This window comes from Ostrinia furnacalis, unplaced genomic scaffold (genome assembly GCF_004193835.3).
Source record: "Ostrinia furnacalis isolate ACB-3 unplaced genomic scaffold, ASM419383v2 OfSCF4888, whole genome shotgun sequence".
Classification (NCBI taxonomy): domain Eukaryota; kingdom Metazoa; phylum Arthropoda; class Insecta; order Lepidoptera; family Crambidae; genus Ostrinia; species Ostrinia furnacalis.
The window spans coordinates 170,980-232,870 of NW_021135127.1; the positions used below are offsets into that span (position 1 = coordinate 170,980).

A 61,891-nucleotide genomic window follows, 5' to 3' on the forward strand; every position below is an offset into this window, starting at 1 on the left:
TGAGGTGTTTTTTCTACTACAAAATGTCCACCCAATAAACTGTTTTTGTCTGGTTTGGTTTAAAGTAGATTAAAGAAGTGTATTATTAATTGTATAGTTACCTAGGCAACAACGTGAAGATTCTTTAGCAAAATAAGATAAAAGTAATATTCATAATTTATCAGCTCCAGCACGACTTAAGCAGTTCTCAGCTACTTTGTCTTTACTTTGGACATTTTGTTGCATGGATAACTTGGATTTATTGCGTTCGACATTTTACGAAGCGGTTATTTGGTGATGGCAACCGTCGGATGCGTAGTTTTACCATAATTTTATGTGTTCGATTTAGACGACATTGTGGCAAATGTGTAAGATAAAATAACAAGTCTATAAAATCGAGCAATTGTGAATATGTGTTTTGTTTCATCATTTGAATAGTTCTATCAAAATTTCATTAAAAATATCGTTAGAAGTCAGCGTCAATCAGTGAAGTTTGTTACTAAAGGTGTTTGAAAACTTATGTAATAGTTATCACTAAAATCTTAAGAAAGAAATCGCCTAAATCTTTTAGGCCGTAAATCACTATCAATTTTTCAGAACTTTCAGATTTTCATCTAACTACATGATAAATGGTCTAAAATTTTCATAGCTATGAAATAAAACTTGAATTTTAGTTTCAGGTTCATACTAAAACTGGGAAATGTTAGAAAATTGTTTGATATCGAAAGAAAAAACTGAAAACGTAGAAAATCATCCGTTCACGATTTGGATGTTTAGACAAATAAATGAAAAACCTGCCGGCGAATTCCTCCCGTGTTTGCCGTGGTCGGGTCTGCCCAAAATTTAAAGCACCTTTGTAAATGGCAAAAGTATGTTTGCAGAACAGAATGTGTGTTATTCGCGAACATAACACATTTGGTATACAAATACTTTGGCGGTTGGCTTATGTTTCATGACTGTGCCTACAATGTGCAGCATTTTGCTCTATGGTTTGGTTTTTGTCCTAGTTATGTATTGAGTTTGAATAGTAATCAATTAATAATATGCATTAAACTATTTACGAATTTAACTACCTAACATACATAGCTCCTTACAGTTATATTTTTTGTAAAAATGTTACGTAGCAAGAACAAAAAATAAAAACGAAAAATCATTGGAAGAATGCACAATCTCATTTCGATATTATATTTGGCTAACATTGTGCCAGATACTTCAAATTCAGAATACAGACCAACTTTAAAATTTTCTTAGTTATTTTTATGAAACAATATTTTTTCTAAACTTATCATAGCTCTTTCAGTGCATTCTAATGTTTACCGACACTACTTAAAACATTTAACTCACTTCAGAACATCGTGCATCCGTACTCGTTTACATTTTCAAAGGATTTTAAGTACGCACAGAACTCTACATTTTCAGAGCAAAAAAGGCACTTTCTATCAAGTAAAAGCTTCCAAGAGCACTGCTTAGACTTTGACACTTGAAGCAGCAAATCGCGCCGAGACGCAATTTTGCATCCTCTTAAATCGCTTAACAGTTGGGTTTCATTATCAAACTCCACTAGCTCATCAGGGTTAAAGGCATCTACAGATCGCATGCGTAAACTAGGAGCAGTCAGTTGGGATCCTAGCGCCGGGGTGGGAACACGTCCCTACGTTCCGAACGCGAATGCTCGTCGCGATGTAACGGGACCTTTAGCGCGAAGTTTCAACGACTTTCAAAGTGTTAATTCTATGTATGTGCCAGTGAAAAAAAACGATAGTTGAATATTAGACAGTGATGATAGAACTAGCCAAAAGCTTTTTCTAGTTAAAATTAAAAATACATAAGTGAACCGGAATTTAACTTGATAAATTTTGAAATTACAATAGTTTGATAAATTAAACGAGTGCTTTTTAGGGACACGCTGTAAGTTATTTATTTTGACAGAGGTAATTTTTTAACTGTATCATAAATATTAATTTCATAAAGATTATTTTTACCAAATAATTTGAACATGTTTTATATACTTAGGAATATTCTAATAAAAGAACATCTTCTGAAGGTATAACAATGAAAGCCTGAGTGGCCTTATAGACCTAGACAGCCTTAAACTTTGGAATTCGATTGCTACTTTTTTCAAGAATACTGTTTTATTTTTATTCGAAACTTTTTCGGTTAAATAAGGAAAAATTTAACGTATACGATGTTTATTAAAATTAAAGGTACCAAAACTCAACAACTCCAATATCAGTGACTTGTGATTGATAGGGGATTGAAAATAATCCTCAATTTCCGATCGTTCCTTTAAGTACCACTTACCTACCCCTACTTAGGCTTACGTATAATTCATCATGCTCAAAATATTAAGCTTATGCTATCAATATTCATTACGTGGAACATCAATATCAAATCAACGGAACCCATCGGGCTTATTAAATCCATGCCTATCAAACACGTTGGAGTGTGATTGAGTGCGTAAACAAATAAATCGAAAAAAAAAATCGGTTCACAGCGATTTTTCTGCCATATTTGGTCGTTTTCCTATTTTTTATTTAAATTTCATTTGAGCCTTTTAGCTTTACAAGTTTGGATGTGTATGAGGTGTGTCCTGAAAAGAGTCTACATTTTAAGATTTTGATTTGGTTTGATTAATTCATTTAAATACGAGGAAAAACATCAATTTCACTGAAATAATAAGTAATCGCCAAAGCCATCCTTAATACATTTCATCAATCACTATTATAAAATGATAATCTTAACAAGTAATATCTTCTTTATAAGTAGAACAATTTTCAACTTTCTTTTGACATTTTTAGAGTGATTTTAGCACTTATCGTCTTAAAGGGATTTACAATTAACGAAGCTCTTTATACAGCTTGTATCAAGGTTAAATAACCGTTATAGACCTAGGGCAAAGATTTTAGGATCAGTGAGCGGGTTAAAAAAATGTATGAAGATTTTAGTTCTTGAACGTTTCCACTAGGGGCGCTGTTCAATCCGTCATACATTTAATGTCATTTTTTATGTAAACTCACAGCAGGCCCTCTGCAGCTTATCGACTAAAACCGTGCACTGGCGCAACCTGCTATATTCAGCTTGCTGAACTAAATATTTTATGTTCAAAAGAGGCTTTTAGCGCAGACTGTTGTGGATTATAAATTTGGTACTGCTGACTGTAGCCTAAAAATCATTATGATGATATTTTTTCAAATATTAACAATTAATCTCTTTTTACAGGTAGAATAATTCTCAACTTTTTTCAGATATTTTTAGTGTAGTTTTTGCCACTTAGAGGATTTATAATTAACGTAGCTCTAACTATAAAGGTCTATTAAGTTAAAATGATCTTAGTGGTCGTCCCAGGGCAAATATTTTAGGATTTGTAGCATAACATTCTCAAGTGCTTTCTAACTCTACTTAAATCAGTTAAAGGTACCTAGTACATTTCTATTTCTCTCTTTCTTTTGTTTAAACATACAATTTTATGTCGGCCAGCCGTAGGTAAAAACTATGGTACACAAATATTTTTAATGTGCGGGAATAGAATTTGTAACCCCTGGCGAAGTAGCAGAGTAACTCAAAATCTAAACTGCAACTGATACTCTGGTTCAATCTAATAGTTCCAATCGTGTCGATTTCTGTCCTATACAAATAGCGGTATTGGGTAAACAAGGGGACACGATTGAACTTACAACTAGTTTTCACTGTTTAATAACTGTCTCTACCATTGACGTAAACGAACTTAAGTCAAAACATAGCCGACGGGTTAGCAAGCTGAAGTAGCAATGGGCTGGGCACATAGCATGTACAACTGACGACCGATGGGGCAGTAAAGGTTCTCGAATGGAAGCCACGTACCGACGAGTGCAGCGTACGTCCTCCCACATGGTAGATAGATGACCTCATAAAGTTGCAGAAAAGCGCTGGGTGCAGATGCCAACCGGACTATTATCTGGAAATCATTGGGGAAAGCATGTATTCAGCAGTGGAGCTCCCGCCTATGGTTAAAGTTATAATGATGATGAATAACTGCCTCTGAAGTAACCCAGTCTACGCCTTTCTTGCTATCGATTAGACAACTTAATGAGTCATCTTAATTAGAGACTTAATGAGTCGCTGTGGTCGACCGCACGGCCTTTAAGGTAGTGAATAGGCATCTTTTGAGCTAGCTCCCTTCATCTTAGATAGCTATTTCAATCTTTGGGTGTAGGTGAGTTCATTAAAATTGGTCTAGCCGTACATAAATTATAATGGTGTTTAACTAATCCAACTTTGTTTTATGTTTTTACTCAAAACTATTATTATTACACAAAAAGGTACCTACACAACTGAACATAGAGTTGAGAGTACACACTTGCGCATGTATTTTCCAAGGAATAAAATCAAAGCCCAACACAAAGCTGGTTAGTTTTAGCTGATAAAGCTGTCGCCCCCGCATCGGTCCGCGACGCACCCATGTGCACGTAACTCGCGCACTCACCGCACCACGAATGGCTTTAAATTACATCGGGCCCATCGGTTCACACGTTCATTGCAGCCCTTTTGCCAAAGATATAGCCCGCATTATGTTCTGTGTGCTTACCATGAGTTTACGTTAGGTGTGCTCGCTAGCGACTGCGTAAAAAAATGACATTAAACGTATGGTATATTGTGCAGCGCCCCTAGTGGCTACTTTCAAGAAATAAAATCTTCATAGATATTTTTGACGTGCTCGCTAGTGAGCACACCGAACGTGAACTCATGGTAAGCACACTGAGCATGTTAGTTTCATCATAGATTTCAGCAATTTTTGGGTGAGAAAACAGGGGATTAGGACCGACGACCTCTTAAAGGTAGCGCTGGATGCAGGACGTCCTATGGCTGATATATCATGATGATGATGTTGACAGTGGACTAGACATTATCTGTAACTAGCTGACCCGGCGAACTTTGTTCCGCCTTTATGGCAATAAATAAGCAGACTTTTTTTTTAATTTCTAACGGGATAAAAAGTATCCTATGTCCTTCTCCTGGCTCTAAACTACCTCCCTGACAATTTTCAGCTAAATCGGTTCAGCCGTTCTTGAGTTATAAGCGAAGTAACTAACACGACTTTCTTTTATATATATAGATAATGACATCAATATTACTGTCATTCTCTTCTGTGATAATGTCATTTTAGATTTCCCTCCCCATAATATAGCCTTGTTGCATTTTAAAGGAATGATGTCGTCGCAACAGGTTACGCTAGCAACGAATGCTAATTCATAGAAATACACAGAAACCAGTACTCTTCTGCTGCTGCTGCGTGCAGTCGGCTACGAGCTCATAACTTAACCGTCTTTGCTTCATTCCAATCACACTATCAGTAGCAATGACATTCCTTGAATGATATGTCCAAATTGTCCAACCAATCTAGTTTCAGCTGATAAAGCTGTCACCCCATCGGATTCACACATGTGCACATAACTATTGCATTTACGGCTTCAGCACCACGAATGGCTTGAAATTGCATTTGGGCCCCAGTTCACACGTTCATTGGAGCCTTTTATCCAAAGATATCGACTAACACCCTTAGGCTGAGTCGCACTACCTAACTTTGACCGTAACTAACGATAACCGGTGTTTTTTGTATGGAGTTTGACAGATCATTGACGTTTGTCAAAGTTAAAGTAAGATGGTGCAACCCAGCCTTAGCAACAAATGTTAACACGCATTTTAAACTCATGTTCAACATGAGTGTGCAACGTTTTATTAAAGCGTAAATGACGGGTGAATAACCTACTTGATTCGTATATTGATCTGAACATTTCTCTATCCATGTTATGGAATGAGCGATGTTGATCGAATACTTTTGTTTCATATTTTTGATGCTGTTTTGTGTCGCTGAATAAAATATTTCATTTTCATTTTTTCATTTTCAATACTATCAGGTTGGTTTCATGGCAATGAAAAGCAAGCAATAAAATTGTTTTAGCCTTTACAAGGTTCCCAACCAATTAAGAGTTTGTAGTATTGTGACATATTTCTATTCATTTTCAAAACAATATACGAAACGAATACGAGTACTATAAAAGCCCATAGCTCCGGGTAGAATGCTCTTGTTAAACCCTAATATTTTCCCCTTCCGGAATTTGAACCCGTAACCGCAGGGAGTTGTAATCTGATACGTGAAACGTTTAATATTTAAACCGTAAAGTTTGTTGTGTCTGCACAATTTCAATTTCACTTCGAATAAAATTGGTCCAGTATGTAGGCGATAACAATTCCACATTTTCCTTTTAAAGGCTATTCGGGGAAAATTCCAGAAGATTTTCTAAAGATAAGTTCTGACCTATTCTTAAGAGCGTTGTCACATTTTTCATGCAGAAATCGAGAATTTGGCAGATTTCGAAATGATTTTAGTCATATAATTTATTGTTATAGCTTCTTTTGACTTATATCATCGTAATTATCATACGTTTTTACGGAATGTCTATTGACAAAATCTCGTTCAAATTGGATTTTTGCCTACGAAAACAGCGAATTTCGAAAGCCCGATTTCCAGGTAACTCGCGAAGGCACAACTTTGAACTAATATTACAACAAATTTATTTCTAAGTAAGAAGATAGAATGTATTAATTAGAATAAGCATACCCTGAAGAAGAAAGTGTATTGAGAAAATTTTGATGTTTAATTCATTAAAATGCATTTTTATCATGTCTAAGATAGTCAAAATTCGAGAAAATTACTGCAAGAAAACAGGTCACATCTCATAATCTAAAAGTCATTTGGCAACATAAACTACTTTATACTTAAGAAGAAACATAGTACTATTATTGTGTGAAAAAGAAAAAATATCTATAATAGTAAATATTTTGCATAAACAAGCTTTTGATGCTGTAAAAAGAATAAAATAAAACATAAATTCTTTCAAACCCATCAACTTATTACTTTACTCAATTTAAAGATTTAAAACTTGTCGCGGGATTTACTAGTGTAAAAATACATTAATTACGTAACTTGATTTTGCTAAAAATCTGATCTGAGAAAAAATCAAATAGGTAAATTATACATTATTTCTTTATTATTATGTATGATGTACTGTTTTAGGTACGATACAACTACGGATTAAGATCGTTTAGTCGACGCAGCGTTGAAATTGTACAGATAAATGTAGTTTGCGCACTCACTACGCGACGTCAAGCAATAAAAACCTAAAATTCGAACGCCAACTTTTTGCTACAACGCTCTTAAGATAGAATAGACAGTTTGATGAGTACGACTGTACCTAAAATAGTTTTAGGAACAGACATTACTTACTTTGTTTAAATTCAACTAATTGATTCAGACAGATTAAACAGTTAAGTTCAATTCTACGAAGAAACGAAAATGGCTAACCCAATTCAGTTAGACATTACATAATAAATCATCTTAATATTCAGAATCTGACCTGCGGCTGGCGTTCGGTCCTCGTGATTATTTTAGTGGTCATTGTTGAAACGTTACTGATTCTAGTACGAAACATCATATTTCTAAGAAAAAGAAACTTAAGGGTCATCCTTATGCAGTAGAGACAACATCTTTCTGATACTTTAGTAAAATTAACATCCTATTTACTACAGTTTTGAGGTTTAATCTAGTAGGTACCTACAAGTCTGCAACCAAGCTTTAAATTCATAATGCGCTAGAATGTAAGCTAGTTCCAAGCTACGATGAGCACCATTACCGAGTTTTATCGTCTATTGCTTTCTAGAGAGTTGCATGATAGAAGTGATTGTGAAAAATAATGTTCGATTAAAAATACACAATAAAGATTTAAGTGTACTGAAATATTCGTACCAAAAAGTTTATTAGGTAAATTAAATTAAATTTAATTAGTGGCTCTTTGCATTTTTCAGAAATTACAATGTCATGTAGGTTTTATGTCTAAAATGGATTGGGTTTGTTTTGTTATTATTTTTTATTAATTTTAGCATACTTAGGCTGGGTTGCACCATCTTACTTTAACTTTGACAAACGTCAAAAATCTGTCAAAATCCATACAAAAAACACTGGTTATCGTCATAGTTACGGTCAAAGTTAGGTGGTGCAACTCAGCCTTAGTCGGTTTGTTCGTCGTTAGATTGTACACACACAATAATTCATTCCCTTATTTTTACTGGCGTCAGAACACAATTATTCAGTGTGTCAGAACTAGAGCAAACTAGCGTCAGAACACAATTCAGTGTGTCGGAACTAGACCAACCATTAGCCTTGGCTCACCTCAGAGGGGTTATTGAAAGGGTTCAATTTCAATTTCTTTCTCGGGAAATGTTGTGCTAACAAATATTTTATTTGGGTACCGATCCTGTGGTCCATGTAGGTTTTCCACACAAAATAAATAACAAAGATAACCTATATATTTGTTGCTAAAAGAAAGAAAACAATGTTGGCGATAGGTACGTACATACATTAAATAAGTTTTCTTCTTTTTGGGCCTTGAAGAAATGAAAACTTTTACTGTTATTACAAAGTTTTGTATCTGTTTCAACCATTTGATGTATCTTGCCCGCAATATGATCAAAGTAATAAAATTCAGTTTTCTTTTCGTAGAAGTAAAGGTATTTCAGGAAAAGTTATGATTTATCTAAATTGAAAAATAAAGCACAAAGAAACTCCTTAGAATATGGAAACATTCGAGATTTTTCAATAATAAAAAGTACTTATTACAACAATTGAAACAGGTAATACCCAATTTTAGGGGCGTTATTGTCGACATTCTCCATCATCCGTAGATCGGACAGGTGTTCCTTTCACAATTAACTTTTTTATTTATTCTTGGCATTACTTGCCTTAACTTTTATACAGACTACTTACGCGATTCTTATTCCTGATTGGATTCCGCTATAAAACACCGAGCGTAGCACTCTTCGTTAGTGGATAATTTACATAAACTTTTAGTAGACAAATTCACGTACATTCTTCATGCTGTTGAAAGAAAATACAGCGTGGTAATGCTGGGGCATCAATTTTGTGGGAGCCGCCGACAAATCGCGTTATCTGAGTAAATGTGCGCGTTTCATCCCGCTCTACCTAAGAGCCAAAGCACACGATGCGTTGCGGCGGCGGTGCGACGCCGGAGCGGTGTCGCTGCGTTCTCTTACATAGAAATATCTGTGGCGGGCCCACGAGCGGTGCTGCGCCGCGCTGCGCTATACGGCGAAATAATCGCGGTGCGGCGCCGCAACACATCGTGTGCTTTGGCTTAAAATGTCTTTGTAGAAATATAGTTCAGTCCTATAACGAGCATGTGACTCATAGAATCAAAGCCTAGCCTTTTGTGTCAGAGGTACATACATTATACTAGGTACAAAGGGAAACTATAAAAGAGTAAACGGTAATGATAAAAGGCCTGGTTTTCTTTTATGCCTAAATGTCTAGGTATAACATTTAGGCATAAAAGATTATAAAAAAAAATAAAACCGACTCCAAAAAACCTACACTAAAAAGCAGAATAATAATTACTAATTACCTACTTATTTATTAGGACGAATTATTAATATTTATGTAGGTATACCATGATTGATACTTTTGGAGTCGGTGCAGGCAAACTTTACATGTTTCATAATCTTGGCACCGACTCCAGAAGTATCAATCATGGTATACCTACATAAATATTAATAATTCGTCCTAATAAATAAGTAGGTAATTAGTAATTATTATTCTGCTTTTTAGTGTAGGTTTTTTGGAGTCGGTTTTATTTTTTTTTATAAAATTTAACTTATTTCTTGCTTTTTAGTTGACTAATTATTACCTTGATGTTACCACTGAAGGTAGGCAGTACATTGAGACCATATTCTTAATGTATATTATAAAAAAGTTCATCCCCAATTTTCCACCCTTGGGAGTGAAATATTTTCTTCAAATTCGCATGAAACCACCCTTTTGATAATACCTATTCAACAAAAAAGTAATCGTTCTAATTGGTTTATAATCGGCGGAGATATTGCGTATAAAAAAGTTCATCCCCAATTTTCCACCCTTGGGGGTTGTTTTTTTTAATATTAAATTTAAATGGGACCACCCTTGAGATATTATCTATACGCTGAAAAAAGATTTGTTCAAATCGGTTCATAATTGGCGGAGCTATCGCGTAACAAACATAGAAAAAAAAAAAAGAACATACGGGTCGAATTGAGAACCTCCTCCTTTTTTTGAAGTCGGTTGAAAACCAGGCCTTTTGACTACACTTATGTTAACTTCTACAGGCTGTATTTGTACCTATACCTATCAATACTCTTTTACGTAACTGACGTAGGACATCATTTCTCTCATGGATTGATAGGCTCCATCAATCCATAAAAAAATGATGTCATGATTTTCCAAAGAATGATGTGAGTCCAATTAGGTACATAGATGTAATGTCATACCTATGGCGCTTAAATAAATCAGACACCAATTTCATGATAATTCATGGACTCATTGTTCGAACGGATTCATATTTTATAACAGTAATAATCCCTTCTCAGAAATAATTGTACAATTCGACGATAATAATATTCCAAATGAATTCGATACTTTTAATTAAAAGCTGTGTAAAACTATACACTCATATTTAAAAAATATATTGCTTATTCAAATATTGAGTTTTGAAACAAAACACACAATAACATTTCAGTTTGTTATGACGAACTCTATTTGATTGACTCTATGAACATTCAAAAGCTTTGTAATCAATCAATTTGTGGAAATTTGAGTACAAACTATGTGTAATAAATGTAAATTAAATTCATTCGCAAGTTGACTCTTTAACATTCTAGTTTTATAACAAAAATTCTTGTTTTGTGTCGTGTTATTTTTATAAACGTAGACATAAACTATGTAAAGAAACCTAATTCTTCAGCGTTCATACTGTCTTTTGAATTTCTAATTTTTCTTATACCTACCTAGATTGTTTATTATATTATTTACCTCCACATGAATGAGTAGATAACTAAATAATATCTAAATAACTAATCAGATACTCGTAGTTCAAATAGTTTCCCGCTTAATGGTTTGATTTCGCCTCTCATATAACTAATTACCTCAAACGTAGCCCTCGCTTTGTTGTGGCCGTGTGTAACTAAGCCGGGGGCGTAACACGTAAATTTAATATTTCATTCCTAATTCTACACAAATCTGCTTCGAGATAGCCCTTTGGAAATGAGGGATACGTGCCCGCAGTGATGAGTGGTTTGTTACGTCTTTTTGCAGCTAATTCGTGAAAACAATTCGAATTTTGGAACGTTTTGGTTTTGTAAAGCCTACTGCTTAAGTAGAGCTAAAATATTTTCCTTAAAATTACGAATCAACGATGGGATGCGTTGTTTTTTCAGCGCATCATTGATATCTTAATAATTGATAATTAATAAAGGCAGCTTAAAAAGTCTGTGTCAAGATCCAAACTGTTATAATAGGTATTTATTGGTTTAACGAACACTATTTTTTTTTTGCATTTAGACCTTTTCTCAAGTTATACTCGTTTCCTGATAATGGAAAACATCTTTATCTTGTTACTTATTTACTACATTCATATTTTCAGAGAACGAAAATTCATCTAAACAATTACGTAAGTAGTGTCTAGAGAAAATGAACATCTAACCTTTTATTATATTCATTATTTCACGAAGAAACAGAATCAACAATAAGATAATGTAATGTAGTAGTTAAGCGTTGTGGATTAGGACATTAACCTTCGCAGGGCTGTTTGGTTAGGTATAATTAGGTGTTCATCGCAATTAGTTCAGATAGATGTTACATCATCGCGATGTAGGTACATTGTCACTATTGTGTTCATACCTGTACACATCGAACTAATTTAACACGTGGGGAATTCCCATAACGGGCGCATATAAATGAGAGCTACCGACGGCACGTCAAGCTGAACAGTGGCCTCGTATATAGTTGTGATACGGACTATTTTGAAGGTAAAGTATTAAGTTTGACGTGCTTTCGTCTACAATATTATTACAAGATTAGCATATCGTTCAAGTGATTGCTGTTGGTTTGTTCAAATTAATCGCCCTCAGAGAGTATTCTGCTTTGAAACTAAATATTGCTTGGGGCTTGAGCAATTAAATTGGCGGGTCGATGCCTATTTTGAATACGAAATACTTTGAGGATTAGGCAAATGCGGTAACATAGAACACAATCTGATAAACTTCTGGAGCGTGTTTCAATACTTTGTTTGTTATCTTTTGGTTTCAAACTTATTTTCATAAACTTACTGAAATAACTTAAGACATCCTGCTGATTTGAATAAGAATTTGTTAAAGCCAAACGTTCGCGTTAAGATAATTTACATTACTAGGTACCTAAGTGAGGTGCGCAAGCTTTTAAGGAAATTTTGTATGGGTCGGTCCCTAAAACAAAATAGTACGATGTGAATATAACTTTTGTTAATTTCTTTTGTTTTCTTTTATCTAACATTGAAAATATTCTTTTACTGCCAGTTCTTTTATAAACGGTCTTGGTCTAAATGGGATATCGAGTAATAAAACTGAAAAGAAGTAAAACGGCATTCATTTGAGAACGCAAACTAATCGTCTGCTTACACCAAGTCGTAAACATAAAGGGACGCAAATTAAACGCACTAAAATAGCTAATATCTCATATGAGAAATTGGGTGTGTGAGGCCATAAATATATGTAGTACATATTTAACATCATTAATCTCTTTGTGCTGACAGGCGCGTTAGTTTCGACTGCGAGAAACATTACAGATTACACTAAATCAGTATTAAAGATATCTCGGTAATTATAGTATTGCCAGCTAATATTTTCTAATATATTTTCGCTTTTCGTTTGTCTTGGCGCCGGCAATTTATAGTAATTGAGTTTTATTGTCCTGAAAACAAAGGTATTTCATCGCTGAGAGCTAGTAATATAGGTTAATTCGAACGTTTGTAATAGAAAATAATTACCTCATAATTGTGTTTTATTACAAAATTACTCTAGAGAATGAGAACAGTTTATAAGAGTGAGGTTGTTTTTTATGACGCAATGGTCAGATATGGTGGTATAATATTATTACTGAATTTAAAGTGTTACGATTCAACCTCAATAATAATAATATAGCCTTGCCAAGTTTTTAGCTCGACAAAATACCTACTTGCAAAATATTTTAGTTCAGTTAGAATCATAATACTTACTTCCATTTCTTATTAAGTAAATGTCATATTACCTCACTAAGGGCGGCGCTGATAAAGACGTAGATTTGAAGACATGGCGGATTTGTCAAGACATTGATTGATCGGGCATTAAGAATTTTCCCGCACAAACCTTTCCCCATGATTGATACAAACACATTTTTTGCGCTACGTTTGCTTTTATTTACTTTTTAAATGTAACGGTTCGATTACATCATTAATAATAAAAAATATTGTATCTAATATACCTGAAGAAAAAAATATTCATTATTCATCAATAATATGGTCTATTCCACTTTGATCACCTGGCTTTGATGACCCAGGTGATCAAAGTCCACTTTCAGCGACAATTTAGTGTCCTTTGATCACCCACGGATACTATGCTCTGGGTGATCAAAGTGGACTCCAGTTAAATTACTATTTTAGTGTCCTTTGATCACCTATAAATAAATTATAACTCTGATTAGTCACATACATGTCCAATTTGTTTGTTGCGGTTTTTAGAAAATATCAAAAATGTTATAAACAAAATATGTAAGTATAACAATTGGACATGTGACTATTCAGAGGAGGTGTGATTTGTATGTAGGTGATCAAAGGACACTAAAATTATAATTTAACTGGAGGTCACTTTGATCACCCAGGGCATAGTATACGTGGGTGATCAAAGGACACTAAATTGTCGCTGGAAGTGGACTTTGATCATCTGGGTCATCAAAGCCAGGTGATCAAAGTGGAATAGACCAAGAATATCGATATAAGATTTTAGTTTAATATTCGAACCATTTTTCCGAGATTACATACGAAGATTTTATATTTTTTTCTATCAGTCTATCGAGCTTAATTATATTACTTTCTTGTCGAATCCCTTTCGTAACAATCGGTATTCGGAGATTTTCGGGAATATTGGTTTTCAACACCGACGGCGACAAGACTCTTGGGAGGTAGTGTGATAATCGAAAGGAATTTCGTGCGGCCCTTGAGTGGTGCGGTACACAATCGGATATCTTAACCTTTTATTCATTGACTGCTAGATCCTATTAATCTTTCAGACTCTTAGGGCAAAAACCTGTTAAAAAATGTTTGTTTCAATAGCAATTAGTGCACATAGTTGTTCATGAAAACAGTTACACTTCTGCAGGTTAGAGAAACTGAACATTTGAAAACAAAGTACATTATGAGCTTTTCTTTCAGTTTTATTTAAATGTGTGATTGTTTAATCGTTTTAGAAGACATAAAAAAAAAGATACTTATACAAAACACAACAGGTAATCTGGGCTTCATCCCTTAGTGAGTGCTAAAGGTTTACATCCCAACTAATCCCAACTAATATTATAAATGCGAAAGTAACTCTGTCTGTCTGTCTGTCTGTCTGTCTGTCTGTCTGTCTGTCTGTCTGTTACGCTTTCCCGCTTAAACCTCGCAACCGATTTTGATGAAATTTGGCATAGAGATAGTTTGAGTCCCGGGAAAGAACATAGGATAGTTTTTATCCCGGTTTTTGAAACAGGGACGCGCGCGATAAAGTTTTTCTGTGACACAAAATTCCACGCGGGCGAAGCCGCGGGCGGAAAGCTAGTGTTCAATAATTTCGGGTTTACATGTTCAATAATTTCAATATGGCATGAATAATAATGCCACAGTCTACTTCGGGGTCAAGTTAAACCAGGTTAAGAAACCTTCATATTCAGGTTGAAAATTTAGCAATCGTTGAATTGATATTTTTCATGAGTCCTCTTCGTAAGGACTGCCATTTATATCCCGGGGGCTGCAATTTATTGCCACCATTTATCATTTCATCGAGTCCTTCCTCTCCCATATCATAGCGGACCGAGCTATCTTGAGAAGCCTCTTATTTTTATTATTTCTCTATATCGCTTTATACGATAACATCGTTCGCGGCGAACTGACTTATCATGCTATCATTTGGACCCAATAGTTGATTGAGCTTCCTTGCAGAAAATCCTTATGGGAATAAGACAAGAGTGCGTGGATTTTACCTACCTAGTTCGCACTTCAGTATTACAAATCTTTGTAATGTATTTCCTTGATCTAAATTGAAAAAGAGGCTGACAATGATGATTGAGTTTCTTCCGCCACTTCTTCTCAACACCAGCCCATCATGTTGTCCAAAATCGGTGGTATGAAAACTATATTTGGAACGTGTACAAGTGCCCTGGAAAGGGCCTAAGTATTAAATGACTCGATTTTGATTTGATCTGTGCGTTTTCATCTCTTTTTCTCATACTAAGTATTACGTCACAAAGTGGTCTCTAAAGCAATACAAACAACATGGGGTTCATTAACATTTAGAGCACATTTAGTATGCATTGCTTTTACACGAAGGGACACAAACAGCTGTATGTAATGTAAATAAATGTACTGTATTATTATTAGGTTAATTGGACAAAGATAGCGAACACAAATACAGTGTTAATTTAAATAAGCTTACATGCAGCACAAATACAGCAACAGTCCTGAAGTAATCGCGTTAAATAGTTTCTACCAAAGCACGTGTTTCATTGAAATCGAGCTACGCTTGAGAGAACCAAATAATTTCCAGCGATAAGATCTTTAATGCTATTTTGTTTTCTAAATGCCCAGTGAAAACTAATATTAGTTAACCCTTCAAGTAACAGCGAAACGAGACACAATAAAAATCAATGTTACCGCGGTCCCATGCGATCACTAAGGGTTTCACGTTATGCTGTTTCCAATAGAAAGAGTGTTATTCTAGACAGATGTCTTAGTAATATCTTATAATATTCTTGAGGGTTAGAAAAGTATTTGCAGTCATCAACATTACAGTGTAAATGTTGTAGAGACCTCAAGACACAGTCTAATAAAGACAATCTTGAAATGTGGCAAGTTGAAGTACCAAGTGTTAGTGAAAAAATAGTGTAAACTAACAAAATGGTGGCAGTGTGTGTTGAAGAGTAGTGCGATGGACGTTGTAGTCGCAGTATGACCACGTGGATGGCGCTGTTCGGGCTAGTGTGGCTGCTGCGCGTGCGTGGCTCCCTCTGTGGGTGCGCGGCGTGCAAGCGCGCTCGGCACGAGGCGCCCGACGCGCCCGGCGCTAGCCCGCGCGCGCCTAGCCCAGACGAGCGCGCGCCGTTCGACGTCATCGCGCTCGAGAACTACACGCGTGACGTCACAGTCCAGACTGACTTTGACGATGAGGAGGTCGAGGATCTGGATAAAATCGAGCTGCAGATCACAGAAGAGTGTAAGTTTCATATTATTCAGTTTTCAATCCAACTAAATGTATATTATCCTGGTCCAGGGGTAATCAAGTGAAATATTTCAGTCTTACTTACTCGCTTGAAGTACCTATATCAGTTTCACATAGCATCCTAGTCTTAGTGAGACAGCTGTGGCGCTTTATAGCCAAATATGGTTGTTGCACACCCATGGGGTGCAAGCGCACTCGGACCGAGGCGCCCGACGCGCCCGGCGCTAGCCCGCGCGCGCCTAGCCCAGACGAGCGCGCGCCATTCGACGTCATCGCGCTCGAGAACTACACGCGTGACGTCACTGTCCAGACCGACTTTGACGATGAGGAGGTCGAGGATCTAGATAAGATCGAGCTGCAGATCACTGAAGAGTGTAAGTTTTATATTATTCAGTTTTCAATACAATTTACATGCAAATTATGATGGTCCAGGGGTAATCAGGTGAAAGATTTCAGTCTTACTTACTCGTTTGAAGTAAGAATAAGAAGAAGAAGTATATCAGCTTCACATAGCATCCTAGTCGTAGTTAGACAGCTGTGGCGCTTTATAGCCAAATATAGTTGTTGCACATCCATGGCTTCTTCTATCCATGGGGTGCAAGCGCGCTCGGCACGAGGCGCCCGACTCGCCCGGCGCTAGCCCGCGCGCGCCTAGCCCAGACGAGCGCGCGCCATTCGACGTCATCGCGCTCGAGAACTACACGCGCGACGTCACTGTCCAGACCGACTTTGACGATGAGGAGGTCGAGGATCTGGATAAGATCGAGCTGCAGATCACTGAAGAGTGTAAGTTTCATATTATTCAGTTTTCAATCCAACTACATGCAAATTATCATGGTCCAGGGGTAATCAGGTAAAATATTTCAGTCTTACTTACTCGTTTGAAGTATATCAGCTTCACATAGCATCCTAGTCGTAGTGAGACAGCTGTGGCGCTTTATAGCCAAATATGGTTGTTGCACACCCATGGGGTGCAAGCGCACTCGGCACGAGGCGCCCGACGCGCCCAGCGCTAGCCCGCGCGCGCCTAGCCCAGACGAGCGCGCGCCATTCGACGTCATCGCGCTCGAGAACTACACGCGCGACGTCACTGTCCAGACCGACTTTGACGATGAGGAGGTCGAGGATCTGGATAAGATCGAGCTGCAGATCACTGAAGAGTGTAAGTTTTATATTATTCAGTTTTCAATACAATTACATGCAAATTATGATGGTCCAGGGGTAGTCAGGTGAAAGATTTCAGTCTTACTTACTCGTTTGAAGTAAGAATAAGAATAAGAAGAAGAAGTATATCAGCTTCACATAGCATCCTAGTCGTAGTTAGACAGCTGTGGCGCTTTATAGCCAAATATAGTTGTTGCACATCCATGGCTTCTTCTATCCATGGGGTGCAAGCGCGCTCGGCACGAGGCACCCGACGCGCCCGGCGCTAGCCCGCGCGCGCCTAGCCCAGACGAGCGCGCGCCATTCGACGTCATCGCGCTCGAGAACTACACGCGCGACGTCACTGTCCAGACCGACTTTGACGATGAGGAGGTCGAGGATCTGGATAAGATCGAGCTGCAGATCACTGAAGAGTGTTAGTTTTATATTATTCAGTTTTCAATACAATTACATGCAAATTATGATGGTCCAGGGGTAATCAGGTGAAAGATTTCAGTCTTACTTACTCGTTTGAAGTATATCTTCACATCGCATCCTAGTCGTAGTGAGACAGCTGTGGCGCTTTATAGCCAAATATAGTTGTTGCACATCCATGGCTTCTTCTATCCATGGGGTGCAAGCGCGCTCGGCACGAGGCGCCCGACGCGCCCGGCGCTAGCCCGCGCGCGCCTAGCCCAGACGAGCGCGCGCCATTCGACGTCATCGCGCTCGAGAACTACACGCGTGACGTCACTGTCCAGACCGACTTTGACGATGAGGAGGTCGAGGATCTGGATAAGATCGAGCTGCAGATCACAGAAGAGTGTAAGTTACATAAATTTAGTTAGTTTCCAATCTAACTACATGCATATTAAATGGTCCAGATGTAATCAGGTAAAATATTTAAATCTCAGTCACTATACAGGGTGGAAACGTTAAGTGATCTCACTCGATTATTTCTAAACTATACAAGATATCGAAAAACTGATTACTGATTGTGAAAGTGCTTTACGAGTTTTTTCAAACGATATCAGTAATAGGTTACTGAATTAACTGGATCTATTCGAAAATTCAATGTTTTCAGCCTCCATACTAAATGTATGCCACTATGCCAGCCACACAATATTAGAAGTGTTAATTTTTTTAATTTAAATAATAAACACTTAAAATTAATTTGTGAATTGCATTCTTATTTAAAATTATTCACGGAAAACATTGGTTTTAGGCTTTACTTGCTATAATATTATCAAGACATGAGTGCTATGATTGTGGCAGTATTAAATGTATGGAAGCTGAAAACATTGAATTTTCGAATAGATCCAGTTTATTTTATAACTTATTATTGGTACCATTGGATAGAGCTCGTGAAGCACTTTTAGGATCAGTTACCAGTTTTTGGATATCTTGTATAGCATTTAATATTATGAGGTTTTACTAAATGTATGGAGGCTGGAAACATTGAATTTTCAGATAGATCCAATTTATTATGTAACCTATTATTGGTACCGTTGGATAGAGCTCATGAAGCACTTTTAGGTTCAGTAAGCAGTTTTTGGATATCTTGTATAGTTTAGAAATAATCGAGTGGATCACTTATCGTTTCCACCCTGTATTTACTTCTTCTTCTTCTTCTTCTTAGTCAACTACTCTTGTCAGAGTGGTCGTGATTGCGCTGACGAAGTACACTGCGGGGTGTTTGATGTCATCTCCGAGGGTAGCTATTAATTATATTTACTTATTATAGTTAATTAAAACGTCACATCAAATAAAACATTTTCATTACTTCTTATTTATTAAAAACGAAAATGTTTTCAGAAGATGGCCCCTATAAAAATGCTAAATTAAACATTTTCCAAAATTGTTCGAGAACGAAGGAAAGTGTTATGGACGGTAATGAATGGGGGCAAAGAAAATTAGACTGCCCTCTGATGTTTTCCCCGGCCTTTGTGAGTAGTCTACTTGTGTATCGCTTTATTTTTCAGCTTCCTAATCTGCCAATATTAGCGGTAAAAGCCTTGTCCTTAAGAGCCCTTTTTCTCAGAAAATTTCGACGTTGTGTTATAGAAAATATATTGAAAAGAATATCACAAGAGACTTTACAACACGTAAGTGAATGGCAGAAGTTTGTTTTCACTTCATTACCATAAATGATACGTTGGCAATTTTCACAACTAAGCAAAGAAAGTTCAATTTTGTTTCGTAATAAGAAAGAAAGGTTATTCGGTTATATTGCACGAGAGAATGTCGCTCAATGAACTGTTATGCTGAAATCTGACTTGAAAAATGTTTATTTGTTGCAAAACTTTTGCAATAAAAACCAATGGTCGTTTATAGGTAAAAAAGATTTTTCTTCCCAAAAGCCATTCGTTTCTGTGATTAACCTTTACACTTAGGTTGAGTTGCACCATCTTACCTTAACTATAACAAACATCAAAAGTCTGTCGAAATCCACACAAAAAGTTACGGTTAAAGAAAGATGGTGCAACTCAGCGTTAGTTGTAGTATCTATTTTTTGTTTCTCGCAATTGACGCAGCTTTTTCTTTTGACGAAAGCAATATTGCCAGCATTAATAGTCGAGGAAACCGTGGCCGAAGCACTTATGCGGCATAAATAAAACATAAAATTCATCCGTCTATTTTTTCCGGTAATTTATTTAAATTCGCGTCAGATTATTCATCGCGGATATCCGCAATAACAACTGAGACCGCATCGATAAAATTCGCTTTTTGAATAATTTTCCCAATCTATTTTACTACGCGTCGAGTTGATGCGCTATTTAATTTTACGAATTAACGCGTTATTTTAATTAATGATGATGTTAATTTTAGTCGCATTACAACAAATTTCGTCCTTAATGTATAACCATCAATTTTAAAGAACTTAATTTATTTTTATTTAACATGGATGATAGTTTTTGATCAAGGTTGTCGTTGCCTACGTTACTTGCTTACGTTTAAACAGAGAGATATAAGTTCTATCTTAATATTGTTGATTTCCAAACAAGCAAAAAATAAGAATATTTTGCGCTGCCGTCTAGTGACACGTGCTCTCCGTTAAAAAGCAAAATATAGAGACAAAATGTTTGGAAGCCAAAAGCCAGGTCAACCCGCGACTGTGTCACTCACAAAAACATCCACGACTAACTTGCTTGTTACCAAGTTGAAAAACTAAAACGCGTGGCTAAAAACATACCTAGGTCTCACCCATATACCTACATTTTTTATACAGGGTGTTAGGTAAATGGGTATATGAGCTGACACTAGCCCATGTTAACATGGTCATATAAATGGTATGGTGAAGTCAGAAAATTGATATCTTCATTTTAATTGTTTTATTTTTCATACAAATCGGATTTTATAAAATTTATTTTGTATGAAAAAAAAAATGATGATATCAAATTTCTGACTTCACCATGCCATTTATACGCCCATGTTTATTGTTTACATAGGCTAGTGTCGGCTCATATACCCATTTACCTAACATCCTGTAGTTATGTTTAACGATAATATTTTAAAACTGAGTTGCACCAACTAACTTTAACCGTAACTATAACGATGACCGGTGTATTTTGTGTGGAGTTTGATTGATTTTTGACGTTTGTTAAAGTCAAAGTAAAATGGTGCAACCCAGCCTAAGGGTAGCTCACTTTACCATTGTACCACATTCATAGAAATTAAAGCTTAGTCGTAGTATCTTCCATTATTTTTATTGCCCAAACCCGACCTATTTCCACGCCCATTTGTTTTCCAGGCTGGTTTTCATGCACATCGGATGCAAATAAGCCCCCACAATGTCCCAACGATTGCAATAGAATAGAAAACACAACAAGTTCGCCTCATTTACTTCAACGTCCATTTTGTTACCACTGTCTGTTACTATAACTATGTCTGTTTTGTTACTATAGCTATGTCCGTTTTGTTACAGCTCACGTCGGCAACTACGAGTGTGGGACTGAAGCGACGCAGAGCCCGGGAGGCGGCCGCTCCGGAAGTTACCAGGTCCGCTTACAATATTATCGGAGTAAAACAACACTTTAGTTCCGCACTGCACCTAGGTTTTCAACTTTCTAGCGCAGTTCCAAGTAGTGATGTCCAAGTATCGATAGTCGACTTATCGAATTGGGCTTCTCAATAGACACCAGCCATTGCATGAATCAATTTACAATTAATTTGTGAAACAAAAGTGTTTAATAAGGGTTGCATGTATAATGAAATTTTCTTGTTTGTTACGTTTACGCACCCACCGCATCGTTTCAGCCAAATGACGTTCACTACTGGACAAAGGCCTACCCCAAGGCACTACGCATTCATACTTATAAGCAAACTAGCTTTCCGCCCGGGGCTTCGCGCGCGTGGACTCCTGAACCCTATTTTTTTCCAAAATAAAATTTAGCCTATGTTACTCGTGGATAATGTAGCTTTAGAATGGTGAAAGAATTTAAAAAAACGGTCTAGTAGTTTTTGAGCCTATTCATTACAACCAAACAAACAAACAAAGTTTTCCTCTTTATGATATTAGTGTAGATGTAGATATTTGCTTGGTTCTAGACCGGACGGCGCAGTCTTAAATACCCAAAGATCTTTATTAATTTCACTACTATACTGTGCTTTTCAATACTATCGATACGCAATATCGATATTGGGCTGTCAAGCGGCTGCTCTACGTCTCGCGCATATAGGTCGTTGAAGGCCATTTTGTTAGCTCAGTAGGGTAGTTGCAAGGTTAAAACAACTTTTACAGTTTAGATTCCTGTTTTGTTGTTCTTGTTGCATCTTATGTTCATTGAATCGGAAGACGTTGGAACAACATTTGTTTATGTTGCAAAGTATTTTCTCAGTTTGCCTTGATTTTTCTTTGAACTTTAACATGGCTTTCGAGTTCGACTAAACAAATTATGCTGAAGAATTTGTAATGCTCCATTTAAGTTCTGAATTTTGTGGTTAGCATTGGAGTTAGATTTCCAAGGCTGAGTTTAGAGATGGGTTATACTAGGTAAATTTGATACTAGGTGCACCTATTCCAAGTATTTGTTAATACTCGATCCAAATACCTGTTCCACCTAGTACGTCGTAATAATTTAGCATACTTGACGCGACTAGTGCGGACTAATCCAAGTAATATGACTTTAAAATACAATTTTCTTTGAAAAGATACAACCGTAGTATGAATAATGCAATTTGAAATTGAATAATAATATAATTCCTCCCTTCATACTTCAACAGGCTTTGGACTGTCAACTTAAAAGTTGGCGTATTTAAAAGATATCAATTTCATAAAAATATTTACATACTTTTTTCTTATTTACACGAATATGGTTTGACTACGTTTGTGTGCGTTTGCTTCGTCGCGCTCAAATTTGTTTGGTTAGACAGAGACGGAGTGAATCTCTACGTTCGCACATAAGCTTAGCGAGAAATACTAGGTGCGCGTAATACACGACTACGGATTACGCAATAATAACCTCTATTACTTTCAGGGTAGGGTCGGAAATCGTGTAATTTATAAAATACTATGTGGATCAAGTATTTTTTTAAATGGAATAGGTGCCGCCTAGTACTGTAAAATACCTAGTGTGTGGATCTGTTCTAGTAAATACGTCTCATCTCTAGCTGAGTTACACCACCTAACTTTGACCGTTACTATAACGATAACCGGTGTTTTTTGTATGGAGTTTGACATTTGTCAAGTGAGATGATGTAACCCAGCCTTACTTAATGTTTCGTTGTTATTAAAGTCACAGAGATTCACCTAACTACAATATTCATTAAAAGGTACTACTCGTAAGTAGGTATTATACTTACGAGTATTATGTTATTTCGTTAAATATTACGTCATACCATGCACTATTCTTCCTGCTTAAAAAATACACAGTATTCAGCTTGATGTTCTGTCGTATGTACCTACTCTAGTATAATAATATCAGGATGAAAGATATTATATCCCTTTAGACATGTCCGTACATGTATGTCAGTAGTTAATTATTTTCCTCCATTAATCTCCGTAAACAATAATACACGTAAAAGCATCAACGATGTCTTCATTTAGTAGAAAGACATGAAAGCAGGATAATTTCCTTGCTTTCTTTCATTCTGTTTCCTATTTTGACATTGATTTCTTGTATTACTTAGGTATATGATACCAGCTTATTTTGACCTCTTTTGTGAATTTACTTTATTGCTCCCATCCATTTAATCAATTAGAAATAGTCAAATGGTAGGTACATATTCACGCTATTGAAAATAGTAAGAATAATACGAGTACAAGTACATAAGTAGGCATTAGGAAAATCTTTCTGCCTTTTACATTTTCAAAACTTTTTGACCAAATAATGAATTTTGGTATTATTAAAAGATCATTGGGATCTTAAAGAAGCAAAAATCAGAAGAATATCTGACAGAAATATCAGAGTATTCAGTAGTCAATAAAGTGGTTATTTCAATAGGTACCAATAACAAAGCAAGCAAAGACGCGGAGAGAATTTGGTAACAATCAAATTTGCATAATCTATTTTAGAACTAATTAGTGGAGCTAATAATTATGCCGTTAAGTTAATCAAATTAAACGACATTATAGATTCATTGTGCTCGACCTTTGCAAATGTATTTTAAACATCAAAGAGTATTTCAAATAAATTAAAATCACATTCGCTTGCAAGAACGAACACAGCAATAAGTTTCTGTGTGAAAGAGTTTCAAAATGGAAACCATTTCAATAAAGTTAATAACGATCCAATGAATATAAATGAAGAATCACCGATTGTCACTTTTATTCAGTGTACAGTAATTAAAATGAGGTTTTGTGTTCAGTATTTCAATTTATTTAACTGATGTCTCGTTTGTTGGCGCATAAACGACTTTCCTGTAATAAAAGCTTAATTTCATGAAGCACATCAAGGTTTGGTTCTTAAAAGACTAAAACAGATTCAAGGAAACTCACGATTACTTCCAATAAACAACATTGTGGGTAGATTATTTTGTCTACCATTAAACACCAGTGATCATGCCGTATGAAACTACGATACGAGTATGTAGAGTTATTAGAAAAACGTTGTAATAAATGTCGATGTCTAATCCTGAATCTAAGCTTGAGACAGTAAAGATTAAAACAACTTTAAGTTGTCGTTATAAACATAAAACTATATGAAATAATTATTGTAATGCGAACAGCTAGGGACTGGAATTCGCTGCCTGCTGCTGTCTTTCCTGAACACTATAATCCGGTCCTTTTCAAGGCGAGAGTGAATAGGCACTTAAGCGCAGATATGTACCATCCTAGACTGCATCTCACTTAACACCAGGTGCGATTGCGGTCAAATACCTCCCTTGTCTTGCTTAAAAAAATCTTTTGTATATCTTATCATAGTATGCTTTAATCGCGTGTTTCATTCGCAGTACCCTTCCGACTCAGACAGCGAGTCGGTCTGGGAGACGGCAGAAGTGACGCTGGAGCGCGGCGCTAGCGGCCTAGGCCTCAGCATAGCGGGCGGCGAGACTGGCGGTGACGTCAGCATCACGCGCCTAGCCGCGGGAGGCGCTGCGAAGAAAGATGGCCGACTGCAGATTGGAGACATCTTGTTACAGGTATTTATCTTTCTACTTGAACGCTGTAATGATATTGTCACCCTGATTGGTAGAGGTGGGTGGTCGTGTGAGAGGGTGACACGATTTCATCAGGCGATGATAATAATCCTGTATGCTCGCGCTATGACTTCTAATTTTAATTATTTAGGACACTTCCTCGTGCCTATTAGAACGACAAGGCTAAGGGACACTCGTCCGTCAAGAAAAGTTTCAGATACTTAGTTACCTAAGTACTTTCTTGACGCATAAAGAACGCTTTTGAGCCTTTACTGGACTAAACAGCAGCCTTTATTTAGGTTGATGGCAACCGGTGACTTTCGGATATCTCTGTCCGAGACTTCCAAAGAATCCCAAAGGTAGAGTTTATCTGTCAGATAAATTCCAGCAGGTGGCGAAACAGGCTAAGTCTGAATAGACAGAAAAAAGGCTGTCGCCACTTTTTTGGAAAGCTTTTGTCTTTTTTTAATAAATGCGAAAGGGCAGGATACCCGTCTCAAAATAAAGCGCTGACAAGTACAATAGACGAATTAGTAAGGGACTTTAGTCACTGAGCGTAAAAAAGGGAACTGAATTTAGTTTGACAGTTCTAAATTGTAGTCCTGCCTTTTATTTACTGAGGACGGAAAACGATTTACTTGCTGACTACACCAAATAATAGACATCTGGGACTGGGTGGGTGGTTAGGTAGGTATATAGATTTGACTGAATCACTGATATCCGAAAGTTTCATAGCAGAGAGACCAGCACATCAGATTATAAATTTTGTTGCCAAATCGCCCGTATTTATAACTGTACTTGACCTAAGTAGGTACGCGAGAAGAGCGATTATAGTTCGTATTCTGCAATATCGTAGTAGACCTTAGGGACAGCAGCTTGAGGTAGCATAGGTAAATACTACATAAAAATAGCTTTAATCTTTCCTTATAGGTTAAAAAGTTATTAGGGTGATTTTTTTGTTGACTGTACCTGAAACTGGTGACAGGCTCAGGTACAGGACTCAGGACCTTGGGAAACTTCAAATATTTTAGAAAACTTTAAACTTTGGATAAATACATTAGGGCAACTTAAGAAAATGGGAAATTGCTAGTAAACTGTTATATTTTACAAATTTTATAGGTAAACTTCAAAAGTGTGAGTCTGGCGTGGCAAAAGAAATGAGGGGACTTAAAAAATAACGCTGCCAAACTTTTTTATCACGTAGTTAAAAAAATTGTTCGCGGAAGTTACTTAAACGACATCCTTCAAAACTCCGGCTTTTTATTTAATGAAATTTTATGTACGGTTTGAGGCTTTATTTGGCCGCGAGACACAATCATGGTGGCTTGGATTTTTTTAGATCTACGTTTCATAACATGGATGTTATTTTGTGGACATGAACCAAAATACATTTATATTAAAGGTCATGGGCGCGCGGGTGTTGTAAGGGATTGTTTTTTTAATATGCTAACGAACTTTTTGCGTTCACAAACAGTTTTTTAACTTATCAAACTCATTAATTATGATTCCCGCCATACACAGCCATCCAAACTTTATGGTAAGAAAATGGTTTAGACTCTAAACTTTAGAGTATGACAAAATCTAAAGACACAAAATAATGGGCTCCTAATCCTGAAACACAATATCATCGAAAACATTGAAGCCTCTCTTTAAAAACAGTGTCAACGCGTAAGAAATGTATCTGATATACTTAAGATATAGGCTTCTTCGTGTAAACTTTATGTACTCCAAGCCAAACTACATACACAAACAGTATTTTTCACGATGCGCCATAAAGAATCCTCTCAAGATAACCTCAATAAATTGCCTTAGTATCTCTATGTGAAATATGAAGGAAATATTAAGCTGAGCTGCACAACAAGAGAATTATACCCGCTGCGTAATATATTCTAGCTTGTTTTTCTTTTTTAATTAACTTTCTTTTGTTTTTGAGAATCCCTGAGATAGTTCAATTTCTTTCTCATCTATTATGTAAAGAACTGCCAGTATCTGGTATGTGCGTACCTACTACTCGTAAACAAAATATAACATTATTTTTCCAATACGCTTCCTTTTACCATTACATTTGTATAATAAAAAATAATAATTACCAAACCCACGTGAATCAGCCGGCTGGCTTTATTTTTTCAACAATATATTATCATTTTGCGTATCCCTCTCCACCACGTCATTATGAATTCTTAACGTATTTTGTGGATTCGTTTCATCTCATTTTCGTTTAATTTTATCTTCATGCCATGCTTTATTCCGTTTCAATCCAAGTATCAAAGAAATTTTTTGCACATTTTGTAATTACAAATGTTTGTAAACTGTATTCACAAAATATTTGTTCCTGAAAAAGAGTCTGTGTTTTTAGCAAAAACACTTTCTGCTTAGGCTTTTCTTTCTTGTAAATTATCTTCGTAGTTACATCAAATTAAGTATCTCGGATAATTTTTAATAATTTTTCTCTTCTTCTTATCGTGTGGGTTGTTTCATTAGTCTAGCGTTACTCTTTATGAGCCGTCATAGGAGTCGAACTCGGGTAAATTGGACCTAGATATAGGTCCACGGATAATTCGTTTTTATTATTATTTCTTTGAGTAAAACTGAAATGCTTTGTTATTGAAATTACCACAATTGAATGCAAAGTTTGAATTAAACTAGCATACGGATGTTTTTAGAATGTGTAAATCGGAAAAGGGAGCAAACATGCCTGAAAACTAAAGAAGATATTGTTGAATTTGAAGCCACTCGTGACATTTGAAGAGATAACTTGACTTAAGAATTTGCTTATAAAGACTAAACCGATGTAAAATTACACCATTTATCTAAATATTTACTCAATTAACGTTTAATTTTACCTCCTAATGAAGTAGCGATTTACGAAAAGCTGATTAATCACATGTGTAGGGTTCCCTCTTCCTAGTTACGGGTAGCGTAACCCGTAATTAAGCGACAACCCTTGGCTTAAAAGGGGCAAGGTACACACCTCAGAGCTGTGCCCTTGTTAATAAATTCATCGCAGAAGACATATTGGGACTCTTCCTATGTATACTGCACTAGCCATGCCCGTGACTTCGTACGTGTTTCAGAAAAGGATAAATAAATCACTTCAAGACCAAAATCTTTTCTACATACGTCTGGTTTGTGAATACGTCTGAGGAGTTTAGATTTATTTCAAATTTAATTGTTAGAAAGTTTGTTTAGTTATCATAAAGAATTTAATTGTTAATTTTGTGCCATTTTGTGTTTGTAAAAAAATATTGAGCCACAACCTCAGATCATAGAAGGGAATTCTCTTTCTTTGATCTGAAGCCACAACTCAATAGGCATCAGTGAACTAATTTTTTGACAAAATTAAAAAAAATCCAGGTGTTACAATACACCTGCTTATTGCTTACAATAATAAAAAAAAACGACTGAAATTAAATTAAAATGTAGTAGAAAAGTTAATAATTCTTATTTATCCCATCAAAAACAATACTTGTCATAAAAACCAAGTCTCGCAACTCAGTTGTTCTACGGTAAACAGTGATGAGATCCATGTAATACCAAGTCCAGGCCAGGAAATCGTTAACGTTTTACATAAATATATTGACTTTGCCATCGCATGAAAACACGTGTAAATTAAATTATTTAGTGCAATGGCCAAGTCAATAATTTATGTAAAACGTTAAAGATTTCCTGGCCTGGACTTGGTATAACATGGATCTCACAACTTTTTACCGTAGAACAACTGAGTTGCGAGACTTGGATTTTTTGACAAGTATTGTTTTTGATGGGATCTCATTCCTTTTTGTATTTTGTAGACAGTAGTTATGTATCTAGAAGACTGGACCGAAATTGAAAAATTTTACTCGACTTGGCGGTTGCACTACCGTGCCCCCAAATATTTTAGTTTTTCCTTGATTCATACACCAAACACTACTTATATTCCAAATTTGAAGCTTCTAGGTCTGCTAGAAGTGCCTTAGAATTTTGATGATCGGTGAGTCAGTCAGTCAGTCAGTCGGTCAGTCGGTCAGTCAGTCAGTCAGTCAGTCAGTCAGTGAGTGACAAAATTAAGAAACTTTGACCCGTTATAATTCTGAAACTACTGGTTCAAATTGAATGAAATTTGAAATATACCGTGTCTTTACAATGCCTGCATAGCTTATGAAAATTCAGCCTTCTAGTTTTATCCACAACGAAGTTACAGGCGGTCGAAAATGGCCTGAATTGCTTCGAGAAAAGGATGGTACGGCCGTGCCGCTTTTTTGCTCGACTTGGTGGGGGCACTGCCGTGCCCCCAGATATTTCATGCAAGCAAGGAAATCTAACTTATGATTGCTTTTATTGTGCTTTGAGTTTTAACACCGCGATATGTAACTCAAATTGTGATTTTATTTAAAGCTAACTCTAACCTTTCTTTAGAACTAAATTAAGTTTTAGCTTCTACTTTTCGTAGTTCCTTATTTCCACTAACGACTTTTCTAAAGTCATTAGTTTTCTTCATTGTTTAAGAAATATAATTTAGATTTTCTTTAGCAGAGTGTCGCATTGTCGACATTAATGTTTAAGAAGGCTGCCGCGGAAGCTCTTGTACGAATACACCTACAATTTTTGCCTTTTGTTTTATTAGTTAGTACATAAAAAAGCTCTTTGAACAAGCCGTGCCTTTACATCTTTTACTATTCATAAAGAGGCTTATGTATAAGTACTACGGTAATTACGCGTTCGGAACTTATTAGGTACACCTACTTCTTATAGCATTATTTTTTTACTGGAAAAATACTAGCTGGAACTAGAAGCCCAATGCTTGCCTATCGACTGCTCTACAAATATACAATTTTTAAGAACAAAAATACCTGTTTGTAATTTTATTATAAAGAGCTGTGGTTTTCTGAATAAAGAAAAATAAAATAAACATTTCAATGTTATTTACGAAAAGTAACTTTCTTTCACACCTCCGCTTCGTAGAGTTATAAATCTTTATCAATTATAAACACTCTTAATCTTAATATAAACAGACACAGTTAAGAAGATTTCGTTACCATTTTCGGTGAATTTTAACAACTTAAATAATGTATTCCAAACTGTCTTCCAAGTCAACAACCAGAGTTAATAATAGGAAGGAATAAAGTTACTTTTCCACTGCAAATTGTAACACGAAACTTATTTCAGGTGAACGACATTTCCGTGGAAGGCGCGCCGCATTCTGTAGCCGTGGACGCGCTGCAACAAGCTGGAAACGTTGTTAGATTGGTGAGTCAAATTAATTCATAACTTTATACTTACTTGCTTTCTTCTTTGTTTATTGCGTGAGCTTCTTTTGTTTCGGGTTCTGTTCGATTTTTAAATTTATTAATAGATACAGACGTGCCGTTGTCAAATCTTTCACTTGTTTTTTTTTTATCTTGGACAAAATGTTTATTTTTAAAAGTTGATGGTTTTTTTTTGAAATATTTTCTATAATGTAAGCTCATTATGCTGTCATTGAAATACAACGTGTTGCGGAGAATTTGACTACACGTATAAAAAGGACTTCACAATATCGCAAACTTCAAGGCAATAAATTAAAAGAATCAATTGATTAGAGAAATCGGGTAAAATCGCTTTGATTAAGTACATAATAAAACACCTTCCTATAACATGTAGGTCCATAAACAGTTTAAATTGCCTTAACTTTTTACTCAACTAAGATTGGCAAAAAAATGAAACCTATTTTCTTCTTTATAAGTAATTGCTTGCCTTTTTCATTAGCCTCAGTCTCTATAACAATTAGATTAAACTTCATACCTGAACTCATTTTGTACTACCACAATGACAAGGCGCTTGCTTTTAGTCTAATGCTTAGTTTTAATCAAATTAGATTGATACAAAGTGCTTTGCTTCAAGATTTCAAAGGCGTGTAGCTAAGCCGTCTAATTCTCCGCCTGAGAGGATTGTAGATATTTGCTATTATTTTACGTTTAGTAAAATGACACAATATACGTTACCAAAATAAAATGGATTAAACCATGATTAAATAAACATTATCCGACGGCCGACCAAGATTTTGAAATATAATTATTGTACGAATATCAAACACAAAGTTCAAATTGTATTGGATTTACACTAATTTTATAATAATTCTGAAAATTTGAATGAACGAAGTACAGGGCCTACTTTTTTAAATATTTTCTTTAAGATCGTAAAAGTAGGTGAATTAGGGTTATTACACCTAAACCCTAATCCTATTTACGTAGCTAATTAATGCATATCAAGCACAGTAGATAAATTAAAACAGTACGGAAGCTTCATACAAACGCTCGAAATCAGACTCACGCACACAGACGCACGCTTTACACGAGCTCTAAGCGAACCTCGCAGTCCATCCGTCGCGAGTGTCGCGCGCGTTGTTTTTATAATAATTTAATTTTATTGCATGCGCTGTCCGCTGTATTTTTAAAAACATGCCACGAGTATATTGCGTAGTATACGGATGCTTGAACTCGGCATCTTCAAAACCAGAACTTTCATTTTTTAAACTTCGTAATAATTCAGAATTATTCTTCTTAATTACGTAATTACGCTTTGTAACAATTTATGTGTTCTATTTGATAAAGTAATTTGCTCCGCAAGCTTTTGTGCTAAGTGATGAACTGTATTTAAAATGAGGCAATAGGTATGTGAAAGTAAATATCAAGTATTTTATTTATGAGAATAGACCTTCTACCGGCCGGCCTCTAATAATACTTAATCAATTTATTCGATTATGTAGGTATTCGATCATTATAGTAGGTACCTAATTTATTAACGTTTTATTTTTTTGTTAACTACTTAGTCAATTAATTTATTCCATTAGGTATTTGATAATTAAAAAACCTTAATAAACGATTTAATAAATAAGCAAGTAAGAACCTAATTATTTTATAAAGATTAAGAGTGCCAACCCTAACACTCAGTTGAAGCACAGTAGATAAATTAAACAGTACGGAAGCTTCATACAAACGCTCGAAATCAGACTCACGCACACAGACGCACGCTTTACACGAGCTCTAAGCGAACCTCGCAGTCCATCAGTCGCGAGTGTCGCGCGCGTTGAGTTTTTAATAATAATATTATTGCATGCGCTGGCCGCTGTATTTTTAAAAACATGCCACGAGTGTATTGCGTACCTAGTATACGGCTGCTTGAACGCAGCATCTACAAAACCAGAACTTTCATTTTTTAAACTTCGTAATAATTCTGAATTGTAAAAATGATTAAATATTCCTTTTTAAATAAAGTGCTTACATCTGATTTTGTAATAGTTCTTTTTAAATTACGTAATTACGCTTTTTAAAAAATTATGACGTGTTCTATTTGATAAAGTAATTTGCTCCGCGCGCTTTTGTACTAAGTGATGAACTGTATTTAAAATGAGGCAATAGGTATGTGAAAGTAAGTATCCGGTATTTTATTTTATGAGAATAGATCTACCGGCCTCTAATACAGTACTTAATCAATTTATTCGATTATGTATTGGATCATTATAGAACCTAATTAACGTTTTATTTTTTTGTTAACTACTTAGTCAATTAATTTATTCCATTAGGTATTTGATAATTAAAAAACCTAAATAAACGTTTTAATAAATAATTAAGTAGGTAAGAACCTTATTAATTTTATAAAGATTAAGAGTGCCAACCCTAACACTCAGTTGAAGTGTAGGTATTTAACTCGCCGAAAGGGCTAAGTTTCCGTACTGCTTTAGCTCATATATATACTGTGTATCAAGCCTACACAAACACATACATCATTCAACTCTAAATTCTCTAAGCGCATACCGAGGGGTAATACTCTCGCATATACGGCCATAACCCTGAACGCTTATTTCCATAATATACAGGGTGTTAGGTAAATTCATATACCCATATGAGCCGACACTAGCCCATGTTAACATGGTCATATAAATGGTACGGTGAAGTCAGAAAATTGATATGCTCATTTTAATTATTTTATTTTTCATACATATCGGATTTTATAAAATGTATTTTGTTTGGCTCATATACCCATTTACCTAACACGCTGTATATCCCACAAGCCGCAAATTTTCCGAATTTTCATCAAATCTGTCGTGTTTCTTTTAGCGAGTTCGCCCAGCCCGCAGGCCCAGGGGTTGTCAAGCTATGGCACGGCGCCCGCAGGCTAGGCCTATAAATATTTTCTATTCGTAAAAATGTGTAAAATTGGGGTTATTACACCCAGTTAACATAGAATGCGCACTACGATAAATGAGGCATTTTATCGACTTAGACGATAAGCATTGTACAGGGTGTTAGATAAATGGGTTTATAAGCCGACACTAGCCCATGTTAACATGTGCATATTATAAATGGTATAGTGAAGTCAGAACTTTGATATCATTTTTTTTTTAAATTTTCATACAAAATAAGATTTGTATGAAATTTAAAATAATTGAAATGATGATATCAACTTTCTGACTTCACCATACCATTTATATGCACATGTTATCATGGGCTAATGTCGGCTTATAAAGCCATTTACCTAACACCCTGTATGGCACGCAATCCTAAGCTGATTTGTCTCATTTAGATTTACACATAAAGCCTACACGTCTTAAATTTTCCGAATTTTCATCAAATCTGTCGTGTTTATTTTAGCGAGTTCGCCGAGCCCGCAGGCCTAGGGTTGTCAAGCTATGGCGCGGCGCCCGCGGCCTAGGCCTCGGTATCGCGGGCGGAGCGGACGACGCAGCGGGCGGCGGAGGCGTTTTTGTATCCCACATAGCGGTTGGCGGCGCTGCCCACCACGACGGTAGATTAAGATTAGGCGATAAAATTTTAGCTGTTAGAGATGAAGACGTGAGTATTAATTTTTTTTTAAATATTATTTATTATTCATGCTTGTTGATTGAACGACAGTTGTTTCTTAGTATCCATTTATTTAAACAGTCAGAAGGACCGGCTCTTCTTTAATAACTAAAAATATTATTATCAAAGGTAGTCCTCCTTTCTTTTTCTTTTCTATTGCTAACGATATTAAATTGTACATTTTAAATACAAAACTATAACTTTCAGGGTATAGAAACATCTCTAGTCGGAGCAACACATGCGCAAGCAGTGTCCGCATTGCGGAACACCGGAGAGCAAGTGACGCTCGTCGTCCTACCCGCAGGATCTATCCCGCCCGTAGCGAGAACCGCTCCGCTATACTCCAGTAAGCGCACCCTTATGTATAACTTTTATTAGTTTACTTTAGGAGCCTTAAATCTTCTTCTTTAACTGTAATCTGTTGTTAGTTAGATAACTTGTGAATAAATTGTGTGCCTTTTTTGTTTCCAAATATTTGTAGACATTGTAACAAATCATTTTTGATCAGAAAACTTTTTGTTCATAAACTGTTTTTGGAGGAAATGTGTGTTCAATTTATGAAATGATTTCAGCGCGCACACAGGCCACTTCTTGTTCAACACTCCACGAGCTGCTGGAGGAGGAGCCAAATGAAATACCGAGGTAACTTTAGTATTTCTGGGCACGTTTCATTCGCCTCTTAAATTAAGGCAACGTGTTGGCAGTTGGCACTAATTCAAAAACTATAAAAACGTTAACTTTTACGCCGTGAACCCTTTTTTGGCACGGCTTTTATCGTTTACCCACTTTAACAACTGTCGACATCCATTTTGATTAATATAAAAACCCTGTAAAGTCCCTCTTCATAATCTTTCCTTTGTTTCTTGTCACGGGCTTCGGGGGCTTTATTTCGGGTAATTTTCTCATTTTAAATATGAAAAGATAAAGCATTAAAAATAATTTCCATAGACTAAAATATTGGGTAGGTGCTCTATTGTAAAAAAAATATCGTAAAAATTTAAATATCGATCTCAATAAATAATTTATTCGTCATGATTAAAGTCCACTTAATCCCAACATTGTGTCATCCAATTGATAATTCTGTATTCCCTTTGTCCATAGATGCGTCCGCATGGTTAGGCTAGTACGGTCGGGCTCCCGATTAGGTATGGACATCGTGGGGGGGTTAGGGGGGGAGGTGGAGGGGAACCAGGGGACTGAAGACGACACGTGCGGCGTGTTTGTGTCAGGAGTCTCGGTAGGGGGCGCTGCATACGGGATGCTGTATAGAGGTGACAGAATACTGAGCGTTGATGGCAGGGACCTGACAAGGGCGACGCACGAGCAAGCCGCTGCTGCTTTAAAGGTACTTAGCAATAGGGTAATGGAAATTTTAGATGATTAATGTCATTATTTTACCATCAATCCGTAATTTTTAAGTGACCCCTATAAAAACAAAATACCTGATAAATCTTACCATAGGGGTCACTTAAAAATTAGGGCTTGATGGTGAAAATGGGCATTAGTCAATCTACCCACTCGGATAAGTATTTGTATTATTCATGATTCCTGTGACTTATTATCGGTTCTAGCTATTATTAGTAACTATTTCTAAGTAAAATAGTAAGACACGGGTCTTAACGCGACGTTTATTAATGAGTTACTTAGGCCTAATTCACACGAGAGCTTTTTTAACGTCCGTTAAAAAAGCGTTCAAATAGAACATAATATGCATACCCAAGCCTATTCCCAACGCTCTGCGTTGAAAATGCAACACTGCTCGATAAAAAAGCGTCGCGTTTTAAAAGCGCCGACGTGTGAACACGTACTTGGGTATGCATATGTTCNCAAATAGAACATAATATGCATACCCAAGCCTATTCCCAACGCTCTGCGTTGAAAATGCAACACTGCTCGATAAAAAAGCGTCGCGTTTTAAAAGCGCCGACGTGTGAACACGTACTTGGGTATGCATATGTTCTATTTGAACGCTTTTTTAACGGACGTTAAAAAAGCTCTCGTGTGAATTAGGCCTTATGTACTCACGGGTTGACGTTTCGGCTATGCAATAAACGTCGCGTCACGCGTTAATACCCGTGTCATACTATTTTAGTTGAAATGGAACACGAAAGTTTAAAATCTTATATTTCTAAGCGCTCTTTGTAAACTTTACTAACTGCATTGCGCTATAGTCACCGTTTAATAGCTACGAGTAATAAAGAGTTAGGGGTAATAAAACTACTCAAGGCTATAAAAGATAGGTATCCAATAAGACATAAGAGTCACCTGATGAAGCGCTTAAACAGCTTTAGAGTGAAATAAAAGACAATCGTTGAAACAGTGACCAGAGCAATAAATTAAATAGAGCCAAATTTTATTATAAGTTGAAAGTCTTGAAAATTCAATTGTAACTAAATAAACTAGTAAACTTGGCAAAGTACAAGGTGCGGTGGAGAAGAGCCAAACCATTTCATTTATTAAGTGTGAAAAATTTGTCAAATACAAAATAAGCAAGTACAAACTAATTATTACAACAGTAAAATACTTGGAATATCCAGTCAGTGCTTAAATCTATTAATTTTGTTTAGGAAGTAATTTAGTATTTAGTTAGGAAGATATTATAATAATAATTAATTTATGTAGGCACGCAATGAAGTTATTATTGTAGCGTACGCATAAATTATGTTATTTTTAATATTCGCCCTTGGATAGTGATTAATTACGATAAGTAATGAATAATAAGTAAAAAAGCAATCTGGTTAGTCTTGAGATTATTTAATTAATGTAGGTAAAATTATTAAGGAACGCCACTCAAGTTATTAAGCTCCGCTTAAAATATATTCTTACCAATTTGTTATAAGTCTGTGATTAGTCTTAGTAAAACTTAAATTTAAATCTAGGTTATTTCAAACTCAAGTAACTAGCAAGAAAAAAAAATTTGCTAATCTTAAGTTTTTGACGCGTTCACTTATGTTGGTAGTTTAGTCAGGGCAGGGCACAGTCGCCCGATAAACGAAAGTCCATGGTTCAATTTTCCCAAGTTTAAAGTTCAAAATAAGTTAAAAATCCTACCAATAATGCATTAACACTAATTTTCTTCCAACTATAGCAGTACTCAGGGAGCGCGGTATCCATAGCTGCGCAGTACCAACCGGAGCAATATGAGAGGCTGCGCGCACGCATCCGTGCCATCAACGCGGCGGCGGCCATGTCACCGCACGCGCGTCATGCCACGCACGTGCCCGTGCATCCTGACTTACACGCTATGTATCCAAGGTGAGACAAAAAGCTTGTTTTTTAAACATCAGATCAATATCAGTTGGAGTAGTTCGAGAGACTGCGCGCACGCATCCGCGCCATCAACGCGGCGAAGGCCATGTCTCCCTACATGCGTCATACCACGCGAGTGCCCGTGCGTCCTGACTTACACGCATAGTTGTCTCCAAGCTAAAATAAGTAAATCATCATCGTCATCATCATCAACAGCCCTTTACAGTCCACTGCTGGACTATGAGCCTCCCCCACTAAAGTGGAGGGTTTTGCCATAATCCCCAGGCCTGGCAGGCGGCAGCTAAAATAAATATTTTTGATTATGTTTTCATAAACTTTTCAATGTAGGAGTCTCGTTCAGAAGTTGGATCTGAAAAAAAATCAAGAGAGTTTTTAAAAAATCCATAGTGAAAAAACATTTTCATCTTGAAATCCTATTACAATATTAAAATTTGAGGGATAATAAAATATAATTTACGTGGCTTCTGTCAGGTGATTATTGCTTTGAATTCGTTATTATAATACACACTAAATCTAATAATAATGTTTTCTAGGAAATATATTGCATAGCTCGTAGGTTGCACATTGAAATTCATTGTACGAATTTTAGTAATATAAATAAATAATTCATTCATACAGTACCTTGCACCTAGCCAAGAACGTTCGTATATTACGTTCAGAGAAAGCTATTATAACTAATATTAATGTCGTAAATAATAAACTGTCGTAAGTGTACGAAACATTGCTTTATATTGTAGTTTACAAAAGCATAAATAAAATGTTGTGCCAAACTTTAAATGTGCAAGCAACATGCAACTATTTGTTTGGTGATATTTAACTGTGGTTGAGCAAGTAAATGGACAGTTAAGCATCAAGTTAATTATGCATTCCAATTAAAAAATAGAATTTAAAAATGTAGGTAGTAGGTACTCGTATTCCAGACATGTCACCTCAGTATTTTACGAACTTACTCGAGGTAAAAATTACTATGACGCTATACAAACTTTGTCAAGGTGAATAAGCTTAGAGGGGTTAAATGTGACCCTAAGGAGTCTTAATTAGGACCTTTAGTTGCAAAACATGACAGGGTCTTCTAAATTACAAACCCACTGAATTTAGATAGGATCTCATGGTGTAATTTTGACCCAAAAATATGAAGTAGGCAAAATAGGCTACCCAACCATATTTTATATTAATTATTTTCTTGCTACCAACAAAGGGATAGATGAGGCCCCTCGCCATCTTTTATATTCTTGTTTGTTTTACTTTATGTTTTAAATAGATAAAAAATGCATTTACACTTAATATACAAACTTGAAATCTGTCACAGAACATAATAATAAAAGTTAATTAAAGTGTCTATTTCATAATATTTAAAACGCCCATCTTACCTGTGTCTCCAATTTATCTCTCGGAACCATGAACAATCGTAAACTCACACTAAGCCCTGGAATTATTGAAGCTATATCCAAACTTTATGGTAATATTCCTTGTAATCTATGGAAACCACGGCAATCTTTCGGCGGAATCTTCGGTTACTAACAAATAGTTCTTATTTGGTTGGAATAGGGTTTAATTTGAAAGTTAGTCTGGCATTCCTTGGGTGCAGTTTAATATATTTGAGCAATAAAAGTGTCGTAATTTGGAACTGAATTTGCTAAAAGCAGCCGCAGCATACTGGCACTTAGGTAGGACTTGGTCGGGTAAACAGTGCCTTCATATACCATATGAGTCAGTAACTTGCATTTTCTACTTAAGTTATTGCCTGGAGAAGATTTTGAAAGGAAAATATTTGAATATTTAGATGGATGAAGCAGTTTAAAGCCTTTTAATATTCAAGAATATGCTAGGCGAGCATTTTATTTATTGGTAGTTGCTCTATTTTGGTAACTTACCTTTTTCATGTTTCATGCCTTTCAAAAATTTAAATTATTTTAAATGTAGTGCTAAAAGAAAAAATGCAGTTATTAATTATATTAATTGCCCCATTTAAAATAATTACCTAGAGTTTAATTTAACTCGTGAATAAGCTAATTGCCCGAATTTTCAGTCCATAGAAAAAGGCTCATAGTAATGACCATAAATTATTAATCAACATGGAAATTCAGCCTATTATATTCACAAAGAAAAGTTTTAAAAGCAGATTTAATTGAGAACATTTGTGATTTGAAATACGAGTTATTTAATATTGGTAGGTTTCTGTCTAGGTTTTACCTAATGTAAGAATGATTTATATTTCCAGTAACTTGTAATCCTTTAGGGAATTAGTATTTGAAAGTTAAATGAAAGTGCTAAAGTTTATTTAATTTCATTAATCCTCGTTGTGGATAAAAAATAGGTTACTTTATCAAACTGATTCGCAACCTTGTCCAATGCAAAATCGTTGTTGTTGTTCCTTTTGCAAAATAATAGCAATAGTTTTTTTAAGATTTCATTGCACAAATCAATTCAAGTTTTGTCCTTCTGTGAATGTTAATCACATAGACGAAATACTTAGATGGATAGGTATATGACGACACTAAAACCTTAGGAACTAACAAATTATAAATAGTAATTAGGTCAATCCACGTTCAGCGTTACGACGGCTCCATTATAATTATCAGGCACAATCCGCGCGCTGGAAGAACTTTCTAATGAAGACTAATTTATCGCGAAAGTTGGTGCCGAGCCAAAACAAATCCAATAATGGAATCAGAGCACTGTTGTTTTAACTGATTACCGTATACATAAACAGCTTTGAGCGTCATTAATGCCTGATAAAGGCTTATTTGTCATCAATGGTTTAGTTAGGCCTGAAACTAATCAACAATCAATGTGCTACCAACATTTTGCAAAGTACTGATACTGATGAATATACGGATGTTGTTTGCTGGTTCAATATTTAAAATGCATTAGAATATTATTTAGATATTAGTAGTGAGTTTTCGGTGAGATAAAGCAATGAAAAAGGTGTAGGATAGGCACTAGGCAGGTAGTACTTATTAGAAAATGTTTAGGAACATCGTTGACGCGATCTGCACGCGTTGGTTTGGCTGAAACTTTAGGCCCATTTGCCACCAAAGCGGAGAGAAGAGGATAAATATTTGAATAACCAATCACTTTCCGAACCAAAGCTTAGCGGAGAGGTGATGTCTGTAAAATAACGAAATCTTTTCCAAAATCTGTAATAGATTAATTTGACATTTCTTTGACAGGTAGCAGTGGACTGGCTGTGACATTGACCACTCAATAAGATCTGAAGACTAGTTAGTGAAAATTTTACAATTGTGTAGGTACGCGTAAGAACCTATGATCTCACTTCAAAGACTATTAACATGTTTTTATGTAACAAACAAATATTATAAAGACTTAATAAATTGTTTATCAATTAATTTAATTGCAATGTAACAATTAGTGAATGGACGCTGGTCTGTGTTAATTAGTTTGTTGCCAAATAATATTTACTATAATCACAATGTGACGTAACGTTTTTGCAGTCATCTGGCGGTTTCCCATTAAAATACGTAGGTATTTAATTAAAAGACCCACATTCATTATTGCACGGCAATAATGAATTCTTTACTTTGTATTTTAGACAGCTTTTCAACGCCCGTATTCACAAACGATGCTTGCGTAATTGAAACAGAAAATCGAACGCACAGCATTGAATAGAGCTCTGTGATTGGTTCATGTCACATGAATCATGTGTCACCCTATGCATCCACGCGTACTGTGAGACCTCTGTGTTTGTGAATACGGGCTATTTAATTACTCCTTTTGCAAAGCAGGGTTTTATTTTTGTGATGTGCTGGGTTCTTTTCTATAGAAAAATCACTGTAATTCAATTTAAAAAAAAAGATTTTCTTTAATATCTTTTACCCATACCAAAGTATAAAATTCTTGATAGAATAGTATAATAATAGAATTCTCTTTGCACGTACAAGCCGTATAATAAAAATCGTGGATTCGGCCTTAGCCATCGTGTGAGGATAGCATCTGGTGAATTTTCATTAGCTGTCTCTACTGCAGTGGGTATTGCACAAACGCAAGGGATTTAATCAAAAGAATTCTTCTTCTTCAAATAACAGAAGCGTAGACTTCAAATAAAACTTAAGTCTGCACTTCTGACATGTTTCACTGACGTTGGTATTCTGCTTTAAAAAAGGCTAAGCGAACTCCAGGCTGGATTTAAGAAGCTAAACATTTTTGAGATTCTGTCCCAAAATAGAAATGATGTATCTTTTGTTGTTTGATTCATGAAAATTCTTGTCATTCCATAACATCAAAACTGTATGAATAATCTTGTATTCCGTGGCTTTAGTTCAAAAATATAATAACATATCGACTTCTTTTGGATTTGATGAAATATTCAAGGATTAACTTATACAGGATGTCACAAAAATAGCAATCAGAAATAAGTAGAAAATACACTGTAGGATGAACAACAATAAGGCTGAGTTGCACCATCTTACTTTAACTTTGACAAAGGTCAAAAATCTGACAAACTCCATACAAAAAGCACCGATTATTTTTATGGTTACAGTTAAAATAAGGTGGTGCAACTCTGCCTAAGTCTTAAAAAGTTTTTCAATTCACCACTGGAAAAGAAAAAGTTTCCTTTTTTTCACGTTTGATGTACTTTTTCGTCCTTTAAGTTTGATAAACTATTTTAGAGACAACCTGTATTGCATAGACCAGCTACATTTCAGCTACTTTTACTGTACGTATATTGTGTAAATATTTTAGTTTCATAAGCGGGATATATCCTACATTGTGTATCAATATTTTATTTCATGATTCTCCTGAAAATTTGTGAAATAGACCTGTAGGCAAGGACATAGTAAGTAAGATATAACAGACTTACATAATGTTTTTCCATCTGTGATACTAAAATAATGTTAATGTTATTATCATTGTACGGTAAAAGTGAAATCTAATATATGTATGACATTGCAAGTATATTGACTTTCATTTATTTTCATAATTCCTTTACAGCCAAATCGTCAACGTTCAATTGTGGACAACACTCATAAAATTTACGTAGAAGCATATTATTGATCCAATAATATCTAAATTCGAATATAAATTTTCTTAATTATAGGAAAATAATGTCATTTGGTTATTAGTTACATCCTTTACAATAAAATAAAGAAGAACAGAATCTGTAAAAGCTTCCTCGATAACTCTCGCTTTCCAAAGCTTTCTAATTTCACGGAAAAGCTCTGTTGTCAAAGAAATATAATATACCTACTAAAGAAAATTGTAAAGCTTCTATTTTGGGTAGAAAGCTAAATAATTGAGGAAAATATAATGGGAGATTCTTAATGAGTAAAGTAATATTAATATCAGTGAATTTATCTCAAAATACTCTATTGTAAAATAAATAAATTAATTGGTATCATACAATTAATTGATTGTAACTAGGTAGGTATATTCAATTAATGTCAATATTAATCTCAAACTAACACAAAATGTATAAATAAATTAATAATTAAAACTAAAAATGTATTAATAAGTTAAAACATGCCACAAATTCAAGGAGAAAACATTAAAACTTTAAATAAAATCCGTTGTGTTTGACTACACTTTATTAAAATAATTATACTTTGCGGGAAACCTTTCTCATTTCCACCTGTAACCAAATACATAATCTGTATTAATATTTAAGATCCAAATGTACCAACATGATGCAATAAACATATATGACTATGACTACAATTAGGATGATTCCTGGAAGAGATGAGCAGTTATTAGAGTTTATGTAGAAAATATAAATTCTACGGTAAAAAGTTGTGAGATCCATGTATTACCAAGTCCAGGCCAGGAAATCTTTAACGTTTTACATAAATTATTGACTTGGCCATCGCACTAAATAATTTAATTTACACGTGTTTTCATGCGATGGCCAAGTCAATATATTTATGTAAAACGTTAAAGATTTCCTGGCCTGGACTTGGTATTACATGGATCTCACAACTTTTTACCGTAGAACAACTGAGTTGCGAGACTTGGGTTTTTTTGACAAGTATTGTTTTTGATGGGATCTCATTTCTTTTTGTATTTTGTAGACAGCAGTTATGTATCTAGAAAACTGGACCGAAATTGAAAAATTTTACTCGACTTGGCGGTTGCACAGTTTTTCCTTGATTCATACACCAAACACTACTTATATTCCAAATTTGAAGCTTCTAGGCCTGCTAGAAGTGCCTTAGAATTTTGATGATCGGTGAGTCAGTGAGTCAGTCAGTGAGTGACAAAATTAAGTAACTTTGACCCGTTATAATTCTTAAACTACTGGTTCAAATTGAATGAAATTTTAAATATACCGTGTCTTTACAATGCCTGCAAAGCTTATGAAAATTCAGCCTTCTAGTTTTATCCACAACGAAGTTACAGGCGGTCGAAAATGGCCTGAATTGCTTCGAGAAAAGGATGGTACGGCCGTGCCGCTTTTTTGCTCGACTTGGTGGGGGCACTGCCGTGCCCCCAGATGTAAGTAAATAATAAATTATATCCCAGGGAAGGGCTCTATTCTATTCAAAATAAAAACGTTGGCTTCGCACGGGTGCTAAGTATACATATACGTAAACCTTCCTCTTGAATCACTCTGTCTAATACTACTATTACTTATTCTGTGCTAATACAAAAAAACACATCAGAATCCGTTGCGTAGTTTTAAAGATCAAAGCTTAAATAGGGACAGACAGCGGAAAACGGCTTTGTTTTATACTATGTAGTGATAATTGAGTGTATTTTCATATAAATTAGTATACAATTCCTAATATTACAAGCTAAGTGCTCGTATTTTGGCAATAGCCAATAGTTAATCATAGGGGGTTGCGTTTGCCACGTACAGTTTAAATTATAGATCGTAAAATAGAAATCTTCGACTCTTAAATTAGACAATAATTGGCGTAGATCCAAGCTATAGTCATTTATGCAGTCTCTGATCCAATAAGTTCCCATGAGAGTGTACTAAGGTAAGATAATACTTTGCTATTGAACTGGCCAGCTGAAGACAAAACCCCGTCTCTCGTTCTATATGTAGGTAACATAAAATTTTCATAATATTAGAAGTAGGTAAACCTCTTTATGGAAGTAGCCAAGACAAGTTTTCAGCATGTGTATTATGTAACTTCTGGAATACTTTTCTTATTAGGGACAATTGAACAATCATTAAGGAAAATTGGCAGCTAAGTAACTGTTTAATGTAAGACTTTCTTTAGATCCCATTGGAGTTACGTATTTAGAAAACGAGGAACAACAATTAATTATTATCAGTAAGTACCATTAATATAGACCTAACTCCAAAAAATGTTTTTGAAATTCGTGGATTAATAAATATGTGCAATAAATGCTCAATTTAACACCGGACCTAATTCGGAAAACGATTTAAACCAACCGAAAGGCTTAACGATATAATTAATATGTGTCTATAGCCATAAAAACAGGCAAATGGCTAAAAAGGTCCTAACCATGCCGTAAATAAATGCGGCCATATCCACGGCTGGAGTTTTTTCGTTAGACCACATGAATCATTGTGAAAGCCGGCCTGGCTCTGCCTTTGACATATGGCACTTAGCCGTGTGGCGAATCTGAATGGCAGTGCATGCTCAACTATTTTAGGTGACGAATAATTGTACGAGTATATACGGCTGTGAACATCAGAGAAATTGTGAATTCTCGCAATGATTCCATTCTATGTTTAAGATTCCGTCTCAATATCATCTCGTGGAGTTACGTCCAAAAATACTTGTAAAGTACGGCCAACGAGAAGCGATACCAAATGTAAACAAACCCAATGTCATGGGTGAACTCGTCTGACTTTGACATATTTTGGCGGGAAAACGAGACATTACGTAATACGTAAACATACAAATACACAAGATGGGAAGAGACAGAATATATTTTCAACTCGACAGTTGTATCGACCTTTTGTATCGCTGCGCTGCTAGTTGGCCGTACTTTAGACAGTTAGCCTACGTCGCATCACCTCACTTTGACGTAACTATAACCATAACGGGTGTTTTCTGTAGAGAGTTTAACAGACTTTTTTGTCGTTTGTTATAGTTAATGTAAGATAAACCTAGACTAAATATGTCTAAAATAGACTTACGTTACATTTATGATTCGACCAATAATAATGAAAAGTTTATACATCAGTCTGCTAAGTTTGAAAACGACACAATAGAAATTCGATCTAATTAATAGTGAATAAGAGCACATTTGATACGACCGTGATCACATTTAGACTGGAATTCATATTCAACTCATGACTATTGCGAGATCTAGTTAAATAATAAGCACGAGAATATAAATTCAATTTACAGTTGAATTTTGATTCTATCTATTTACAGCTCATTTAATAAAATAAATAAGCTTCTGTATTTAACAGTCTGGCTGAAATAATAACTTCTTAGAATAAATAACTTGTTTTAATTCGTGTTCGTTGACTTTATTTTGTTTAATAATGATAATATTCCAACAAAATAAGGATTGGAAAATGCCACGCAAAATATGCCTTTATTCACTCAGCGAAACAAAATATTTGGAGTAGGTTAATTATATAGGAGTTGTCAGGTATTTACAGACGGTCACTAAAAACTATCTATGTGTATTTTCGCATGAAAAAATGTATGGTTTGATGTGCTGATAATATCGTACAAATTCTGCTGGGTATAATATTGCTAGACAAGGGTTTAAGTAATGAATAAAGAAGATAGGTAAAGAAGATACCTTAGAGGGGCGTAAACACCTTTTTTTACAAAGGCTAGAAAACATGGTCATAAAAATAATAAACAAGGGATAAGCCCCGTTTTGAAGGATTCTATACTTAGACGTACTATTCTAAATGATTGAATGTCTATTTTTGTAACATATTCAGTGTCATAGAAGAAGAATTGGATCAGAGATCAAAGAATATTATCCTTTACGATTACAGATGTCCAGTATAAATATAATTTAAGCAATAAAATTAACTAAATTCTCTTATCTATTAAACTGCGTTGAAGAGGTCAAACCACTTCAGTCTCTGGATATATTATTATTAGGCTGGTTTATAATTTTATAGTTCACTAGCTTTCCGCCCGCGGCTTCGCGCGCGTGGACTACATGACCTACATATTTTACGGAACCCTATTTTTTCCAAAATAAAATTTAGCCTATGTTACTCATGGATAATGTAGCTTTCGAATGTTGAAAGAATTTTAAAAACGGTCCGGTAGTTTTTGAGCCTATTCATTACAACCAAACAAAGTTTTCCTCTTTATAATATTAGTGTAGACGAAAGAGTGAGCTTTACATGTGTGGTGGATCGCTACAGATCGTTTTTAAAAAAAAAATACAGACATTACACTATCGTTAAGTGCATGTACACGTACACACACAAATAAAGCTCAGTTGCCTTCGTGAGTTGTAAGAACTATGATTGAAATAAAATGTCATTTGTCATTTATGACAATAATAAAACAGAAATAATGTTAAGCTAATTAGTTTTTGCGGTAATTTTACTACAAAAACAATATACTTTAAGGATATAAGACTTTTGCTTGTCCCTGTTGTAATAAGGAGATAGGATCACATTCTACAGTTTTATTGTAGGTATGCATAAGAAATATCTTTCGTGAAAGGTACGTAATCCGTTCCTCTTGAATAAATCGAGAAGGGCTCAACCCTATATGATTCTCAAAACGCTTACACGAGCAACATCTTTAAAGATACACCCTATAATATATCTTTATCTTCCGGAACATTCGTTTACTCTAGTCTCAGGATATACGAGTAGGTATACTCAGCTTGGCGCAGCTAATATTCAGATTAAGTGGATTAATTAGCAAGAGCACGTCATTTAAAATGTGTTGTAGTTCCATTAAGAAACATTTTCTCTACGACAGTTTCCACACGTTAATTACTGGAATTTATAGTGTTTTGCCTTTAGAAAGAAACTAGGTAGGTACGTCGTAGTACGGAAGCGGCACGTCGACTTAAACACTCTGAATCTTAAACACTTTGTAATAGGTGCGATTTTGCAATGAAAATATTACGTTTTATGCTGTACAACTTTAGCTTTAATGGCGGCAAAGTTGGCTTTTCAGCGCATTCAAGTCCATTACTACGTAGTTGCTAAATGAGTAACATAAAGTTAAGTAAAAGTAGAGTAGTTCAGTCTTCAGTAATGCATCAATAGCGCCTTACAGAAGGATTCTACACAGTACACACCAAGCCCGACAACAGCCCGGCGGCAGGGAGTCGGCGGCTTTATTAAAAAACAAAAAACATGTCGTCTGACTTTTGACTACATGTCAAATAGCAAGCGAAAAGTGAGTTCGATTCCCACATTCTGCAGTTCAATTTTTTCAAGTTTGTTAAAATTTAAAAAACATGTCAAAAGTCGACGACTCATGTTGGCGGGTAGGTTTGGGGTTTTCTGTATGTAATGTAATTTAAAGACTGCATTTTAAAGGCAACAAGGCAATTTGAGTTTTATTTAAATGTTTTTAAATTCAATTTGTTGAAATATCAAAGTCCTAAGTTAAGAGGCTCAGTGCCAAGAAGTTAGTAAGACGGACTACACAAAACCGTCAAATGTTATCATACCGTTTTAAAGATTAAGGACAGCAACATCTTACTTTAACTTCGACAAATGTCAAAAATCTGTCAAACTCCATACAAAAAACACCGGTTATCGTTATAGTTACGGTCAAAGTTAGGTGGTGCAACTCAGCCTAAAACTTTTGATTTAGCTAAAGCCAGCTTATCCTTCCAATAAAGGGTTTATTAACTTCGAATTATTTAACTCTAAGATATAATTATTATTGTAATTAAAAAGCTAAGACGATAATATGATAACAAGCTTAACTGTAAAATTCTCTTCAAAGAAAACAACGTAAAAGTAGGTAAATAATTAGTTCTTGGGCAGTTAAAACTATTTCTTGCGTAAATGAAAATAGTATAAGCATTAAAAAGAAAGATAAAGGTTTGAATAGAACTAAACTTTTCATGACAATTAATTCGGTGGTTAAGTGTAACACCAAAGAATGTCATTTCAGAGAGCACTCGGTTGGTAAAACTGTCTCCGAGAGGCTGCTGTTCCCGCAAAGAATGCCTCAGCGGGAGCTACACAAACAATGTAGAAGTTACATTCTAGCTAGACATTATCTCTTGCTTCGTGTAAATAACGGCGGCGGTTGTGTGTCACCAAGTGAGGGAACATAGAGCCAAAGCACACGATGTGTTGCGGCGCCACATGGCAAAGATGTCGCCGTATTGAGTGATGCGGTGCTCGTGTGCCCGCTACAGGTATTTCTATGTAAGGGCTTGTTCCCATGGAGTTATTCCTTTTTTTTGCAGGGACTGTTTTTTGCAGGATCATGTTTAGTAGTATTAAAAAACCGTATTACTCACATATAAATAATTATGTATGTTCAGTGTTCACACGACAGTAAAACTTTGCGGGATCCAGTACAACTGGATTAGCCGAGGTACAAGCTCTGAGACTACGCAGCGACATGGCTCCGGCGTCGTACCGCTGCCGCAACGCATCGTGTGATTTGGCTCTAAGGACGGCAAATCAAGCTAAACACTATGGGATCTTATTCAGTTGTAATATGGGTGATTTTGCTACACAAATGTAAAGCCTGATGTGCTGAATGTACTCAATGAGAAAGGACTTGTCGTCGTTCTTTCGACTTTTTTTTAATCTACTGAGATTTATGCTGGGCAGTCTTTGCTATATTAGCAGCTCTATTTCGTGACATAAACTTAGCCTTTTATCATCCCGGAAGAATTTTTTTTTAGGTTGCATCAAACTATCAACCCGGTACCAGACATCATAATACTTATTTAAAATCTAATATAGACTGCGGTATATCAAGGTAAGTAAACACTGTGGCACCTAAAATGGGTAGGTACTTTTGCATCAGTGTCTATGTTCTCTCGACTGTTCGTTCGTTCGTTTCAGCCGAAAGACGTCTACTGCTGGACAAAGGCCTCCACAAAGACCGATCCTGCGCCGCTCACATCCAGGCACCTCCCGCCACCTTCAACAGATCGTCGGTCCACCCAGTGGGAGGCCTGCCCACGCTACGTCTTACGGTTCGTGGTCTCGACTGTACACAATTCTATTTAAAACGACTCATAACTTTTCCGTATCTAATATTGTCGGTAGGTAAAACTTCTATTTTGAAATTAAGTTTCAGCAGGTATTTGATGATTAAAATAAACAGATTATCAAATTCGCTTTGTTACAGATTCAATGGATTAGAAATAATCATTCAAGTAGGTAACTCTATTCAAAGCAGTTGAGATAAGCGAACGATTTTAAATAATAACCTGGGATCACAATAGCCTTATGTAATCCTTGAGAAAACTTATTTACCAAATGATTAAATTCAGAAAAAATCAAAGAGAAACTTGTAAAACTATTTGTTAATAAAAATACGTGAGGAAACAACAAACAATAATTCTGTAATGAAAAAGTTACTCTATCTGCTAAGTTTTTACGCTAAGCTTTTTGAAATAGATATAGGATCTATAATTCTATATAGATCGTTTCATCCACGAAGATGCGCCCCACCAATTTTTGGTCGAGGGAATCGCGGGGCGTGGGGAGTTTGATCTGAGCAATCCGCGCGAATATTAATTGGCACTTGAAAGATTATTGTAGTGTGCGTGTGCACTCATGAATAATTTCGCGTGTACCGATAACACTTACCGATGATCCGTCTGCTCGTTTGCCTCCTGTCACAAAAAAAAACACTCAAACTTTAGCGGAAGAATGGTGGGGCGCGTCTTCGTGGATAAAACGATCTACATGTCTAGCTGCTTACGTCACAAAAAATGAAAGGGGTAAAATAATTTCATTTGTAAACCTTAACATGCAAAATTGTGGGCAAATGCCAGTTAAAATAAAACGTTATTACAACAAAGCCTTTTACCGGAATCGTTTATAGGTATTTCTGTTGTCACGACGCCAAGGTTTGGACGACGCTCACGTCTTGGTGAAATGAAAAGTCGCCTCGGACGTGTCAACCGCAGAAAGTGTGACGTCACCCCACAAAGATTTTTTTGCGAAATAAAACGTTAACACAACTTGACGTATAATTATTTGCCAGTGGCGAAATAAATCTCCGGGGAGAGCACAGCTGCGAGTGCCATATCCGTGATAAAGTTAATATCACTTAAATATTTATTGAAAATATGGGACGTTTAACGCAATCGGAATGATAAATTACGTTTGAACCAGAGTACAATTAGGTAGCTATTTGACACCATTTATCAATAATAATTATTACATGACAAAGCGCAGCTTTTTAAAATTTAGCGGGATAATCCATAAGAAATCTTTTCAAAAAGTATACATAATTCAGGGTTATTGTTTATTTCCTCTTTATAGTGATAAATATTTTACTTGGTTTGAAACTTATAATAGTTTGCCAATTGAGTAAGCACAATTAAATAGTGATATCACTGACTTGTATGAGTTGCCCTAAATCTAGGGCTGAATCGTGTTTTATATGTCTCAAAAAGTAAACGAAGATTCGTGGTGTGAAATATCCTATTTGATAGGTTACAATATTATAAGGGTTTAATTTAGCTTGTATGCCTTTACTCAGAAATTCTTGATATTGGATATTTGTGCTTGATATACCGACTGCCCAAAAATCAAATAACCGAATCAACAGCTTCGGCTGAATAGATATAGTTTAAACCTTGGTCAGTTTCAGCCTATATCAGTTTCAAGATCTGAGCTATGAGGTTTGTGGTGTGGGTCAGTGAATCTGTACAGTAAAGTGATATCGTCCATTTGCGACGACACTGTGATATATCAAAAACAGTAGTTTTACAGAAATCGACTTTTTAACTTTTGAATGACCATAACTCTTAAAAGAAGGTTAGGATTACCTAATTGTGTATGAAACGTTTAAAGATTAACTATTAATGAATTTAAATATTTATAGTAAGACATAACTTTGCGTCTAAATTGATGAAATTAAAGCGATTGAAAAAAAAAGAGACTACTTATCACGTTGTTCTAGTAAAAAATAATATTTTGAAGATGGTAAGTTCAGTTGTCACGTTGAAGATGATGTAAAAAAATATATTTATATAAGTCATTATTTAGATAACACGTTGATTTTGAAATTTTTTATTTTATTTTAATAACATTACAATCAGTAAAAATGAGGTAATTATTGGAACAGGCGAATATTTCGCTTTGCCATGTTAAATTGCACTTATAAAAATATTATCTAAGTAGACAGACAGTTGTATACATACAATATTTAAGCTCACATTAAGTTTTCTTATTCTAAAAACTAATGCTTATCAAAATAAACGAAAAACTCTCAAAAGTAAAACCTCTTAAACTACTAGGTACAAAAAAAAACACAGTAAGAGAAACTGTACTAAGTATGTATGTATGCCGAAGAAAAAATTGTAGGTACCTACTAGGTTAATAAATAAATGTTTTATAACCGACTAGTTATGACAATTTAATCCTAAAATTATCAACGCAAAAATCGCCGTCTCCGGCTACATTTTGGTACCTTTTAGGGTGTTTTAATTTTTTATACTTATTTAAAATTAAATTTATAAAAGATATTTAAATAATGTATTAATAGTGAAAAATAACAACCACTATTTATAAATAATGTAGCCATTTTATTGGCGTAGTTTTTCTGAAATAGTTATACCTATTGCAATGTTATTATACAAAACAATGTTGCGCCCGCCAAAGTATATTTGGGCAAGAAGCGATAAAATTCCATCAATTGCTGATTATCTGTAATTATATTAAAACATTAAAATACTTTTTTGCAGAAAGCAAAACATAGCCAATACAGCTAAGTGACATTGAATAATTACATAAATAAATATCTGGGGTCATCCAACGCATTGCTATTCTAGCATACTTCTACATAGATAATTTTGTTAGCTATCATCTCAGATTAAGCTGATCAAAGGCTATCGTATGTTAATATAAAATATTTTGCTTGTTGTGTCTGTAAAAACAGACAGTCGTATAAGTATGTTTTATTTGCACTGTATTTCTAGTATTTGAACTATTCTTCAAAACGAATGTATGTTTATCAGTCTACATCTACTCATATTAGTTCCGACGTTATTGTAGCTCAAAGAGACACTTTCACAGCGCTCGCATAGCGCTGTTAGTCATGTTGTCGGATTAGGTTGTGGAATTCCTTCAGGCAGTGCATCGCCACAAATGTTAACCTTTGCTTTTTTGCATTGCTAGTCCCCATCTGTAATGATATCTGGAGCTTAGTATTACTGTTTAGCGTATACAACGTGACAAGTAGATATACCATTCAATTTCAATAACATGTATTCTGCAATAACAGAACATCAACAAATGACCTACAACATATTTTCAATATAGGAAAAATTTTCATCATCTACAACGTTACTAGTTAAGATGTCCCGATGATACTTCGATTTTCTTACAAGAATAACGTGACATATAAATAATTTCTCTTTTACTTTGCTTTTTGTTTTAGAAGAACACTGTGATAAGTATGACGTGCCACATTGTCGAATAAAATAAAAATATTTTAAAAACTTACCTTTGTCATCAATACCGCGGTATCCTCGAGATGTCACGTTTTTCTTAAAAACGAAGAGCACCTCACATCTCAAAGCGCAGGTGGCAACTGAACTGTCACAGTGTCGAAGCCAACTAGATCGCCGAACGAGCCAGCGCTATAACGTAATATTTTGTCTCTTTCTCTCATAGTATTGTTGTTTTTGGAGTAACAAATACCCTGTTTTTGGAGATAAAAGAACGCAAGATCGCGGTTCAGAATTTCGGTAAAACAAAAAATCGTATATGTCGAGATGTCACAGTGTCGTCGCAAATGGGCGATATTGTGTACTGTTTCCCGCATGTAATTCAGTCTGTCACTGATATTAATTATATAATGTATATGTTATAAATTATAGCCTTTAAATATGTTACTCTTAGTTGTATGAACATTAAAAAGTAACTTATAAAATTTCATCAACATTTATTATATTCATATTACGAGTAATAGGATTTTTTTTTGTCTTTGACACTTATGATTTTGGTTTATTTGGTGCTCACAGTTTTATGAACGTAAGTGGAGAAATTTCTAAGCTAAAAAGGCGTTTGATTACTTTTACATTTTGTGTACCGGATTTTCATAGTTTTCCTTATCACTTTATCAAACACGTAACGTATTTGGTCTTTGTAGTCCTTCTAATAAAAAAATTACAGCCTTATTACATAGTTTCAATGTTTCTTACAGACGTTGCATAAAAACCTCATACCTACAGCCTTTTTTTTCTTGACTTCCATCGAAGGTAAAAAACGAGAAGACATAAATAAAGCTAATGCTACTAACATCGAAAACAAATATTATTTATAACTCTCGATTTATCGAACCACGTCCTAAGATAGACAAATTTGTGATTTCTTTATGTAAGCTCGTTTTTTTCTAGAGAAAACACTGATATTTTTTACATAGAATACATTTTTCATTACAGTTTACAAGACTAGTGTGTGACTCTACTTGTAATAACTATAGCGTGCTTATTTAATGCACGGGTATTATGGAGGGTATTTTGATGACAGTAGATATGTGCAAATCCTACTTAAACTGAAAGCAAAAATTAAGCCCTTTGCTCTTTAAGGCTGAGTTGCACCATCTTAATTTAACTTTGACAAACGTCAAAAATCTGTCAAACTCCATACAAAAAGCATCGTTCAATGTTATTGTTACGATTAAAAAAGGCAGAGCAACTCAGCCTAAGTAAATGGTAGCTTTACTCGGTAGTCCGATGGTCGACACTTCTTCCTATGTTCTGTGGTCGACAGAGATTAAACTAGTGACCTTTTGAATCAGGAGTACAGAAACTGTAGAACTATTGTCACTTCTGTTGCCATTTCACACTCACCCACTTTCACACAGAAGGTATACAACCACAGATATAGATATACAACTAACTTACCCAGTCACTTTCACACAGTATACAACTAACTTTATATACAGATCACAATCACCATTCCACGGTTCGAAGGAGTTCGGTGTTTTGTCACACCCTGTTTGTGGCAACACTGTCAATAAAACAAAAGCAAGACTTCTGCAAGTTTACTCCACTTAGGTCCGGTTTCTTAATATGTAGTTAAAATAACTATTATTATCAAATTTTGTTACCAAAAATGGTAAAATATTAACAAAATGTAAAATAATACTCTGGACCTGATCAAAAAACTGGGCCTAAGTTATTTGTCGGCACATTTCTGGAATTAATACCTTTTTTATGCGGTCCGGACTTCCGTACTTCCATTTCAACGATTTAACGACAAGATTTTATTCGTATTTAATCTATAGCTTGAAAATGGGATATCGAAGAATTGGGTTGGAAATCTCCAGAATCTTTTTCTGTTGAAAAGAAATAAGTAGGACATGAACAGTAGAAATAACGTGACAAATCAAAATATTCTTCTTCTTATAAATTCGGGTATATATGGCGTGAAATGTCGACAAAATAAACAAAAAGGCAGAAAAAAGTTTATACATTACTTATTTTACGTATGTATCGAAAGCAGAACGCGCATTAATAAAACACCGTGTGTACCTACGTGACGTCACTGAAAATGAGGAGATAATTTACTTCCATCGTAAGTCACGTAAAATAATTTGAATGACCGTTATTCTCACAGCATCCTTTTCAATAATTTTCCTCTTAATTAAAACATACAAAGTAAACAAGAAGTTGTTAGCTTTATCAACGCTATAATGCCACGTAAGAGCTACCTCGTACGGCCCAATCCCTTCCGAGGGTTGAAATTAAGCCTTTTAGAAGGATGTCATGTAAAACAAGCACGCCCTTGGCGAGGTAACCTTATCATTTGAAGATATTACTTACAAAGTCTACGTTATTTTGCTGACGGGACCAACCCTAAAAATTAAGTTGGAAGGACGGCTCAGCCTTATAATGTAGCTCGCATTAACATACAGGAAACGTTGTGAACGGTAAACTTTAAAATGTGATTTTAAGGAGATACAAAAGTTTTGTTTGATTTCCGTTTTCCGAGTTAAAAAAGGAGGTATGCAGTATGTTTTCCCACATCTATTTTAATTTGCAGAATTTTCTCTTTCTCGTAAAACACTCGTTAAGCTTTTTAAAGCAAAGTTAAATTGCTACGGTATCTTATTTCAGTAAAAGTTTTTATTCAAATTCTAAATTGAAACTTAAAGTTTCAGTCCAGTAAACATAAAAATTATGTTCATGTTTACAAATGAGACAATAAATTGATTTACAAATATCCAACTTTACGGTACTTTTGGATCTATTTAAAGAGAAATACACAATTTATCATTTCTAATATTTGAACTGGAATATTTATCAGTTCGCAGAAATGTGACTGAATAGAAAATGTGCATTACTATTATTTCTACAGTTACTTATCTATATCGGCTTTGTACTCTTACCGGTCATAATGGTTCAACGATTATTTCGATCTCTATGCCCGATGCCAAGTCTATGGCCGAAATGTCCTCTACGTGCCAAGACAATCTATGGTAGCCCCGTTTTGATGATAAGTGCTCAATGAATACGTTAAATTCATTATTTTGAACTTATACAATGAAATGTCGTCGTGAACTCTAACAGCACATAAGTATTTTTTTATGATTTTAACACATTAGTGCCATTAAGCTATAGAATGAAAATCTGGAGCATTTCAACACTTTATTTATGCCTTTTTATTTTTAGTGGCTCCAAATATTTCCTACAACACGAATCGATTAGCAAAAGCGTTTTCTTTTCCCAAAGTTCCATTACGGTAAAGAATTGGCACAACCCAAATAAAAGATTGAATGTCAGGGAACCGGGAGGATGACGAGTTTTTGTTCCCAAAGTCAATTGAGTGTCGGAAAGGTTTGTTATTTTGTTACAGACAAACATTTATCATAGTAACGCCAGCGACAAATTTGTTTGACACTAATATTGTTATTTAGAAGAGAATTCCGGAAAACTGAACCGAGGCTTGACGGTAAACGAAACAAGCAACTTTTCAAATACATTATTGTGAAATACGGCCAAAAGTTGACCCTTGCGCAGTCAACAGACCAAACATTTGCATTTTTATTTCATTGTGAATTCAAGTTTGCAACAAAAAATCCAAGTTAAGACAGTTTGGTAATTTATTTTAGATGTAACTGCAGGTAATACGGGAATCCTTTCGTTAATTGCTATTTGTTTGGAGTTTGTATAATGATTTCCTTTAAGAGGTAAGCAAAAGCGATAAAAATTTGAATCGGGAACAAGTTCTCTGAAATGTTGATGGTAATTTTCTTAAATATTAATGTGGCGTCTTCAGTTTTGTAATAAGAGAATCAAACTCCCGACCCAAGGATTTGAATTTCATTCTCAGAAAGACACATATTATGGTTTAAAAATAGCTGTGTATGAAAATAATTACGATTCGTTGAATTGAAATTATGTCTGGATACGAGAGATTTCAACTGCTTGACATGTTGGGATGGAAATCCCTAACATTTTATAAAAGGAATTCATTGGAAATTCGTGAAAAAGCTACAGAATTTCATACTTCCAACACATAATTTTCCAAGTTTTTCCAATCCACACGATAGAATAAGACAACCTCGTAACTACATTTATCAAAACTATTAATATTACCCATTTGAAATTCGAGACACGATCGGCCATTTATCGGCGATAATAGATACTCGATAGAAACTCCCGAGAGCAGATGCCTCAGATGTAATAAAAAGAACTTGGCCGTCAAATGGTTTGCGATAAGAATATTAATCTTTTTCTAATATTACAAAATGTTTGTTTTTTGTTAAATTAGATTATCCTGTGCGGATCTTAGGGCTTAATATTCCCACAGCAACCCAGTTAGCAGGATCCAGTAATACAGGATATCGGATCTGTACTGTCGTGTTAACACATTTATGTGTTTAAAATTCGAATTACATGTTTGAATAGATCCGTTTTTGCAGAAAACTGCAAAGGGGATGTTCATGTGAACGTTAATATTAAAACAATTATAGTAAACGGGAATCCTGCAAAAAATGTCTCCGTAAGAACAAGCCCTAAGTAACAGGTAGGTACTTACTATTTCTCAACATGCTGGTAACAGTATCTCGTGCCCGATTACGTCAAAACATTTTGCAAAAAGGTTTACTTTGATAATCTTTAAACACAACTTACTACTTATCGCGTAAAAGAGGAAAAAACATTTCCTTCTACCAGATGAAACCACCCTTTAGTCTCGATTTTAATAAATCCGTAACACATAGTGCTTATCCTAATGGAAGCAAAATAATCTCGGATAGAATTTTATTTCACGTCAAAACTGACTTTTGCGTGACATGGGTCCGGTCAACCTGGTAAACCCTGACATGGGGGATATATTGGGTATCTTTAACCGATGCCGGCTAAAAGACTTCGAAGGTAAGGGGAGACCGAGGTGAATTGTAACATAGGAGAGTTTTTTTTTATGTGATAGGAGGCAAACGAGCAAACGGATCACCTGATGGTAAGTGATTACCGTCGCCCATAGACACCCGCAGACCCAGGGGCGTTACAGGTGCGTTGCCGGCCTTTAAGGTAAAGATACGCTCTCCTCTTGAAAGCTTGCAGGTCGTATCCGTCCGGAAACACCGCAGACGACAGTCCATTCCACAGTTTGGTTGTACGGGGCAGAAAGTTTCTAGAGAAACGTACTGTTGTGGACTGCCAACCATCTAAGTTGTGACGTTGTCGATTTTTTGAAACTTATTACTACTAGCGACACCATTTGGAGGGTTTTGCCCTAATCGCCACGCTTGGCAGGCGGGTTGGCGATCGCAGTTTTTTTGCTTGGTTTCACGCGCAGACGCTGCTGCCCGTCCGGTGCTACAGGAGTTTGTCGCCTCTTACGACACGCCTCCTGTTGGCGGTGGGGAAAAGTATTCTTTTACGGCCGTTTTAAAGGTCGCGGGAAGAGCCTGGATGCGGGCAGCGCAGGACCGTTCATTGTGGAAAACCTTGGGGGAGGCCTTTGTCCAGCAGTGGACGTCATTTGGCTGAAACGAACGAACGAACGAACGAACTACTAGCGAGCTCACGAGTAACACGTATTTAAGCGCGTATTTTAGTTCAAGTATCTAGCTAACAAATGCGCGCTGTTGTGAGCTTGCTAGTACATACTAAGCGAGCTGATAGTTAAGCTATATTGCAAATGTTTTGTAAAAAATGACAGTCAATTACCAACAGAGAGTGTCTCAAAATGTCTAATTGATGAAATTTTAAAGAGCTCTAAATAGGTTTACAAAAATGGACAATGTCACAACTCTCCTCTGTTACATCTCACCTCGGTCTCCCCAAAACATCCATACGACCTCGGTGTCATGTCTTCAGTTTTATTAAGCGATGCTGCGATCGTAATATAAAACTTTATGATGAACACTATGGGCACGGTACATGAAATAAAGTTTAGGGGGCATTATATTTCTCAAATACATTGGAAGCTATATTGAGATGTGAAAGTGAGCCTACTAACGGCATTTTTATATCTTCAACTAAAACAATAATATCACACACTAAAGATTGTAGTAAATTATTAAAGGTTATGAATTTATTAATAGAAAGTTATCCTATCACAGTTAATAACCTATAGGTACCTACTATGTTTTTTTAATTAAAAATAAAATTGTTACAAATCTCGAATAACTCAAAAATACTGAAAATTCCTTTCCATTTTAGAATAAGAAAAATAAAAAGATTTAACCCTAACTACCAAATCTTTTTTCTTTTCATTTGCATTTTAAAAAAGTCCACCTCACCGCAGTATTATTACAACGAATTATGAAAATTGTTAAGTGAAATTCGACAGAGACTTTCAAATTCCGTTGAGAAAATTCGTTTTACTACACAGATTTAAATGACTACCTTTCAGTGTTTATTCAAGTGTAATACGATAAGAGGGTGTCTTATTAGCATTACACGATTACTTATGGACTATCTACTATACTACTTATGGATTTATTCTTGTCATGGATGATAAGAGAAAACTACTTTAAGGTTTAAATCCATTAGCTTATTCCCTGTTGAGATGGTTTGTAACAATACAAACATGAAACGACTACTTATCTTTTTTATTCTATTTAGAAAAATTATATCCTATTTTGCGAAAAAAATTAAAACCATGAAATTATTATTTTTACAATGTAGAATAATTTTACATTAATTGTAGTGATATAAAACAGCATCATCAATTAAATGACGCTGAAATGTTACTGTTAGGTAAAGTGCACTATTCTAATAGGCTAATCTCTATCGGCTCGTTTGAGAACTATAAAAACTCTTTTACGAGTTCACGAATTGCCATCAAAAAGTCAAATTCGAGTGAACATTTAGAAGGAGCACGCGTCTTACGCTTGGAATATTTAAAAGTGCCTTATCTCAGTTCCGAATAATAGGAGCCCAGTAAGAAGCCAGTAACTCCTTTGTGGAGACGACAGCCGCAGTTTTAAATATGCCAGTATTTTCCTGTTATACAACTATTAATTTCATACTTCCGCAGAAATTTTATGAATCTTTGTAATTTATTTCCTAGGTTTCAGTTTCGCGCTCGACTCCCAGTCAAGTGGTTTTCAGTGATTTAAAGGCATCTTCGTTCCTCTTCTAGTACGAGCTTTATATTTTTATCTTTGTAACACTTTTGCGTTTCCTAAGTAAGATAAGCACACGCACTTTTAACTCAGTTATCGGAACTCCGAGAGTTCCTAACAGGAACTGGTTAGGCATAATCTCGTTTATTAACTCCAATTAAGCCGCGATGTTATCACGTTATCAAACTTCCAGTTGCGAGATTGGGAATCTCAAAGAATTAGCATCACGAGTCAGGAGCAGGGGTGTACAAAGGGCTTATATCTCTCATAATAGTATTAAGGGCAGAACCCATAAACGACACGAGTCACAAAGGGCGAACCAGATAAGAGCCACTTTGCTCGCATTTCAGTGTTATCGGACGACTTTTAAGGCTCATAAATAGTTAAAGAAGTTGTTCCGATCCGGAGGCAGAGTTACGTCCGAGATAGATTTTTTCTCCCCCCAGAATAGTGTCACGATCTGTTACCGTTCCAAGCAAACTTCTAACTTTATTTTGGTAGGTATTGGATTAGGCAATAACTTTCAGTCACGGATGAATACTTCGGCGGGATTGAAGATTTATTCCACAATTGATGCTGATGGAGAATCGTAATGTCGTTAGGGAGAGGATTTATACATTGAATGGGCATTTTCGTGATCACAATCTACACAAAGGGTTAAGATGCGATCTGTGATGACCCACACGATGCTCATTCACTTATTCTTTAAAGGTCTTGGGAGTAAAGTGTATTCGGGTAAACTGACGTACTGACCACTGCTTGACTTAGCTTGCATGCCATGTAAATGATGATGGGCAAGATCTGTCGACAATATAAGGATGGTTGTGGTTGGAAGATGAATGACTTTCCAAGCAACTGGCCAAGAAATGACCGAACAGTAAGACTGAGTTGCACCACCTAACTTTAACAGCAACTATAACGATTACCGGTGTATTTATATGGAGTTATACAGATTTTGACGTTTGCTAAAGTCAAAGTAAGATGGTGCACCCCAGCCTAATAGTATCTAGATTAAAATAGTACTCAGTAGAAATAAATGATTGACGAAGCATAAAAAAAATAGTCGTGAAAAAACCACACACCAAGGAACGGCTACAAGGTTTTGAGTCCAGAAGAGCAGTCATCAATAACTATCATAATATATTGTCTACTCAGAAGTTTGAAGACCGTTCACAAATTATGTTGAATTGCCCTATCTTGCCTGCCTACTCTGGTATATGAGTATTACGTCAATAATACTAATCTAAAACATTAATAAGAAAGGTAAGGTATTATTCTACATTGTGCTTTCGACAACTTATCGAGCTTAAGCAGATCTCCAATATTGACGAGTAAATTAACCAACCATTGTTAGCGGACGTGAAACAAGACCATTTATTTTAATTTAACGATCCGCCCTGACATCTCAACAATACACATTCAAGCCTACACCCGATAGGGTTCCATTCTCGATAAGAAAACAGTTTAACGGTTAATTAGGACGGAGGCAAGTTAACAAGGAGATCGCTATCTACCTATTATACGCAAGATGTTTTAGGGTATTCTGAATTTCAGATAATTCTATTTTATAATTGCTTGGATATGCTTACAAGAAATGCTTAGTCAGGTACTAATCTTATTGCTAGGGTGTTTAATTTGAATTAGGTAATTATTATCTTAAATATTTCAACGCTACATAATTATAAGTCTTTAATTTTATTACTATGTAAGTTTATTTAATCAACGTAATTATACTAACACTCATCACCGTGTGAGCACAAAATAATACTTAGAGGCTTGCGTAGCTAATTATCATGTTACCTACTGTGCTATACAATAAATACAATATTTTTTAAAGTTTGGATAAGTCTCCGTGAAAACGTAATTATTTAATATTATTAGAGAGTTAACTTAAGTGAATCAGTATAATTTAACGACTCCAATAACAACTTGGATTCAACAATTGGTAATATTTTAAAAACATTTTGATTAATCACGTGAATCTTGCAGGAGGTTCAAGTTCCAAGAATATTTTATTTGATAATACATCATCGCAAAGGGTCTAAAACGTTAAATAAGATTCCACCATAATTTTGCTTATAACCGAAATAATACAGGCTATTATTATGTAGGTATTCTGTGTTTAACGATAGATCG

At 35.4% G+C, this 61,891-nt stretch overlaps 1 protein-coding gene and 1 long non-coding RNA gene across 2 annotated transcripts; one reads left to right on the forward strand and one right to left on the reverse strand.

The window, feature by feature from the left end:
- Positions 1-15,822: 15,822 nt before the first annotated feature.
- LOC114360087 (disks large homolog 2) lies at positions 15,823-37,122 on the forward strand. Its single transcript, XM_028314651.1, has 9 exons — positions 15,823-16,317; positions 21,392-21,465; positions 24,859-25,047; positions 30,190-30,270; positions 33,654-33,854; positions 34,071-34,209; positions 34,436-34,505; positions 34,965-35,208; positions 36,952-37,122. Exons 1-9 carry the CDS (start codon positions 16,053-16,055, stop codon positions 37,120-37,122), a joined length of 1,434 nt encoding a protein of 477 aa, XP_028170452.1. The 5' UTR covers positions 15,823-16,052.
- Positions 37,123-52,101: 14,979 nt separating this feature from the next.
- Positions 52,102-52,709, reverse strand: LOC114360092 (uncharacterized). Its single transcript, XR_003656481.1, has 2 exons — positions 52,673-52,709; positions 52,102-52,351 (listed from the first exon to the last, which is right to left on the reverse strand). It is a non-coding gene; the product is annotated as an uncharacterized LOC114360092 (long non-coding RNA).
- Between the last annotated feature and the right edge of the window lie 9,182 nt (positions 52,710-61,891).

Excerpts from the sequence above, each read along its gene's own strand:
- LOC114360087 (XM_028314651.1), top strand. The coding sequence starts at position 16,053 with ATGACCACGTGGATGGCGCTGTTCGGGCTAGTGTGGCTGCTGCGCGTG. Across the intron at positions 21,466-24,858 it reads GCCGCTCCGGAAGTTACCAG|TACCCTTCCGACTCAGACAG; the intron begins GTCCGCTTACAA and ends TTTCATTCGCAG. Across the intron at positions 34,506-34,964 it reads GAGCCAAATGAAATACCGAG|ATGCGTCCGCATGGTTAGGC; the intron begins GTAACTTTAGTA and ends CTTTGTCCATAG.